This window comes from Sciurus carolinensis, chromosome 7 (genome assembly GCF_902686445.1).
Source record: "Sciurus carolinensis chromosome 7, mSciCar1.2, whole genome shotgun sequence".
Classification (NCBI taxonomy): domain Eukaryota; kingdom Metazoa; phylum Chordata; class Mammalia; order Rodentia; family Sciuridae; genus Sciurus; species Sciurus carolinensis.
The window spans coordinates 64046300-64118388 of NC_062219.1; positions in this window are offsets into that span (position 1 = coordinate 64046300).

The window sequence follows — 72089 nt, forward strand, 5'->3', positions numbered from 1 at the left end:
CAGTCAATAGCCAGCACTAATTGCCTGACATGAGATTGAGGCCGCTTTGTAATTTCCTGCCTTGTCTAGCTGCCATCTGGTTGTAACAGCACAAATGAACTCAGACAAGATTAGCAGAAGAGCCATCCTGTCAACCTTCAGAATGATGAAAATGGTGTTTTGGGGCAAAGATACTCAGGTATCTTTGGGGCAAAGATACCTGAAACACCAGTGAAATATTAGATCTTGTTACATCACAAACAGCCTACATGTGTAGTGTTTTCTCAAGAGTGCTCTGAACTTTTATTTTTTCAATCATTTTGGACTAATCTGAGCTAACTACATAATTGACTGGAGACCTTCAACATTTCATGAAGGTTCTTGCTATAGATAATCATCCCAGGACTCTAATTCTTTGTGGGGTCGTGGCTACACAGTGGAATGTGCTTTGATTGAGCTGCTTTTCATATCCAAGGTAACCCAAATTACTTCACAAAGGAATGTACCAGAGGGTAGTGTCTCTGCAGGCCATAAAAGAACAATTATGTAATAGCTCATACAGCACTTAGAATTTTAGAACTTGTCGTACTGAGAGGAAATGTGAAGAAAAGAGAAAGTAATGAATGAGTATCAGACCACAAATATAGAGAGGAAGCAATATATTAATTACGAGGGCACCCAAACTTTCCATGCAATCCTTATACTTTTGCAATTCATTTTAAAGTAGACATCAATGAAATGCTGGTTAAGTGAGTCATAATTCAGTTCTGGAAGTGTCCTGCACAATTACATACATTCCTTATTTCCAAGTAGCAGACAAATAAAATTATATGTAATTTATTTTGAATTAATTCATGCTACACATTCTTTAATTTATTTCATAGTGAAATTTATGTACATTTGAAGTACTTGCTGATATACTGTACTAGAAAATAGTCATCTTCAGTCATGCATATATGTAATTCATAAAGGAGTAAAATCACAAAAAACGTGAATTTTATTTTCTCCCTGTTACCACCTTTTAAAATAAATTCCATCAGAAATGTAGAAATAGCTTATGTAAAGTCTTATGGTAGGATTAAGTGGAGAGGGATCCTAGTAAAATGGGCTCTAGGTTCCTACTGCTGTCCCAGGAGAGAAGGTATTTGACCTAATCTAGTAAATTGTCATCTCTGGAACAGAGAGGAAGGCCCAGATGAGACTAATTAAGTGTCTTTGTTTCATTTTTTTAGGGTCAAGCTCATGTTTTCTCACTGTTGTACTTAAATAACCTTCTTCAAAACAGGCATGGATTGATTCCTTAATGTCACTTTCCAGTTTACTGTGCCTGCACATGTAAGATGTAGGTTGCTAGAGAGGATTGTAATTTGCAAACCCAGGGGTTCAGCTTTCTGCATTAGTCATATCTGAGAACCCTAATGTGCCAAATAGCCCAGCTTCTTATTATCCCTCAAAGAGTTATGTTTCATAGTTCTTACGTAATCTTTTCCTGCTAGGTTTCCTCTTCAAATATTTCCTCAAAATCTATCATAGCCTGGTACCCTTTAAAGTGTTCACAGTGAAGTGGGGGAAAGGGAATTAAATAGATGTTCCAGCAGATATTAGAGATATGAACAAAATACTAAGGGAATAGAAATAAACATCAATACAAGTTCACTAGGCAAAGAAGAGGGGCAGAATATTCCAAGTTGTAGGAACAACACATGCTAACCCACAGTTAGACACCAGCATGAATTGTCTAGAAAGTAAAAGAAACTTCTTGTGATTGGGCTTAAGAGTTTTGAGGGCATTGATGAGATATGGGACTTGGAAGTAGATTGGGGCCAGATTGTGAAGACACTTTATGCTATAATGAGAAAGAGAAAGAAAAAACTGTTTTGAATTTGACTTGATGGTTGTGCAACAATAACTTGACTCCTGAGTATTATGCTGGTTGCAGTTTTTTTTTTTTCTAGGAGATTCTGTTTCATTATGCATAAGACTCAGGTAATGCACATGTAATTCATTGATATAAAATTATTTATTGCTCAATTATGTTATATCTTGATGGTAAATACACAAGAATTCAACTTTTTAAAAATTGAAGCCTGAAGAGATAGAACAATATATAATATATGGAAGCAAATTAAAAAGTTGTAACTAGTTGATCTAGCACTACTATTAATTAATAATAATTAAAGAACAGGGCCTCACTATTGAAATGAAGAACTGAGATAACAGTATGAATAATTGACACTCAACATCCTCATTGACCTGAATACCTGAAGTTTTTAGCTTTAATGATGTAATTCATTGCCTCCAGGCCCCCATTTTGCTTTGCTGGTATACTTCTGTACAACATCATAACTATATTAGCTACCAGGAAGCAAATGACGTTTTCAGCAAAGATGTTCGGAAAAATATTTCAAAGGACATCTGAAAAACAGGAGAGTGGTAGTTAATGGGGTGAATTCCAACAAAAAACAGCACTTTATTTTTAATGCTGTCAGGTTATAAAATTACTTCGTATTTTAAGAAAAATTGTCCATTTTAATTATGCTTCAATTGCTGTAAATTTTTAAATGACCTCATAGCAAATAAGGACAGCTTTCTTTTCCCACAATTCTGTTTCCTAATATAATTTTATTCATGCATACATCTAACTATGAAAGTTTTCTTTACTTATATATTTGATTTTTGCTGTATCCTTTGGAGGGGCCTCATGTTTTTGTGAAGTTTCTGTTGAGGATACGGATTACATGAATCTTACTCGGATGCTTGTACACAAACAGAACCATTGAAAGCAACTATCAGAAGTTGACAATTTAGAGTAGAGATAGATTTTAAAAAACATGAATCGCTCTCTCTCTATATATATACACCCATATATATTTATAAAATTCTATATCTATCTATATCAATATATAGAAATATATACAGATATATGTAAACATATATATCTATATTTATCTATACATAGAGAGATATACATCTATGTATATATAGATATATCTTCATATTTTAAAAAGTTGAGTCTTAAGTTTAGAACAGATACAAAATGAAACAAAAAAGGAAGAAATAAAATAATAATAATAATAATAATAATAAATACTCTTCTTTTTTTCTCCTTGGTACATTAAAGTTAAAAATTGAATCAATGTCATTTCAGTATGAAATAGGGGTGATAGAAGTTGGGTATCAGCAGAGTAATTAAAAAATCAATGTGTTTTCTTGGTAAGATGGAATTTAGTCATAGTGGCCAGTTCCAAGAAATCTATTTATATCCAAGTTTCCTCAGACATGTATGGGAGTATGAAATGATTGAGTTTTAATTATCCTTGTAAGTAGCAAATTTCAAGTACAATTTCTACTGTGAATAGTTAAGAATATTATTACACTAATGTTCTCCAAGTGTGTAGGCACCAGAGATTTAAGAGAAAGAACATTTCTGTTTCACTGATTCTAAATACCTCACTTCATAGATTTTTCTCCCCCATTGGTTGGAAATTGCTTAATTCAACTTGTGTTCCTGCTGTTTCTGGAGCTCAGATGGAGTGCCTGCTTAAGAAACAATTTGTAGAAAACAACAATAAACTTTGCTTTCAAAGTTTTTGATAAGGTGTTCCCAGCTTCTCTAGGGAGCTTTTCACCCAAAATTTAATACCTAATGAGGCCTTGGTACCTACTCACCACTTTTATGACACACATCAGAAAGATCAAGGTATGCAGAGAAGCACAGGAGTTGGAAAATAGGTTTCAGCTCAACTGCCAGTCCCAATGGACTGTTAGTGAGGCCCTGGTTGAGATGATCAACAGGAAGAAGTGGCACAATTCATTAGCAATGTCTTCCATGCATGCAGGAGCTGAGGAGTCTGTAGCTATCCTTGTCTGGCTCATTAGAATAGGCTTTCAGGAAAGCATTCAGAGAAGGTAGATTCACATCATTTTGTCTTTCTTCCTATCTTTAAGGGCTAAGTTCTTCTACTTTACCTACAATGCCTAGAACAATTCTTTGAACATGAATATATATAGCAAACATTCCTTTGATTACTTCAGAGTCCCCAAGTAGGAAGTAATATCCTTTCTATTGATTTGCCATAAATGTCCCAGGCTCTAGGCATGTATTATCTGTAGTGTTATATTAAATCCTTTTATTTCCAAATGTCTATATTTTTATGACAGGAATATTCACTATAGTTAGGTCTTTGAAGAAAACATTTTCCCAAGAGTAAAATGGTTATAATCACATTTTACATTCTCATTTTCTTACTATATTTTATACATTAAGAATGGTTTTATATCATCTATCAAAACCTATAAAGCTATTAGTACCTTTTGGAAAAATTTTAATTAGCTTATTTGCTTTACTGTTTTCTACCTAAAAAGTGGAGAGTTGACACTTGACATTCTGCTTTAGAGAAATAGGAACGCTGATGAAGAAGATATTTGATGAGACAAGTTTGAGATGGTTCTCTAAGGAGAAATTCTAGAGCTATGTCCTTCTCACAGGCGGGAAAAAGGTGCTTCTGAATTAGCACTAGAGCAGCCATGCAAATTCTTGATCTATTGGTACTGAACACACCTGTGTGTTGCATTGTTCACCACAGTAGCCACCAGTCAAGAGTTAGGTTTAATTACGATTAAATTAAATTTAAAATCCAGTCTCTTTGTTATAATAGACACATTTCAAGTGTTCAATAGCTATAGCTCAGGAGTGGCAACCCTTGTGGGACAGTGCAGAGCAGATATACAACGTATCCATCATCATAGGACGTTCTGTTGGGAATCTCATTCTGAAGACTTCCCTATGGGTGAAAGATGGCCCACACTACTGCCATCACACGTGTGAACAACTGCTGAGCAGAGAAGTAGCCAGAAGGCAGTTATTTTTCTGATATATTTAGACCAGAGTTACCTTTCTCCATTTATTCTACAGATTAAAATATGTACTTGTAGATTGTCACAAAAGTCCTCCTATTTTAAGCCTGACTTATTATCCTTTGTTTCTCATAGTTACCTATGCTTTATCAATGAGGCTATGAGTTAATGAAGGTGGGAGATCTGACATAAACTTCTTTAATATTCCATATTCTTTTCCCTTCCCAGCTTTGGTGCCAAACAGACATTTGTTGAATTAAGCTATTTTTGGGCTAAACATTCTAAGTTATAGAGTAAAATGATCTGGCTATAATAAAGTTCAATTTTTAAAATTAGACACAGCATAAGATTAACAGCAACAACTAATAATAAAATAGAACAATTATAGCAAGTTATGTGAATGTGGCATCTCTATCTCAAAATATCTTACTGTACTGTACTCCCTTTGCTTGTGATGATGTGAGATGATCCCATATATGCCATGTACGATGAGATGAACCGTGGTGAATGACATAGGCATTGTGTTGTTGTGATAGGCCACTGCTTGAAAATTACTCAAACACAAGACCTTCAGTACAACAATAGTGTAAAATGTGGTACATAGTGCATAAAACATGGACATGGTGGACAAAGGGACAATTCACATCCTGGGCAAAACAGAGCGCAGAAATGTGAGATTTCATATATTGTTCAGAATGGTGTATAATTTAGGGAAACTATTGATAATTACGACGTGCTGTATATTTTTAGAAAGTTAGAAGGATTTTGAATGTTTTCATTACTAAGAAGTGATAAATGTTTGAGGCGATAGAGATGCTTATTTACCTTGATGTGAATTTTACATGTATAGAAATATCACAAGGTGCCTGACAATTTTAATATGTCAATCAAAAAAAAATAAGATTATTTATTTCTTGAACTTTTCTAGTTAATGTTTTTGGACTGAGGTTGACCCATGGTGTATTAGTCAGTTTTCCATCACTGTGAAAAATATACCTGAGATAATCAACAGATAAGTAGGAAAGTTTATTTTGGCTTGTGGTTGCTAAAGTTTCAGTTCAGGGTCACTTGGTCCTGTTGCTATTGGCCCATAGTGGCCCAGTACATTGTGGTGGGAGCACGTGGTAGTGGAGTTGTTTATGTTAAGGCAACTAGGAAGCAAAAAGAGAGAGAGGAGATAGAGCTGGGGTTCCAATATCCCATTCAAGGATATGCTACTAGTGATCTAACTTCCTTGTAGCTTCTACCACTTCAAAATAGTAGCACAGGCTTACAATCAAGCCTCCCACCCAAGGGACTTTGGGGGACTCCAAACTATAGCACCTGGGTAACAAACTACAGAAAGTGATATTCAGATAAGGGGAGACTACTGCATATAAAATAGAGTAAGTTAAATATATTTTTGAAGGGTAATAATGTTCTAGGACATATTGTTAAAAATCCTCATTAAGGACAGAGAATAAAGAGGGTCACAATTATTTTTGGAATTCTCTATATTTCTAAAGGATAATGAATGCATATGTATTTTTACATGCCTTTTGGACAATAAATAAATCTAGGGAAAATAGTTCAATAAGGTCATCCTGTACACTGTAATTGTAGCTTAAATTGAACAACTTAACACTCTGAAGCCAGTTTAAAAAAAAAAAAAGGAACAGACGCAATTCTTTGAAGTGGTTATATGTGCATAAAGCTTCTCATCTCCTTGAGCAAAAAGCAAGAAAAAAGGTTACATTTATTAGGGACTGGAAAATATTTGTACCGTGGGACAACTGCTTGTTTGCAACATTAGGGAAAAGTTATAGAAATGTTTTATTTGCAGTTTTTAATGGAATTGTGATTATTTCTGACTTTTATAGTCAGTTCTGCCTTTGGATTGTCTTCTACCCAAGAAACACACCCCGTGTAAGTGATAAGTCTGGTCCCTTGCCTCGCTGCATGCACAGCCAGCCTCTGCTGATGCTGGAGCACATGAAGTCCACAGATTAGCAGCAGCTAGGCAGTCAAAGGCTCAAAGGATGGTTGACTGACTCAGTGAATAAAGCTTTGGACATTACATTACCTCTGGCTTGGAGCATACGGAATCAGTCCTGCAGCTCTCAAAGGGGCGGGGAAAGAAACTTCCACAAGCTTGGCATGGCTAGTCTGTGTGTGCTGAACCAAAAAGCCAACCGAACAAAGACATCTAAATTTACAGCTCTAGTTAAAAAGCTGAGAGGTTAATACAGGATACAGAAAGCACCTTTCAAATTACATTTCTTTGCACATTTTAATGTGTGCTTATTCTGGTTTATAAAAACATTTTATAATCTCTATATTTCTTTTTTCTTTTTTTTTTTTTGCGGTGCTGGGGATCGAACCCAAGGCCTTGTGCTTGTAAGGCAAGCACTCTACCAACTGAGATATCGCCCCAGCCCTAATCTCTATATTTTTACATTCATATCTCTATGTCTATATCTCTCTACCTAAATCTATTTCTATACCTATATTTATTCATTTTTCAGGTCTAACTGTAAATTATTTCTGAATTTATTCAGAAATAAATTGATTTCTATAGAGAGAAATAAAATACATAAGTAATATAATACCACTCTTTAAAAAATAGACCTGTAATTTATACAATAAAATTTTACATTTATTTTATGATAGCTCTTTAGATTATGTAGAAGGAAATGAGACTGGGGTTATGTAAAATGGTGGAACGAGACAGACATCGTTACCCTATGTACATGTATGATTGCACGAATGGTATGAATCTACATCATGTACAACCAAAGAAACAAAATGATGTACCCCATTTGTGTACAATGAATCAAAATGCAGTCCATAAAAAAATAAAAAAATAATAATTAAAAAAAAAGATAGCCATTACTATTACAAGGGCATTGAATTTTTGGCATCTAATTTGACCCCTTTCATAATCAAGCACATCATATAAATTTCAGATTTCTTCCACAATTATATTTTCAGTCCTTTATTTTGAACAATGTTACTCAGAAACAAAATGACTCTTCAGAGGTTGCCTATGAACTTAGATAATTATGAAGAGCAGTCGTTTGAGTTTTGAAATTAAAATTCAACAAATTAAGATAATTTAATAAAAGAGGAAAAAATATAGTGATAAACAGGGATTCTGGATCCAACTGCCCAAGTTCAAAACCTTGACTTACCATTTACTAGTTTAGTAATGCTGACCAAATTACTTAACCTTTTTGCACCTCAGTTTCCTCATTTGTTAAATGAGGGTAATGATAGTACCCGATAGAGTTGTTGAGAGTGTTAAATGAATTTATACATGAAAGTTTTAGACTAGTGCTTGACACATAGTGAGCACTGTTTAAGTGATGGCTATTATGATTGGCATTGTAAGTTAAAAGTTTTAAATAGATATTTTGTTATGATAATATTGGTGTTATAGTTTGGATATGGAATGTAACTCAAAGGCTTATATGTTGAAGGTTTGGTTCCTAGCTTGGGCACTCTTAGGAAGTGGTAGAAACTTTATAAGTTGGGCCCTACTTGGTAAATCCCTGGAGGTGTGTCTCTGAAGGCTGTAGTTTGCCCCCCACCAATTCCTTCCCTCTCTCTTTTTCCCAGAAACCATGAGGAGAGCAGTTTGTTCCAGCACAACTTCCCACCAGCATGTACTGTCTCACCACAAGTCCACAGAAATGGGGTTAAGTGATTGTGCATTGAAATCTCTGAAACTTTGAGCCTTTCATCCTTTAAGTTGATTTTCTCAGGTATTTTCTCACAGCAACAGAAAGCTGACTAGAAGAATAGGAATATTCAGGTGATGAATATTATGCCTCAAAACTTGCCAAAATTAAATTTGCTTTCTTAGAAGTAAGTTTTTCCAAAGATTCTTCACCAAGATAAAACAAGCCTATAAGAGTTATGATTTAAAAATATGTATTTGGATTCAGTATATGGAAATTGATAATGTATTTTCCCATCTTTTCAATTTCTACATATGATATAATTATTCAAGTTTTTAAAAAAAATTTGAAAATTTTTATTTTAATTGAATTATATATTTTTATTAATATTTTAGAAGCCTATCATATTTACTGTCATAAAGTTTAACTTAATTTAAAATGCCTTCAGTTTAGCTTAAACCTTTCATTTAATACTTACATTTTTTCATGTAATCTTTAGTCTGACATTTGCTGCATAAAAGTTATGCTTGTTTATTGTAGAACATTTAGAAAATTATTTTTAAGAAACTCCAAGAATTAAATGAAAATCACTTGCAATATGGATACCCAGAGATAATCATTTTTCAAATTTCTGTGTATCACACTTATACATGTCAACTGGGGTCATACCACACCTCCCTTTAGAGCAATAGAATATAGTGGGAGACAGGGTGCCCAGAGATTGTAAGTGGGGAGTAAGGTCAAACTGTCAGAGTTCAAATCTTGGCTCTATCATTTACTGGTGCTTTGAGCTAAAGAAATTACTTATCCTCTGTCAATTTCATTGTCCTCACCTCTACATACAAAAGATTGTAAATGTTATAAAACATTCTTTGCTAAGAACTTTTTATTATCTTTAACAATATATCATAAAGTTCTGTTTTTGATATTAATCATGTTAATAGTAAAATCATAAAAGTTAATAATAATAAACATGATTACTAAATATTTTTTGAAATAGGGACTTTAAAGGGAGCATTATTTCTAAGCATTACACTATGAATACTGTAATAATTTGTGGTAGTTAGTTTTTTTTTTTTTTTTTTTTGTACTCTAGGTGACAGAAAACCAACTCAAAATGGCCTTAATAATAAGGATTCTTTTCACTCACATAGCAAGTAGTCTTGAGGTGGACAGTGGCACACTTCCAGGCATTGCATCAAGGAAACAGTAGGACCCTGACTAATGTCCTTTATGAGAGCAAGGGAAACTTTGCCAGAGTCTGACTGGCTTTCATATTTCATTGGCCACAATGATGTCACATGCTCATTTTAAATCACACAATGGAGATGGAAGAATTTTGACGGACTTAAATTTTTCTGACTTGAGAAGGCTCATCCTCATAGAAGCCCATACCTGCCTCATACATGAATTAAATTGAGATTCTATTGCACAAAGAAATGAGAGAAAGGCTTACAAGTGTCCAGTAGTGTCTGTCATTTTTGGTAATTTTGTTAGACTTTTGTTAATTAAAAATATTGTCATAATCTCTCATCCCATAGAAAACTCATTTGTGCACATCTTTACTTGTGTGCCTAATTCATCTTCCTAGGAATGGAATTCTTAGGTAAAATCTCTGGTTTAAGTCTCTTAATGTATTATTGTTAAGTTATCCACCAAAAATTATAGCAATAGTCTTTTCACTAATTATTCACAAGTTTACCATTTTCTTACATCCTAGCTGACAAATGGCTTGCCAATTTATGGGTCTTTACCAGATAGAAATTGGTATTATTTGTATTTATTGATATTTTTTCTGAAAACTAGCTCCTTGCTAGTTTTTAATATATGGATTATGGATTTTTTTTTCAAGTTTTCTGTGTGAATAACCACATAATGCAGGAATGTTAAAAATGACAGTTTTCCGTCCTTTGGGTATAGGCCAAGGAGTGGGATAGCTGGTTCAAATGGTGGTTCCATTCCAAGTTTTCTAAGGAATCTCCACACTGTGTTCCAGAGTGGCTGCACTAATTTGCAACCCCACCAGCAATGTGTGAGTGTACCTTTTCCCCCACATCCTTGCCAACACCTATTGTTGTTTGTATTCTTGATAACCACCATTCTAAATGGGGTGAGATGGAATCATAGGGTAGTTTTTATTTGCATTTCTCTTATTACTAGAGATGTTGAACATTTTTTCATATATCTGTTGATTGCTTGTAGATCTTCCGTGAAGTGTCTGTTAATTTCCTTAGCCCATTTGTTGATTGGGTTATTTGTATTCTTGGTGTAGAGTTTTTTGAGTTCTTTATATATTCTGGAAATTAGTGCTCTATCTGAAGTATGAGTGACAAAGATTTTCTCCCACTCTGTAGGCTCTCTCTTCACATTGCTGATAGTTTCCTTTGCTGAGAGAAAGCTATTTAGTTTGAATCTATCCCAGTTGTTGATTCTTGCTTTTATTTCTTGTGCTATGGGAGTCCTGTTAAGAAAGTTTGATCCTAAGCCAACATGTTGAAGATTTGGACCTACTTTTTCTTCTATAAGATGAAGGGTCTCTGGTCTGATTCCAAGGTCCTTGATTCATTTTGAGTTGAGTTTTGTGCAGGGTGAGAGATATGCAGCCACATCAATGTTCAAAACTGCTCAATTCACAATAGCCAGATTGTGGAACCAACCTAGATGCCCTTCAATTGATGAATGGATAAAGAAATTGTGGTGTATATATATACAATGGAATATTACTCAGCCATAAAGTATAATGAAATTATGGCATTTGAAGGCAAATGGATGAAATTGGAGAATATCATGCTAAGTGAGATAAGCCAATCTCAAAAAACCAAAGGACGAATGATCTCGCTGATAAGCGGATGATGACACATAGTCGGGGGTGGGAGGGGGGCAAGAATGGAGGAAGGAGGACTGTATAGAGGGAAAAGAGGGGTGGGAGGGGTGGGGGGAAGGAAAAATAACAGAATGAATCAAACACTATTACCCGATGTAAATGTATGTTTACACAAATGGTACACCTTTACTTCATGTACAAACAGAGAAACAATATATATCCCATTTGTTTACAACAAAAATAAATAAAAAAAAATAAGTCAGAGAATAAAAAAAAATGACAGTTTTCTTCTATTCTTCATACTGTCACCTGACTTTGTTGCCTGCACCATGGTGTCCAGGACAACAACCTCCAGGACAATGTTGATAAATGTGGAAATCCTGGCAAGTTTTGTCTGATTCTTACCTTTTAGGAGAATGCTTCCAATGTTCAGTGTTTGTGAATATTTTTTTCTTCTTTTTATAAATATTTATCATCAGATAATTTTTCTTATTATAGTAAAGATCTTTTAATGTTAAGAAGAAGTATTTAAATTTATCAAAAGACTTTTCTGCATTTCTTGAGATGATTTATAATGTTGTTCCCATAATTTATTACTTGGGTAAATAACATTTAGCATTTTCTAATGCTAAATCACCTTGAAATTCCTGGGACAACTCCATTTTAATTATGGTAAATGATAATTTTATCTATCCTGGATAAATATAAGACCCCTCTGTGGTTCTCTGAAGGTATTTAAAAGACCAAACTAAAGCAGCTGGAATTTTCACTGTAGAAGGTAAGACTCTGATTACAAGATTTGTTGCTGAAATTGTGACTGTATATTTATTCTCTTTGTGGTTTGAGGCATGGGCTGAGGAGCTAAGAAAAAATTAAGGCTGTGTTGATTGCTTTAGCAAAGTAGTCCAAAGATGTGCTACCTGCAGTAAATGTGGCAAAAAAACAGTTATTGTCTCAATATTGGAAAACATGTAAATCATCTGAGTTTGATGGGATCTCTAATTAAGGCACACTGATCACCTGTGTTTAGAGTTGAAGGGTCATTCCCTCTGTCGTGTGAGGGAATTAGGATCTTAAATCAATACCATAAAATAATGTAATATGAATAACATAAAGCTGACATAAAATGTCAATATAATGATCTCATAGAATAGCTAATTTGCTAATTATTTCCTCAATAGATGACAGGTAAATGCTTCTTTCTAATGAAAGATATGGAAAAGAGAAATTAGTTTTTAAAAAAGAGATATTGATAACAGTTTGAAAGAGAGATAAGTTATGATCAAGAAGGAAGAACTCAGGGGACACAATATTCACTGAACACCTATTAAGTTTTAGGAAATGTATTCATGCTATGTCTGTTCACTCAAAAATAATCGAGTAGCCCCTACTTCATAAATAAAAGAACTGAAACCTAGAAAATTTAAGCATCTTGCAGAAATTGTGTAGGCAATAAGGGACCGAGTTGAAATCAAATAAAGTCAAGTCACCTGTAAAGTCAGGGACACCTTTTCCTTTATCAAACTAGAGAATATGAAAGAGACTTAATGAGGACATATAATGGGGGGTGGGAGGAGTTAGCGTTAGGGTTAGGGTTAGGTTTAGGATTAGGCTTAAGGAGGGTGGTAAGAATGGAGGAAGGAAGGACTGTGTAGAGGGAAAAGAGGGGTGGGAAGGGTGGGGTGGAAGGGAAAAAAACCAGAATGAATCAAACAACATTACCCTATGTAAATTTATGATTACACAAATGATATGCCTTGACTCCATGTACAAATAGAGAAACAACATGTATCCCATTTGTTTACAATAAAAAAAAATGACCTCTGATAAGTGAGCATATGCTAAGGAAAAGGGTTTAAGGTAATTTACTTGTGATGGAATCTATCTTGAGTGGAATATGTGTATTCTTTAAGTTTGGCTTTCACATTTATGTACTTTCTCACAATATAGCCACTTGCTTCTTTACCATTTTGTTGTGCTGATGTTTAAAAATGAAAAAGTATCTTTCCAGTGTCATTCAGTTTTCCTTTCTGAAAAAAGGTGGGATAGGAATATAGGGCTAGATAACTACTTGGAGTAACTACTTGAGAATAATCCAGTTATTGCTCATGTTGTGTGTCAATATTTTTAATTTTTTAAAAAATCTACCTTTTTTCCCAGTAGAAAAAATGCAAAATAAGTTAAATAGAAAAAGAACTTTGCAAATACCTAAAGGAAATTCAATCTGACTGATGAACAAAAATTGAGAAAAATAAACATGTAATTTTCAAAATATGAATTCAAAAATTTTGTTTAAAAGTATAATGCAATTTAATTATAAAATTAAATAAGCTTGAGAAAGTGGAAATTCCCATATTCAGGTGGCTGGTGAAAAAGTTGATTTAACAGACTGCTTTCTGGAGGGCAATTTGGCAATACGTACCCAAAATATCTAAAATATGTGCACACTATGACCCTATGTACAGAGTGCAGAATAAAGAGCGGAGTGCAGAACATGTGCTACTTGTCTCTAGCAGAAACAGATTTACTACAAGTTAGTAAGAAACTTATGGAATCACTAAAACAGATGAAGATATCAAGGTTGAGCTTCCAAAAATGACTCCTGCTATGGTTTGGATATGATTTGAATATGTCCCCAAGGGTTCGTGTGTAAGAAAAACTTGATCCTCAGTATGGTGATGTTGGGAAGCAGTGGAACCTTTAAAAGGTGTTTAATGCAAGGTGATTAAATTATTGGGGACCTTGTACTTGGAAGTGATTACTATAGTTCCTGTGGCACCTCAGTTAGTTCCCACAAGAGTAAGATGTTATAAAAATAACAAGATTGGCCCCTCTGGTCTCTTGACTTTCTCTCTTTCATTCTGTCTTTCTTTTGTGTATGCTCCCTCTCACTATGAGATCCTCACCAAAGCCAAACTGATGCCAATATCATGTCCTTGGACTTTCAAAACTGTGAACTAAAATAAACAAATTTTCTTTATACATTACTCAGCCTCAGACATTTTTCTATAGCAATGAAAAGTGGACTAATATGACTCAAAGACCCTCGCAGAACAGCTCACCAAGGGCAAGTCACTGAAATGGCCTGTCAAGCTGGAAAGCTGATGCTTTTAGTGATGGTTCTGGAAACTTGCCACTTCTGCCACAACTGGTGTTAAATGGAAACCCTGAGTACATTTTCTTTCCCCAGTTCTGAATCTGAGATTCATGAAAGAACTTGTCATTGCAGAATGTATATGACCTCTGCGAATTCAGCTGATGCAAGTTACAGTCTTTTAACTTTAGCAAAATAAAAAGACATTGTAGGGTATTAGACTAGATATTGATGAGACAACCCTCAATTTCTGACACACCCAGCAATCCTACCTCTAGAAATTGATTCTAAAGAAATATGACTATTTCCAAATATATAACTGAAAGAATATTCATTATGCTGTTATTTGAAATAGTAAAAAATTGGGAAACAAATGACCCAAAATAGGTCATTGATATTACTTATGGAATAGGATAAAATCATCAAACATGAGACTATAGATGAAAATAAAGATGACTTTGGGTTTGGCAAAAAGTTTATAGATACAATACAAAAACAATTCATGAAGAAAAAAAATGATAAGCAGGATTTCATTAAAATGAAAAACTTCTGTGAAAGATGATGTCAAGAAAATGAAAAGATAAGCCACAGAGTGGAGGAAAATCTTTGCAGAAGACTTATCTGTTAAAATATACAAGGAACTATTAAAATGCAACAATAAGAAAACAAACAACTCGATTTAAAAAATGGGTCCAAGACATTAACAGACCCTTCACCAAAGAAAAAGCACAGATGGCAATTGTATGAAAAGACATTCAACATCATATCTTATTAGGAAATAGGAAATTGAAAGAATAATGAGATATAACTACATACCCATTACAATGACTAAATTCCAAACAGTGATAATAGAAGGAGCTGGTGAAGATGTGTAGCAATAGGAACTATAATTCATTGCTGATGGAAATACAAAATAATACAGATATTTTGCAAGACAGTTGGTTGGGCAGTTTCTTACAAAGTTGAGCTCTTCAACCATAGGATTCAGCAAGGTATTTACCTAAGTGAGATGCAATCTTATGTCCATATAAAAACCCGTATGCAAATGTTCATAGCAACTTTTTCATAATTTCCCCCAAACTGGAATTAACCAAGATATTCTTCAACAGATGAGTGGATTAACAAACAGAGAAACATCCAGACCATGGAATATTATTCAGTGATAAAAGTAAATGAGCTATCAAGCCGTGATGGAGCATGGGAGAAAATTAAATTCATATTGCTAATAAAGAAATCAGTCTGGAAAGAGTACATACTTTCAACTGCATGATACTCTGGAAAAGGCAAAATTACAGCATGGTAAAATGATAGGAATGGAGGAAAAAGAAATGAATAGAAGGGACTCAGGGAATTTTTGGGACAGTGTAACTATTCTGTAAAATACTTTAATGATAGATATATGATGTTATGCATTTGTCAAAATTTATAGAACTATACAAAAAAAGATCAAAAGTGAATCTTTTTTCTATTTATTTATTTATTATTTGTTTTTTCTAGACATATATGCAGTAGGGTGTATTTTGACATGTACATACATAGAATAAGTATAACTTGTTCCAGTTAGGATCCCATTAGTGTGGTTGTATTTAATGTGGTGTTACATTGATCATGTATTCATATGCAAGGATAGGAAAGTTATGTCCAATTCATTATACTGTCTTTTCTGTTCCCATTCCTCCTCCCTTCCCTTTGTCTAGTGCAATAAACTTCTATCTTCCCCTCCTTTGTTGTGAATTAGCATCCACATATCAGAGAGAACATTATGCCTTTGGTTTTTTGAGAATGGCTTATTTCACTTAGCATAATATTCTCCAGTTTCATCCATTTATCAGCAAATGCCATAATTTTGTTTTTCTTTATGTAGTATTTCACTGTGTATATATACCAAATTTTCTTTATCCATTCCTCTGTTGTAGGGCACCTAGTTTGGTTCCAATGCTTGGCTATTGTGAATTGAGTTGTTATAAACATTGATGTGGCTGCATCATTATAGTGTGCTGATTTTAAGTACTTTGGGTATAAACAGAGGAGTTGGATAACTGGATCACAAAGTGGTTCCATTCCATATTTTCTAAGGAATCTCCATACTGCTTTCCAGAGTGGTTGCACCAATTTGCAGTCCCATTAGCAATGTATAAGTAAACCTTTTTCCCCACATCCTAACCAATATTTATCGTTACTTGTATTCTTCATAATTGCCAACCTGACTAGGGTGAAATAGAATCTCAGTGTAGCTTTGATTTGCATTTCTGTAATTGCTAGAGATGTTGAAATATTTTCATTTTTTTTTGACTATTTGTCTTTCTTCTTCTGTGAAGTGCTTGTTCAGTACCTTAGTCCATTTGATTGGGTTATTTTGAGGGTTTTGGTGTTAAGTTTCCAAAAGCGAACCTTATTGTGCCTTAGTTAATATTGATGTATCAATAGTAGCTCATCAATTGTCATAAATGTACCACATTAATACAATATAATAATAGGGGAAACTATGTGTAGGAAGAAAGGGTGTAGGGGAACCCTTTGTACTTTCTGCTTTTCTGTAAGTCTCAAACTGCTCTAAAAAGTCTGTACATTTAAAAACTGAAGTCATAGAAGACTATTGTTGTGAAAACTGCTTAAAATAGGTCAGTTGAATAGAGCATACAAAGTTCTATTGCCCTATTTTATTGAAATATGTGTGCATGCTCTCATGCACACATACATTTGTGAACACACACATGTATTAACTCATGGCTAAAGACTAGAATATCTAAACTAAACTGTCAACATCACTGTCTCTGAACTATAGAATAAAATGAATTTTTCTCATTTTTTATGTCTGAATTTCCCAAAAATTTTACAGTGAACTCTGTGCAATGTTTTTTGAAAAGGAAATAAGCAGGTTTTTTTTTTTTTTGGTAAAGTTTCTATCAAAATATCCACTTGAAATAATAATTTTAATTGATAAATTCTGTTGATAGAATTGATAGTCAAATTTCTCCCACCCATGTTCCCTACTCAAGATGATTTTCATTTTCCTTACATTGTGTACATGTGTATGAACCCTCATTCCATATCTCACACTTGGAGTCTTTCTTGAAACTCATTCCCTTACCCTCAATGTATGTGGCCATTGATATCCTATTTTCCTTCAAGACCTTAATCAGTTTCTTGAAACATTTCCTGTTTTATTTTATTTCTGCAGGAATCCATCCATCTCTTCTGTGGTCCTCTAGAACTGTGCTAAGACTCCATTACAACACTTTTTATAATCTTCTTTGTGCTGTGTGAGTGATGCCCACATCTGTTTTCCTCCATAGACCAAAATATCCTTTGGAAAAGGGACTATGCTTTTGTATCACCTAAAACACACAAAGTGCAGATCTTTGCACAATGAATGGCTGTTAAATTGAATTGATTTAAATTACATTAGAAGTCATTTGAAAGTGCTAGCAAAATACCATTAATGGTGTCTGTGTAAGATGCTTTGAATTAAATGTGAGGACAAATACATTAATGCTAACATGCTCTCAAGCAAACACCACCAGCTCTGCGGTGAAGATTATCAAACATCAGCTTCCCTGCCCGAGACTTGTGATTAGAATGCCTGATTCTGCAAGTTCAGATCAAGTCCACTCTTCTCACTGGGCCCAGATCAGAAGACTAAATCATAAGATCAATGTGAGAAAAAGTGAAATGAACACATAGTTTGGGAAGAAGTGATCTGAATCATTTTATATGTAAGAACATGACTGTGTTACTGCAAAGACGACTGTGAGGGAAATGGAGGAAATGATGTGTGACCCCCTTCTCTTTTCCCCCTCCCCAAAGCCAAACTAACAAACGACGAGAAGCCAGAGTTTCCTTTTCTGAAAATCAAATAATCTTCCTCTAAAAGTGGTTATTTGATCATCATTATATAGGGGGACATGTAAAATGTGGTTTGACATCCCTTCAGGAAAGAAACTGATATGTTAGTACTCTAAGGTCCTCTGTGAATTGGTGAAGGCTCTTAATAATAACTTTTAATTTATTAGTAATGGAACAAACATCAAATGGTATTGCCTGTAATGCATTTTTAAGAATTCACTATTATTTCCTATTATAGAAACATGTATTCATATATAAACCCAAGATGCTGTCCATGGTCCTTAGGCTCACAGAATACCAAAGTAGCAAAAGCCTAGATATAAAAGAACCAGAAGAGAAATCTTCACTGAGCATAATCATTTAATTTTCCACTTGGTTCAAGAAGAAATATTTTACTTAATTTCTTATTTGTTCATTTTTATATAAAGTTGTGGCCTATATGGACTATAAATCACTGACCCCTTTTACACTAACTATTTAATGTCATATATATTTCAGTCTAGTTTAATACAGTTGAAAAATAGGCTTTGTGTAATAGTAAAACAATGAAACAAACCATTAACTCCTCAGAAGATCATGGTGGCCTGGCAAGACCTGATGTGTGTGTGTGTGTGTGTGTGTGTGTGTGTGTGTGTGAGAGAGAGAGAGAGAGAGAGGGAGAGAGGGAGAGAGAGAGAGAAAGTGCTCATTTTTTTTTTTTTTTGTCTAGCATATGCATTCTGATGGATTCTGTTACTTCATTGTATACAGGGAGACACTGAAAGAAATATAAAAAAAAAGCCTTTACACATGATATACGTACAAAATGTACTGACTTCTTTAGTTGAAAAACTTACTTCTTTTAAGATACTTAAAAATAGCAAAGTATTCCAGCCTATAATTATAAAAAAGTGTTGCATCTCTTGATAGCAGTTTTGCTTAGATCAATTGTTTTCACTGTCATTGTATCATGCATCTTGATGACATTTCTCAATACAATGAAAATAACATGCCAAGTAAACAAAATAATTTTAAATCTAGAAACAAAACTCAGGACTTAATTTTTTTCCTCTATGCTCAAATATTCAGGCTGAGATTGGACTGGACAGATGATACAGTGCAGTAAGCACTAAAATTTAGAAGTATGATAAGATCAGCTATAAGAGTGCTACTTTTAGTTTGAATTCTTTCCATTTATCATCTTGTGTCACACCTGAAATACTATCCAAATTCAGTGTATATTTGTAATGTGTGGTAATCTAACTTTATAGGGAATAGTCTAGTGATCCTCGTTTACTATCAAGATGTAATGCTGGTGATTAAATTACAGATGACACACCACATCAATTCTTATTAGAGATGTGCAGGCAGTGAAATGTTTACATTTCAGTGGATGATTTGAGGCACTCTCTCACCCATTTCTCATTATATTAAACTTGGTGATTATCAGTGAGTACTTCAGACTGCACTTGCCCAAGTTACACATTTGGTATCTTATTAAGGGAGGTTTTGATATATTTGCATCTAGTCCTTCTCTATCTGGTTGTAAATATTAAATGAGAAAATGCATATCAGAATAGTTTAAAGTCTTGTAAAATGGGGCATTATATTTGTGCAACAAATATTAGCATCCATTATGTATTGGGCATTTCTTTAGGTACTGGGGATAAATATTAGAAAAAAAGTCCCTGCCCTCACAAAGCTTATATTCTAGTGAGGGGGGGCAGATAATAAAGAAGTGAAATATGCAGTGATCCTTAGTGGTATTTTTATCTGTAGGACAAGGTGGGTAGAGAGTGACAGGGATAGATATGAAGAGCGGAAATTTAAAATGGGTTGGTAAGAAAAGTTCTAATGAGAAGGTGGCTTTTAAACAAAGACCTAAGTCAGGGAAAGACTTTCCAGGCACAGGATGTAGCTAGTTCTGTCGGCAGTTTGGGTGTTATGTTGGAGGAAGAAGTCAAAGAGACTAGTGTGAGTAAGGGGGCCAGTAAGGAGGTAAGACAGATAAGGTGATACAGAGAAGAGATGGTGTAGAAGCTTGGGAATGGATAAGCACATAGGATTGCCACATGACAACTGTAGGCCAGTGGAACATGAGCATATTACAGTTGGTAGCTCCCTTAATAACCTGTGTCACAGGGTGCTTAAGATGAAATGATATAAAATACAGAATGCTCTTTGGATCTATAATGTGCATGAAGCCTGGTGCAGAGCCTTGTAATCCCAGGTAGTAGGGAGACAGAGGTAGGAGGATCTCAAGTTTGAGGCCAGCGTGGGCAACTTGCCAAAACGCTTTCTCAAAAAAGAAAGATAAGAAATGTGCGTGAGGCTCCTATAAGTCTCTGTCAAGTCTCTACTAGTTTCCTAGAAATGGTCCCTTATCTCTACAAAGGCTGAATTCTAAGCCTTCTGCTTGCCCAGAATTGACAAATTGGCCAAAGTAAAATATCTAAAGAAGTCAGGTCTGTTTTAGAAATTCTTGTCTTTTCTAAGTTTTAGCACCACGGGATTCTTTTGCCTCACCGGCTCTCTGCTAACTTTGAAAAAATGATTTCATAGTAGTTCTTGGTGGGATTACTGATCTTCTGCTAATCACTCCATACCATCCAGAAGTGAGAATATTCAGATGACATTTAAAGTTACAAGATTTGTTGAGATATCAAAGGGAGTGAATAAAATACAGGATTGGGTACTGAAATCTGGAACATTTCAAAAGTGAGAGATATCCACCATACAAGGAAAAAATATCATATTCTCTGTAATATTGAATGTATTTAAAATAATCATATCTTTATTTATTACTACTTTCCATATTTTCAATATTTATACTTTCTCTTTCCAAAAAATTAGCTGATTTGTTATTTTGCTTGACTATGGAACTCAAGTTGGCCAGTTTCTCTGGTATTCTAATAATTTCCTTTTCTTTCACATATACAATTATTGGTAGTTTTATTCATGGATTAAAGGCAAAAATATTATCGATGTGAGTGAAATTTAAATATGAATAGACTAGTAGTAACTCTTGAAACCAGTGTGTTCAATCTGTTCTAACTATTGTATCAATTAGTATTCTAGTGAGAATGAGAGGATAGTCCAACTCAGAAAATTCAAGAAACACTTAAGGAGGAGACAGTTTTTAAGAAAAGAGCAGGGAAAACACACAGGATGACATCAAAGTAGAAACTTGAGACATCTTTGTCCTGAAGGAGCAAAAGAAGAGATCAGTTACTAGAACTGGGAGATACCACAACCAGGTGCCCTAGGAAGCTGGCAGTGGCCCACTAGCAAGATTATCTCAATCTTCCCTTCTGTCTTTGCTTCTTTTTCCCAGTGGGAAGTCAGAAAACAAGATAACCTATTGAATTTATTTTTATAAATAAAAAGCTGGAACAATACAGTTCTGGGTCTCTTTATTTTCCTCTATCTCCTTTCCCCACATTGAAAAATGGCTCCCAGGTGAACATAGCTGTCATACTTCCTGGACCAATAGAGTATGCCTTTAGAATTAGTTATACAACTCTGTAAGTTCATTTACTAGAACTCTTATATCAAAGTTGATAAAACTCTGAAGATACAAATTGGACTTAACAACATACTTTATATGAACATATCCTAAATATAAGTTTCAGGTATTTCCTCTTTTAAGCATTTTTCGTATCATAAAAATCTATCTTGACATGTAGCATACATATACAAAAAGAGTTTGGGCGTAGTTTACTTCAACAGAAATATCAGAAAGCTAGATGGCGTAGAAGGTGGGTAACTAACTTACATTAATCTTGTTGCTCCTCTTAAGAGTTCAGGCTAGAAACTTGGAGGCTGAATGTTTACTCTTTACTTTTGTTTTGAAAAGTAAATTTTTGGAAGCTTCGATACAAGTTTTAATCTCAACTCACCCTTCACATTTAATTGATATTGTAATGTAATTTCACTGTAAATATCAATAAAGAAGTTATAATGCCAATGGACATGGAGATTGAGCTAGACATCTCAGAGTAATGGGCTACTAAAATATCATGATTACATAATTGATTTTGTAAATAATCCAAAATCCTGACTCAGAAAGCTGCCTGGAAGGCTCGTAATGACTGTTTGTAGGGCTCTGACCTGAATGGAGTGGTCTATAACAGAACTCATTGCCCTTCAAAAATCTTCTCCTCTTCCTGTTTTTTTTTTTTTTTCTTATCAAAGATGTCATAATTCTCCAGTGACCCAGAGACAAAACATTGAAATGATGTATTCATTCATTCATTAAATCAATAACAATTTATCAAATGTACTGTCTAGGAGATAAAGACAAATGAGGTTGAGCAGGTCTCATGACGGAGCTCAATCTGCTTGGAATGTGGAAAAGTTATTGTTGTAAGTCTTGTAATAGATTTTTGTTCAGTGTTTGCTTTAAGTCTTGAAAGACACCAAAAGACCCTATGTGTATACATGTGTGTAAAAGAGGCTACTGCAGAGAAAGTTTATTCCCCTTTTTCAAACAAGGACCACATTCCCTTGATCTCTCAAACAGTTCTTGGAAATCATTCTTTCTTCTTTATTAGTGACTGCAATGACCATAGTTGAGCCCTTACTACCTTCTATTGGGCTTAGAGCGGCCGTGCCTCATCTCTCTTGACTTTCAAGTTCTCCTGCCAACAACCCCCACTACCAAGTATTGCCAAATTGTTTTTCTGGAACACAGAGTCTCTATCTAATACTTGATCTCACCTACTCCTCTGCTCTAAATTTATTAGTATTCTAGTATTTATCTTGTTCAGTCCTAGAGTGACCTTCCTTGCTCATTCGCCATTACCATCTTTGGAAAGTTTGCCAATTCTTCAAGGGCCAACTGGAAGTAAATACTCTCTCCTTTAAGCTCATGATTTTGGGTATTTTTTGTATTTTTTTCATAGTACCTAAGATATTCTGTTTTGTTTTTTATTTATGCTTTATCTCCCTTTCTGGATTGTGAGCTTTTTGAGGCCCCTGTTCACATTATTTATTTTTCTGTATCTATTACAGCAAATGGTGTGATGTCTTTACAGATGAGGGGAAGGGGAATTCAAATGTTTTTAAATTAAATCATGCAAGCATTCCAAAATATCAGAGCAGACTAGAGATAAGCTCTAATTTGATCTGGTATTAACAGATTTTGATGCTAGATGGAGTGACACTGCAAAGACAATACATTTGTCTTCTATTAGGTATGTTCAGTGATTAAAGGCATATTTCAGTGAAAGCAACAAAAGTTATAAATTTATACACATTAAATTCATATAGCAAAATATCATTGAAAACATTTAGCAAACTTGTATGTTTCCAGATGTCTAGTGAATTCGAAAGTAAATGTGATCTTTTGTAGCCTAGATGTTGCATGCTGAAACTAAAGTTTTAAAACCAAAGACTTCACTTTTTCAAAATAATTTGAATTTAGTCATTTTGTTTTCATGTAAAAAAATTTATGCAGATATATTTTGAAATACAAATTCTTTAACTTAAAAAGAACCCATTTCTTCCCCCATGTTAGAGCTGTCAAAAAGAAGGAGAGATTTGGTAAACTGCATGTCACTATCAGCCATTGATAGCCAGTGATTTGTTCCAAATCCAAAGGCTAAACCAAACCTCATGCTGCTGTATGTCAGATACAATTGGTCCACAGTCAAAGTTTTACAGCTCAGACAGGGCACACTTTATCCTTCAGGCTGCTACTTAAGATAGCCATGACCCTGAGGAGAACCAGTCAACAAAACAGACAGACAAGAGGATGTGATTTGTATGCATCCCTGAGCCAGCTCACATCACCCCTGACCTACAGGTCAGGCTGCAAATGACAGCAGGGTGCATGCACCTGATCAGACAGAATATTCTCATTATAAAGACTGGGAAGAAGAAGCAACTCCTCTGTGTTTACCCACAGACCAGATGCAATCTACCTAGGAAATGAGTTAAAAAAAATACTGATTTAGCTCAACAAGAAGATGTGACCGACATGTAAGTGCCTTATAAAAATTTTAAAGCAATGATTTATCCTGATAAAGTTGGATGAACACAGGATGCTTATACAAAGGAAGTTTATCAAAGGGAAGAAACAGTTTGTTTAATCACAAACAGACCATCCAAAGAAAACTAACCTGGAATGAGTAACCCTGACTGAACTACAATAGGGCAACCTTTTCAGACACATGGCCAGGTGTATTTGTTTTAGAATCGGTTTTGATTAAGCACGAGCCTGAAAATAGTGTTGAAAGCCTACAAATGTGTTATTTTGTAAATTTTTGGAGGTGGTAAAAACTTTCAGATTTTAAAAAGAAATTTGGGTTTCCAAAATGACCTGTATTGACAAGAGAGTTGCTGTAGAGGAAATACATCAATTCACTATGGGTGCTTGTTTTTAAGAGCAGGAGAGAGAACCTCTGACTTAAAATAGTAGAAGTAACTTTGCCTGAGGTCAGCAGAGTAGAATAGGTGATCTCTGGACATCCCCATGAGAGCTCTGATTCCTGAGGGCAGTATCTTAAAACAGTAGAAATTCATCATACAACTGCTCTAACATAAATAGGTAAAATGGTATTGTACAGATTTCAGTAATCATATACACAAAAAGCCCATCGTTACTCAGATAGTCTGAAAAGTGGGTTTTAATCCTATTTCTGAAATACCTGAGTAAAGAGATGTGTGTGTATAATGTATATATGCATACATACACACATGCTACATGTGTATATGTTTATTTATAAACAACATCTTTATACACACGAGTATTAAGATGATAGATGAAATCATGCAGATAGTGCTTCTTAGGGAGCTTAAATGCAAAACTAGTCAACAATGTCCAGTTTATGTCTTTTTAGCAATCTGGAATGGAAGGGTTGAGTAATTCAACTTTCTGTCTATAAGCATTATCTTCCCCATAGACTATACATTCACAATTTCACAGACTATGTCTTACTTATCTTTGGTTCCTCAACATGTATTGCAATGCCTGTTGACTCCAAAATGACTTAAGGCTTGAAGATAGGCAAGTGATCAACCAATTCACTAAGGCAAAACAAATGCAACTCTTTTTCTTCCATTAAACATTTACTTTGGCTTCTTAGATTTCTTTTTGGGGTAGACTTACCCTTCATGTTATAGTTATCATATTTTAACTTCGATGTTTAAGACTTTGGGCTGCAGAAAGTTCATGGAGATAAGGAAAAAGACAGCAAAGTCTTTTCCATAACAGTATATATATATATATATATATATATAGTTTTTATATGTATATATAAATACTAATCATATGACTTTAGATGGATTACTTAAATTCTATGAGTTTCATTTTTATAAAATGTGCATTGCATCCATAACAACTAGGCATATCTCATAAGATTGCAATGTTTTAAATTAGAATATGTGAGAAATTATTTGTAAATATAAAATGTTATTAAATGTGACACTATTTTTCTCCCTTTTTAGAGAGACCAAACTATCAAGTTCTTATTTACAAATAAGAAATTTAGTTATATAGAATGGTTTAGTAATAATAACTTCTGCTACATGTTTTGTATGCCATCCTGTGATGTTAAATAACAAAAAACAGAATAGGGAAAAGAAAATTGTGTCCTCTGACACTAGGTGACCAAATTTAGTGGGTAAAATTACAGGTGCATTGTTTAATTTTAATGTTAGATAAATAATAAATATTTTAAAATATAAGGATGCCTCATATAATATTAAAACTTACATGGGTGTGTCCTATATTTTATATGGCATTGATACTTTGGCATCAACCAAAAAAATTGCTTTGTTGTAAAATTGTCCTCCTAACTCCCTTCTTAACTGAGTCTTATTATTTTATCTTTATTTAAATTTTCTAATTTTACAAGTATCTTTTTATAAAAATATTTTTTTTCGTTGTAGATGGACACAATACCTTTATTTGTTTTTATGTGGTACCAAGGATTGAACCCAGTGACTCACACATGCCATGCAAGCACTCTACCACTGAGCCACAATCCAAGCTTGTGTACAAGTATCTTAATAAGTAACCCAAAACACTTTGGGGGAAATAGAATATAGAATGTTCTATTAATGTCTAATAATTCCTTTCTTGCATCAATCATTAATTTGATTAATACCCTTGAGGCACAAGCAAGGAGGAAGGCACTGTGTCAGGCATTATCACAGTTAAACCACATTCACCATTTTATATTGTCTTTTGTATTGTTGGAGTTAGAAGTCTGCAGTTAGCTATCAGTTTTTCTCATTACCTTGCTGTTAGATGTTTGCCAATGTGATGTGCTGCAGTAGATTGGAAGGTGAGGGGGAAAAAGCTATCTGGCTCTTCTATTAGTTCCTAGCAGTGACTGCTATGGTTGCTGTGACTAGGAGTGATTGCAGATGGCTGTGGGCTTCAATAGCAACAGTACTTATTTCAAGTTCTTGGTTACTTGCACTGTGGCCATAGTGTGAATTGAATGCAGCAGTGACTAAGGTCATGTCTCCAGGTAACTCAGCAGTGAGTATGGGCTTATGGACATCATACTTGAGATGGTAACAGCTTCCTAAACATTGGGAAAAAACAAACAAACAAACGAAAAACAAAAAACTATTTTATGCTTTCCGTGTCTCAAATTCCCTTTCCTATTCTTGATGTTCTGGTTCTTTCAATTAGTTTGTGATCCACTACTGTGTTAGAATGTTTACAACACCTGGAGTGGTTATTGTTTTCTTGACTGAACTGTTGGTGGAAAATTCTGACAACACCAGTGCCGGTTTAGGCCATCTTTGGAATCATGTGGTACAAAAATAATGAAGGAATCTAATAGGACACGACTCATTTGAACTCCAGAGACATTTTATCATGGGGATTTGGAGGAGGAATCTTCAACTATTTATAGGCTAAATTAGATCCACTGGAAAGAGGTCTTCACTTACTTGGCATGTAGGGTGTAAACATTTATGGTCAAATTGTATGTCTTTAGCCAACCATGAACAACAGCTTCACTAGACTTTCAGTAATATCAACACACATAATATGAGAGGAAAACAAGGCCAATAGATATTATTTATATGAAATAATTTTTTTCTCTGAGATCATATCAGAAAAAAACTTATTGGTAGGTAACTACATTTCACATAATTAATTTGCTGAATTGAGTTTGATTCTAAGTGTATCAAAGCTATAATTAATATAAGGTTTAAAAATACCTTTGTATTTAATCTGTTGCAGTATTTCATTATTCTATAGCCAAGACATTATATTTCATCTCTAAATTAAACTTTCTCTTCTTGAAATTCTAGCATATGTGCTTCTTATCTTTCCCTCACCTGAGAAGAATACATCTGTATTCTTCCTTAACACTCTGCATGTTCCTGAAGATAATAAATCAGTAGCCCCTTCCCCAGTGTTCTTCTTTTTTCAAGTGAAGAAATCTCAATTCTATTGACCTTTAAGCATGATGGTTGTTTCCATCACTGTTCATAGGTTCTCTGAACTGAGAATAACTGATGTAAACTTGTCCATCTTTTAACTGTCATAGTTGAGTTTCTGTAATTTTATTAAAGAACAACACCTAAGATATTACTTAAAGGAAAAAATATTTGTTTCGCTTTCGCAAAAATACAAAAGTTTGTATGGAGAGTATCTGACTAAGCACAATTGGAGTTAGATCAGACAGGGCTGTTGGTGTGACTTTGCAAAATTCAAACATTGTGGACCAAGTGTTTCAGAATTACCTTAGTTCAAAGTGGTATTTTTTTTTGTTTTTGAAGGAAGTCTGCTAAAGTCTGTAAACCCAACTAAGTCAAATGCATTCAGTAAGAAAATTTTGTAAGAAAAACTGTAAAGCCTGGACTGAAACAAATAATAAAGGATTGGTCACTATTTTTTTCCCACTGAATCCTTGAATCCCCATAAACTTAAAATATTTAAAAGTTAAAAAACCACAAAGTAACCCCTCCCCAAGGAAAACAGAAACCTAGCATTCATTCCTGTGGAAGCATTTGACTATCTAGTAATACCTGGCTCATGATCATTGTTATGGTTTAGATATGAGGTATCTCCCCAAGACTTCTTTATTAATGCAGGAAAGTTCCAGAGATGAAATGATTAGACTGTGGTATCTGTAACCTAATCAGTCCATCCAGTTTGAATAGACAGGCTGGTAACTGCAGGCAGGTGGGGTGTGGCTAGAGGAGGTAGGTCACTGGGACTGTGTGCCCCAAAGGGTTTATCTTCTTGGCAGTCTTTTCCCCTCTCTCTTTCTGCTCTCTGGATGCCATGAGTGGAGCAGTGTTCCTTTATCATTCCCTTCTACCATGATGTTCTGCCTTACTTTGGGCCCAGAGTAATGGAGTTGGCCCACCACGGACTAAACCTTTGAAACCCTGAGCCAAAATGAACTTTTCCTTCTGTAAGTGGTTCTTGTCAGGTATTTTGGTCACAGCAATGTAAAGCTGACTAAAACAGTCATTCATATAGTAGATACTTAATGCAAGGTGTAGAATTAAATATTAAATAGTAACATTAATAGTGCATTTTAAAGCATAATTTAAACATAATAGCAATGATAATGAATTTGAAATCAATTTGATGTCAAAATACATTATAAAGAATATCTGAGAGGAAGAAAATCCAATATTACTTATGATGAAGTGCTCATCTATATGTTACATTGCCATAACATTTTGTCTTTATAATTTGTTACAAAGCTCTGTGATGAAAAATTATAGATTAATTATTTTAGATTAATATTATACATATTTCATATATGTACAGTAGGTTAAACATAAAGAAACAAAATATTAACTTGAAAATATATTAAAAATGCAAAATACATTTATGCATACACAGAAGTAAGGCCTTAAATATCTAAGCCAATGAATTTTTCTTTAAATATCTTGAATTAATAAATTTATGTAAAATGAGTGTTTACCCACTGTGGAAAAGATAATGTGTTTGATTTCTAAACTATATTCAGGTTATTGAATTTTAAAGTTTGTAATGTTAATATAAATGCAGAGGTTTAATGTGATTTTTTCAGTGTTTAGTGAGGTAACAGTCAGCATTAATGCTTTTAGATTGATATTAAGAATCTTTTTATATTACAAAATAACTTTTATTCTATTGATGGGATTCTGTGTACTTAACCTTTGGAGCTTACTAATTAAAAGTAATTGAATAATAGTCCAGTAGATTTTAAGAAAATTGCAATATTGAACTGAGAGCAAAGTAGACAAATTAGAAATCAGGGAAGTTACAGTACTGAAGTTTCTTCCTTTTTTGTACCTTCATCTCATCCTTCGGCATCCCCTCCTTTCTCCTCTCTTCTCTCTCATTCATTGAGTCTCTATTGATCAGAAAATTTTACTAATTCAGCACCTCCTGTAAAAATAAAAATCACAGAATTAACACAATAATGGATGGGAAAGGGAATTTAGGCTTCAGAGTCAGATTTTCACTGTGGTTCTACTTTTTGTTAGCTAAAGAACCTAAGCATGTAACAACTTCTAAAAGTCTCATTTTTTTAAAACTGGAAAAATACAGAAATTAGATTACTCAGATTTTAGAGTAAGGATGAGACCATAGATGCAAAATATTTAGTAATATACCAGGCATAAAGTTTCCTCCATTAGTTTTATTTTGCTATGCTTCAGGTACTGAAGACAAAGTTCCTTCTCTCCTCTGACTTTTCTCTCGTGAAGAATGAGATTGTTGGATGACCTCCAAGTTCCTTCCAGCAGGAAAATCCATAGCTTTATAACCCCTTCTTTCTTAATTGATGCTTATGTCCTGCGGGTGCCTGCATGGTCAGCTGGTCTTTCCTAACTAGCTTGCTAGTGAATGTGTTAAATGATAGATGCAGGAGCCAAAGACTGAACAGGTGACCTAGGTTCCAGAACCCTCACAGCCCAGAGTGAAATAACAAATCTGAGGTTTAATTAACTGAAAGTAGTTTTATAATTTTAATTTATAGAGCAATTTTGGCATAATCCATATAACCCATGAAAACAGATTGAATAAGAAAAGTTGCAATGACAGCAACCTTGCCTTCCAGGAATATTGTTATGAATGAGTGAAATAAATTTTTTATAATGACAGGTTGAGTGATAATAACTAGAACTTAATAACAGTAACATTTGTAGAACCATTGCTGTGTTTAATGCAACCTTAAACTCTATCTTAAAGAAATTAAAGAGGAGGAGAAGAATGTGATGTGATTTGGATGTTACTGTCTAGAACGTCCTTCTCCATCCTCCAGTATACACACTGCCTGCCCCTAATGAGTGTATCATCAAAGAATACCACAAATATCTTCTGGAAGAAGGTCTATGTTGGCTTCTTTCTTTATATTGCTCATGCTCAGCCCAATTACCTGGTTGGAATAGACAGTCCAATGAATATTTATTTATTTATTTATATATTTATTTTTAATTTTTATATTTTTATTAATACAAATCCAAATTTAAAAATGTGAGTAAAATTTTTTCTAGAAAATTCAAATATTTTATAGATTAAATTCAATTTCAAACATGTGGGAAGTCCCAAGGCATAACAATTTTCTCTTTATTTAGTACAGTGTTTAAAAATGGAAAGAGCATATTTCACATATTATCAACAAAAGGACAAAACATTTTTTAGATTAAATATTTTGTTTGAGAAATGACTCTAAAACTTTTAATAAGAAGTTTCCTCCTCCCACCCCCAGAAATTATTACAATTAAAAAATATGGAGGTTCTAGTTTTTGCTATAAACTGGACAATTTGAATTTTTGTTCTCTGTAGATTGAATAAATATTCTTGAAGAAAGTTAGAATTTATTTAAATCATGAGTATGGTTGAAGATTAATTTTTAATGGTTTTCAAAGAATAGCCTTTGTTTTTTACCAGTTACATCTTAAAATTAACATAAAAATTTGTTATGGTCACTCATGTCATGGTTCAACATAGCTCTTTGCTTGATGGTGCACTGTGTTATCTGAAACAGTTTCTCCCTAATCAGAGAGCCTGTTTTCAAGTGACATCCTTCTCTTCCTCCTTGTCAACACCCAGCAAAGCTTCATAACATCACACTTGTCCTTGGAAAGACACTGCAAAGTCTCTGAATTTGTACCCAAGATATGAAGAGAAGACAATTAAGACTGTTGTCCACAATTAAAACAAATAAAAGCAAAATTAGAGTTACTTCTGGCACAGTGACAGCTTCAGAGATGGTTTGTACTTTGTAAAATTGTGCTTTTGGGTTTCAGTTTCCATCATTTCCTTTCATTCATCTGAAATGAGTGAATACATATGTAAATAAAACATCTACAAGAATTCTTATGTAAATAAAAAATATAGCCTTCAGAGAAAGAAAAGAGCAGTTGATAAAGAAGAGCCAGTGCTATGGGGCTTTGTGAACAAGGGAGGGAAGGATTTCTTTGTGCTACAACAAAACGTAACCCTGCTCATGAAAGAAAGGAGACAGAAGGCTAGCTTTTGCTGAAAGCTGGGCTGCATGTAACTGACCCAGTGGAGGAAATCCTGGTTCTATCTCCAGAGCTCGTTAGCTGTGCAACATGGATCCTATATGTGTGCAGGATACCTGCCGTCTGTTCTTCTGCTGACCTGGGGCTCCAGCGGTGGGGTAGGTGTTTTAAAACAAAAGGGAAATCAATACCAATCAGCAGAATTAATTTGAAGCTGTTTCTGCTGGTTTCTATTATTATTTAAAAAGAGACAATCAAATAAACAAATTTTACCCTTAATAATTTGTTGCATCTTTGTTCTAATCCTCCTGGTTACTAATCAGAGAAGAATGCACTTCCTTCTTTCCTATCTTCTCAAATTAGTGACCTAAGTGTACAGTTCTAAGTTCCCCATGGAGAGGGGCATTGTAAAGAGTGAACAAAACTGGTAATATTTTGAGCAATATATTAAGCACCCTTTGAAGTTGACAACCTCTCACCAAGATATTTCTGTGGAATATCACCTTTATGACAACAGACATCCTGGCATAAGCCACGATCATTTACACAGGCAAAATTCTGTGAAATAATCACAAAAAGTGAAGTTGATAATCCACAAATTATGAATATTGATATTTTTCAGGATCAGAGTACTAAAGGTAGATAATCACAGTCTTGTGTATTTTTATTAAAAAATCTCAGACAGAATGAAAATTGGGTAGATACTATGTCCTTCTCATGTCACTGACCTGTCACTTGCTGCACAGCAATTGTTAGGTTTAAAATACATGAGATAGACATTTATTTCAGAATTATTAGGTACTTGGTTGAAAACATAGGCCAAATGTTTTAGCCTAATTTCCCTTCCCTCTCCAGTAATATGTTAAAGATTTCCATGACCTTAAAAGTTAAGCAAATTTGCATAAATTTTACAGATTGAAAAAAATAATTTTATATAGAAGATCTTCATTGTAACTATTCTTATGCTTCACTTGTTTATAATTTTTGTGGGGGTGGCCATGGTTTGAAATAACAATAACAAAGATACAAATCACCTTTTGCATGGCTTTAGATTAAAAAAAAAAAACCAACATGCCATTCAAACATGACAGGCAAAATCTGTTGTTTGTCACAAATTAATTCAATAAAATGTTAATGAAAGCATTAATAGTTAGAAAGAGCTCCTTTAAACAAGGTGAAAACAATATTCAGGATAAAAATATTCCCACAAAGTGTAAAACACACCCACAAACAAGCAAGAACCAATTACTACTCAACTCAAAAGTGTGTAAGGATTGAAGATGCTATTGAAAGTTGCTTTATCTCCAATGGAATTATTGCTAATGCTTTTGGGGGTAGGAGAAAAATCCTGCAGTAACTTTCAGTGTGAATCTCACTGATCCCTGTAACAACTTTAATGTCTTCTCAGTGTAATTCTGTTAATAGAAAAGGCATCTTGCTTTCTAAATATCACACCTGCAATCATCCACCCTTGGGAATCGTTCGATTCACTGGTAAACACTGCCCACATACATCAAAAGTTTCCACTTCTTCCAGCTCTTTTTAACACCAGGTCCCTCCCCTCTCCCCAGGCTCCTTGCAGCTATCTAGGGAATCTTTCACTTTTTGTCCTTTCCCGACCCTTCTGGACCACATTTTCTCTTCTTATTCAGGCCATCTGCTCTCAAGGAAGGTAAAACTTCTGCTGGGAAAACAATCAGCATCGCTAGCAATTAGTCGCTTTTGTGAAATATCCTTTCAGTGGTTGCCTATGAAGATACACATTGTGCAAACCGTAACTCAAATGATGATAGTAGTTTAAGAATAGTTTGTAATTGATACATTTCTGGCTGCAGCCTCCCCCTTTACTCTGCTAGTGGTACAATCTTCTTGCTCTTGACAGAAGTCTTTCTAAAGACCTGCTCAAGCCTCACTAAGCAGCTGTGAGTTAGGTCATTTTCCCAGGAGTTTTACATGTGGAAAACTGGGCATTAGTAAGGCCTCAAAAAGGACACCATCTGGCCCTAGTGAAAAAAAGGATCATGACACTTCCTGTGGTACCAACAGACCCTGATGAACCAGAAAGGAATTCAGCCCTGGACTGTGATCCAATAGAGACCAGCCCCACAATCACCTCCGTGACAGCCAGCTCCATTCATCTTAGCAGTTATCTCATAGCACAATGGACTTTTGTGCCATGCTGTTTACTGAAGGCGGAGTAAAATCCATTTTGATTTTTGTGTTTAGTCTCAGTGCCTGTCCTCTTTCCTGGAACACATACCACATCAGGAGAGAGTGAGCCACACAAAGAATGTTTCTTTCAGTTCCCATTCAAACTTCTCAATTTCCCTCCCACTGTACACGGGCATAAGAATAAAATGTTAGACTCTTCAGAGGTATCAGAAAAGATTTTCCTGGCAAAAACTTGTCTCTCCCACTTTTAATATAAATTATTTTAAACTATTTAGATCAACGGTTTTTTTTTTTCTTTTTTTGAGAAAATTGAAATTTACAGATTAGGAAATCCTTCCTAGAAGTGTTCTGGATTCATTGACTCCATTAAGCACTAATGTATTGAAAGATCCTGTTTAAACCACAAGAACACTAATAGCAAACCAGATTTTCTTTTGTGAAAAGACAATTGCCTGGTCAAAGCAATAGTAAAGTTTGTAAATAGTAAAGTTTGCTGGTTACATCTTGTTTGATAGTTTTTTGCAGCGTACAAAATCTTTTCATACTTCCTATTTTAGAATCTTAAAACTAGGTAAGTCTGATTAACAAAACCAAAACCCTAATTTATGTTTTCAATTTTTCTGTTTGACCGAATATATTATAAAACAACAAAGAAATTTAACTCATTATCAGCAACTGTATGTATGTATTTTTAACTCACGAAATATTCTTTGTAGTGGATGATTGGAAACTCTGAAACTAGCTATCCCAGAAATTGTCATTCAGGGTAAACAGGGGCTTCTGTCTGAGGTCTTTTGTATGTCTCCTAGCACAGAAGGAGTTGGAAGGTGCTTTCTTGGATCTGAGAGTGCCCATCTCAATTCTAACCAGATTCGTCTTCATTATCCACCCTCCGTCCTTTTTTTTTTTTTTTTTTTTTTAATTCCTGCGGTCTTAAGATACTAAACCTCATTTTGTCTGCCACTGGGGACTTCATCTCTACACAGATTTGAGTCCTCCCCCACTGTTGGAACCTTCTATAGAAAGCCATGTTGCTGCACAAAGAGCTGTGGGGTTAAAGTACACGGTTAAGGCACATTACTTTTCCTATTCTCTCAAGTTAGTTTGGAGAGGAGTTTAGAGAGCCTACCCTTCTTCCAAAAAAGTCTCCTGCCTAGATTTTGAAGGATTTAAAACAGCAACACAGTTGTGAGTAGAATTTAGTGAAGGAAAACATTTCTATGACTCTGATTCCCTGATAGAAATGATTGGTTCTCTTGTGGAAAGATGTAAAACTATTCTTCATTTATTAACATGTGTCCAAGGTCTAATTATAAACATTCTTCTTTAATGTAGTATTGTCACCATTGATGACTATTTAGAGAAGTTCAAAACCAAAATCTTTATTTTTAGTCGTCAATGAAGTTTTTCAGGATTTTGTAATGACCAGTAGTGTATTATAACTATAAAGCCCAAGATTTTGAATATTAGGCATCCTTTGCAATAATCCCATGCAAATGTCTACAAGTAATAAGTAATAGCTTGATTAGGCATGAAGGAAATGGGGGGGGGGGAGAGAGAGAGAGAGATTTTGTTTTGAAAGGTCTAAAAACAGGATATAAAACAGGCAGCATCCCATTGCTGAAGTGATTGCACAAGTCTGCACACAATCTATCCTATTATGAGTTGGAGTCTTTCATAGACTGCTTCTAATGGCTTAAATAAGAAAACTATCAGGGACCCTTTGAGGCAAAGGCCAGCAGTCAGGGTTATAGACACCAGTGCCTGAGGCTGGCTGCAGAGAGTGAGGGTAACTGTGCCAAGAAGCTCAGGAAGGAATGGGGTACAGATACCTGGAAAACTGACTTCAAAGGCTCACAGGCCATTCCCTCAAAACAGAGGGCACAGGAGAAGAAAAAGGAGCAACCCCAGCAAGGGAAGAAGTCCAGGTTTCTTCAGTGATGCTGAACATGAAAGCCTCTTTGACACCAGAAATGGGATGAAAAATCCAGACTGTATCAGGCACATAAATGTTTAGTAATTTGGGACATAGTTTCATTCTTTCCTTCAAGATCACTAATACTCTGAGGATAATGGAAGATTTTCTCTTTTTAAACAAAAGAACAATTGAAAACCTGGTAGATCATAAAATAATTAATTTTACCTATTATCTCTTATGACACTTTTCTTAGCATTGATTTTGCAGCATTAACATATTTGCCTAGTATTAAATGATTTTAAAGGATTAAAATGTTAATTAAAAAATACAAGTGACGTCTCAGTTGTTGGGAAGACCCGAGAGAGCATTGTTTTAACTGAAGGCTTGTGCAACTCCTCGTCCTCCACCTGCCAAAGAAGCTCTGTTTTGAGGCAACAGTTCCCTAGGAAGAAAACGACAACCAGAAACAATTTGCTCCTTTAAGGATTTGAGAATGCTTATGTTGGAACCTAACAAAGGCAGCGTTATGTCCTTGGACATTCTAAAGATCATTGTTAATAGGATCAATTTTTGTGTGTTATTCAACTGGATCATTCCTAGACCCTAAGAACTGCATTTTAGTAGCAAGACTTGGTGGTGATGGGGGTGGGGTGGGGGGTAAAGGAAGGCCGGGCAAATTCCATGTGATCAGTTCAGCTGCAATAATCTCTTTTCTCCTTCTTGACGAAGCCACACATGAGAGCACTCTGGTGTCTTTCATCATTATTTGTCACCCTTTTGTGTGGAGCAACTTATATCCACAGCCATTCCAGCAATTAAAATGAAAAAGAACCAAACAGTATTCTCATTGAATACTCAGAGGCCAGTGCCACCAAGTGCCATCCAACCTATTGAATGTCGGGTACCTAATGCCATTAGAGCTCTGCAAGTATTCTGTGAAAAAAACAAATAAATTGTTACATGCAGAATGTAGAGAATGATTTAAAAAGATAAAATCTTTTAATGAATTGGCAGCAGCTAGATTGCCTGTAATAGGCTCTCTCCATGATAATGTGAAGGAGAAGTAAGCAACTGACAGAGATTCAGACTCACTTGAAAAGATTGAGAACATGGAATTTCAGTAGACAAGTAGTCATGGAGTAAAATCAGTCTGAAAGAATAAGTCAATCTTGTTTCCGCTGACATATCTTCTGAAAATAACAATGAGCATTTTATTAACCTGACTTTTATTACTTGAATATTTCTCCAAAACCTTAATGTGTCACCTCATTTCTAGGAAAGGTGCATTTTCATCCCCTTTCCCCAAAAAGGGCAAAATGAAAAAAAAAAAAAGTGACAAAAAGCTAACTTTCTTAAGACCGCAGAAAGAGGGGCTCAGGGTTGAAGAATGATGATCACCTGACATTGACAGTAACTTAAGATCACACACTTCAGAAGATGAGGACCCAGTAAGTTGCTTTCCTCATGCCAAATGTTTTTGTACAATCCAGATCTGATAATTTTAGGGTCATTATGAAACCATCAGTTTTGAATCCATGTATTTGTTCTTATATTTAGGGTATAGCTTTTAGAAAATACCATTAATAAAGTCCTCTGAAATCCCAAGAAAATGCACTTTGCCAAGAATAGTAATACAAAGTGCCCATAGATCTTTGTCCTGCCATATAATTTAGTGGGAAAAAAGATTTATGTTTAAAGGGTAGTTAGCATTTAAGGTAACATGCTGTTGAAATTCTGAGAAGATCCCAAGGACTTGGGTAGATAAGAACTTTCTGGATAATGTCCTCAGATCTGAAGGACAGGAAAGAGGGCCCCCAAGTGAGCAAAGGAGCAAAGGTATGTTTGACATGGCAAAAATGATGAAAACATTACAGTGATGAAACACATGTCCATAATGTTATCTAGAAAGCGCTTCATACCCCTATTACAATTTTGATACTGAGTAAATCCATTTGGCTTATGCCGGGAAACTGGAGGCAGAATTCCCAAATAGTGAGTTTTACTTTCATGCAAGGGGCAGAAGAGCTACTGAAGAATTGTCAGTGGTGGTGGATGGTCTGGTTGATTTTGACATAGTCATAGACAATGATAAGTGACCAAGGGCAGAGGTGGGGCATGTAATGCATTTCAGTGTTGCAGAGATGAGAATTGTCAGTTAACCTACCATGTGAGATAAATGTCAAGAAGAGCTGTACCCCACAGATCCTTATCAATGACCTTTAGGACCACTTAAGCCAATATATGGGTCTACAACCTGGGGAGCTGTGGGCTGCCAGGTTTTGGTCTAGAAAAGCACCTTTGTGTAATACTTTTAGGATGCATTATGACCATGAAGAAAACAGCAGAGAAATAATGTTTCTTCCCTTTTCCTAAGCTGGGATTTGATGACAATCTCTTTATACCCCCTTTAGGAATGGAAAATTCTAGAACTGGAAGAGCAACTTCTAATATATAACGTTCTTCCCTATAACCTCATAAAGAAGCTGTGTGGGGATTCACTGTGGCTTTTATAAATCTCTTTAAAATAAATATATAATGTTTTATAAATGACAAGGATTTCAGATGAAGCCCTATTAAGGCTCCCCAGAATGTCTTTGCTTCTAAGAATATTAATAGCAACAACAACAAAAATTTTGAATAAATTAAACAGTCAGGCGGGGTTGATCCAGGTGGTTCTGCTGCTGAATAATGATTGAGATTGCTCCTTTAAAGTGACCATATTTTGTCAGTGCAATTTTTGGCAAAATATGTGACTTTGAGGTTATCAGTTGGGAGTGGCTGGCAGTTTGGCTTTAAATTTTGCAAACTTACTTGAATGCTTAATTGTTTGCTAAGATGTCAGCTGCAAGATTAGTAGAGCTGAGGGAAAAAAAAATGCATTCACATTGGCCCTATGTCTATTTTTGGTGTGAAAGGGACTGGCTGGAGAATGTTGCAAACACTTGAAGCTATGCATTCTGCATTACAATGAAATGGTGCTGTATTACACAATACCCAAGGTTTTTTTTTTTTTTTTTAAGGGCATCATATCCAAACCCTTTGACTACAAAGCAAGAACACCAGATGACAAATATTAGGATGTGTTAAACACCAGAACAATTACTTTAAAATGGACTTCTTCCAGGCTGACTCCCCTCCAATTTTTACTAGGTAAGTAATTAGATTGAAAACTACACAAGAATTCTTTTAAAAAATATTGGAAGGAAGCTATGTAAGAATTACAACAAAATAAAACAAAACCCTTATTTTTACATCAAGAATGTAGTATCTGGTGATCTCCCCACAGATCTAGTGTATAAAGGTCTGGTGATATTCAAGAATGTGCCATTTAACTTAGTCTTCTATCTACAAAAAGAAAAATGTTATGAACTCTGTCCCAGTCTGAGTTCCTTTTCTGGATCTTCTACTTATTGTAAATACAAGGCCTTTAGTTTTGTTTTACTACAAAGACTTCTGAAAATATTGCTAGTACCTCCTCTCTCAATAATTCTAGTCTTCAAAAACCAATAAATATTATTTTTGAAGGACAAATAAGTAAAATCTAAAATCACAGCATTTTAGGACCAAATAATAAATCTGTGATGCTATTAAAATTTTTCTATCATATTTAATCCTTGTCAAATAAATAGAGTTCAAACTTAAACACAGGCCTTTGTTTCCAGTTCTTTATCTTCAACTCCAAACCAACCACAGAAGTATGTTTGCTGGTTGTCCCTCCCTCTAGAGAGAACCTGCTTTCTCCCATGAATATATATTCTTTGCTTTACCCCCAAAGGCATCTCTTTGAGATTGCCCTATTCTCCTTTGAATATGTATCTACTTTCATAAATAAACTTCTATGTAAAAAAAAATGTGTGTGTGCGTCTCTCTCTCTTTATATGTATATGTATGTATATGTGTATATTTGCTATCTGGCATATGACAAAGAAGGAACATCAGTTATTCAATGTTAGGTAGAGCAGATTTCAGTATTTGCGGAAATGAGACTCCGTTTTTCCATATGTATTTCTATTTAACTTCTGTGATCCCTTCAGTCTGCATCTTTTTTCATCTGAACTTTCACAGCATTCCTGATCTATGTGAACTTTGGTGATGATTATATTTTGCTGTGTTAGACGTGTTCCTTTACTGGGGCTGTTGTTAGAGGGAACTCTGTCTTCTTTATCACCTAGCACAGATCTGATGTATAGAAAGTGCTCAATAAATACCCATAGAGTGAAAAAATGAGAGTATGGAAGACATTGTATGTATTAATCTGACAGAGTCACTGATTCCTGCAGGGTGAGCAGGCATGCACTCCTCTTGCTGCCTTGTTCCTGGTTTTAGGAACCACCTTTGACAGGTTATAGAGCCAGCATACACTTGATAGCCAGGACAACTACTTGGAGAGAAGAGACAAAGAGGAGAGGAAGCCAGAGAGGAAGCAAGAGGACGAAGGAAAAAAAGAGAAAGAGAGAGAGAGAGAGAGAGAGAGAGAGAGAGAGAGGAAAAGTTGGAACAGAGACCCAAACTTAATTCCAGCTTCACCCTTGTATTAACTCAAACTTCCCCCTGTTTTTGTCAAAGGGAAGACAGAAGGCATGAAAGAAGGGGTATTCGTGAAGTAGAAGAGTATAAATTATGGCCAGAACTGTGACTAGCATTTCAAATTTATCAAATTGTTTGCTAACTGACGAATATTCAACTTTTCTAAAGACTCACCATTTGGTGAATTTTAACTATTATTTGACATTCTAAAATTTTGGGAGATTGGAGTTTATTGGAAATGCAGAGAATTTCAAAGAAGTAATCCCTAAAACTGGATAAATTATAATTATTTTTTTCCTAATGAATACAGTTAACAGACTACAAACTCAAATGTGATACATTGGCAAAGAATAGGCCCTGTCATGAAACCTGAAAGGGGTCTGTGCCATTATTAATCTGCTACCCAGGCAACACTTTTTGGGTCTTAATGAATAGTCTCTAATTGGCTGAGGCTGGCCCACATACCCAGGAGCCATTCACCAATGGAAAAAATACATTTTCCCCCAAGACTCCTCTCCTCTGCATCTGTATTATAGGAAGATTATCATGCCCACATGATAGCATGTTTTCATCATGACTTGGATGAATAATTAACCCATGAGGATTTTTAAGAATACATATTTCTGTCTTTATATATAAACTAAACATATGAATGAAAATAAAATAACTCTTGAATTAAAAATAGCTGATAATAAGAGTACCTCTATTCAAAATGTAGATTACTGATTCTTTGTGTCTCAATAACATAGTTGCTCAGAAAAAAAAAAAAAATTCTTTCTTGTTAAAAGAAACCAAGATGCCAGATTTTATTTTTTATGTGTTTAATAATTGAGTCAGAGGTCAAGGAGGGGACTCTTTGATCCATCTACCAGTGATATTAGAACACCCCAGGGGCAAGGACTGTGGCTTCCCCAGTTCTCTGTCTCAGGACCTTGGTCAGTGTTGCCCTCGGGTGAAGTGGGTGAGTGAACGGGGCACAGGAGAGGGGCAAAGGGCTGAAGAGAATGCTTACTGCATTCCACAGGCATCCACTGAGGTCTCCTCAGCTCAGCAGTTCCTTCTGTTTGCCTCTCCAACACTACTAAAGATCTCCTGAATAAATATGTTATAATTTGCTTATTGTTTTGGGGATGACTTTATATAAAATGTTTGAAGGTTTTTAGGAAAAGTAATCTATAGATTTACATAGATGTCTACAAATATTTTGGAAGGGACTTTTTATAAAGGTGACATGGCATCATGCTGCAACCTTCTCCTCACAGCCCTACCATGTAAATTAAATTAAAATTCACTGGTTTAGCCTTGGTGCCTTTCCCATGGACACAGCTCTCTCTGCATGGGAAAGCTTGCTCTTGCACAACTTCAGGGCTTTGTTTTCCACCAGAACTCCAAACCTGTTGAAGGAGCATTGATTTTGAGATGGCACTGTGCTGCCTTAGAAGGCATGGGGAGAAATGGAGACCTTCTCAAGAGATTGCATTATGCGGGATAAAGGAAAGGAGAGTAGTAGAAGAGAGGACCGGGTGAGTGATAGTAAGGCAGAGCATATCTGAATCAAGCCAGAGTCATGTGACAACAATGTTGTAATGATGTTGACAATGATGTTCAGGCATACTGGCCTGAGAAGACCAAAGGGGTTTTATGGACTCCAGTAAGGTGACATTAATATGCAAAAATAGTAGATATTGGATAAGGGAGAGTTTCACTCAAATTGATTACAAATAAATGTGCATACCTCTGATTCAGTGCCAGTCTGAAATTAGTTACAATCTTCCCAAAGAAACTGGTGACTGGATTTATAGTCTTGGAAGACCTCTGAATCTCAGCACTCTCTTCATTGCGGAAAAATCTAGAAGACAATTTTTGATCCTTGTAAATGTTTGTAATTCAGTGAGGGAGGAAGTGAAATCACTAGATACCTGTACCCATGTGAAAGAGGGAAGTATGGGGCATAGAAGGGGCTGTGGGGAATAGATTGTGGGATAGAAGAGGGAGAAGCTTCACAGAGTAATTTTTAGGAATCAGAAAGCAACAGAAAAAGCAGATTCGTAACTGCAGTGAAACCAGGTGTCATAGCTTGATGTCATGACAAGACGGTAAAAGTGTGAAATAGCAGTGCACCTGCCAGCCCACTACAGCCTTGTCTGTTATTTTTCTTGCTCCTAAAATGTCACATCATTTATACTATTTTTTTAACTCTTTGTCAATGGACAGATAATTGGCAGAGAAAACTAAGAACAGAAATTTTCTTTAAACATCCTGGTTATGATTTACAAGTTTCTGATTTTTCCTGTCGTGGAGAAAAGTTGCTGAGCTAGGAAATGCTTGGTGGTACCAAAATGCCTTCCTTTGTATTGAAAGCTGCAATATTCAGTATATCCAAGAATGTTCAAAATAAAAATTGACTTAGAATTTAAGGTTGCCTCCATAAATCAGATATTTGGCATGTTACCAATAGAGCAATGAAAATTCATATTTTTAAGTCAGTCAAACTCTCATGTTTTGGGATTTTATAATAGATTCAAAATATAATACAACTATTTTCCTTTAAATTGTATTTACTTTGTTATTTTATAATTGAAAGTAATACATATCAGTAGTAGCATGAGAAACAGTACTTGAGGCATGTAATGAGGCAGTTCAATGAGGTCAACTTCCCAGACTTTTCTACAGGTGTATACCAGCACGGGCAAATATATCTATGCATATGTATTTTTGCTTTCTCTAATACTAATACCATATTGCACAAATTTCTCTGAAACTTGCTTACATTTAACCTAAAAATGACATGTCATGAATAGCCCCTTGCTGGGTACAGACTTAACTCACACTTTTTGTGATAGCTACATATATAATATTTCACAGCATGGAGGTGCTATTTATTCAACCATCCCCCAAGGAACAGGCATTTAAACTTAATAGTTTTTTTCCTCAATGATTGTGGGAAGCCTTTTGAAATATTTTATACTATTTGTTACTGCTTCATATTGAAGATGGAAGTCAACCAGAACTAGCACAATTGTGAAACAAAACTGGAATCAGGACAGACTCAATAATAGTCGCTCCCTTAGGTGCCTATGAAACAAGAAGTTGGGTTTGAAGTTCCAACATAAAAAGACGTATAAATCTAAGATGTATTGGGTTGCATTATTGAACTAGTATTTTCAGAGACACAGAAAACTCGTGAACAAATCCAACAGGTAATCAAGACATCGCACTTTTATGGTGGCTTCTTCTAAGCAAGTGCTTTGCAGTCAGATTAATTTTCATGTGTTCATAATGAGGCTACTTTTATATTACAGAGAGTGATGAAGCAAAGAACAGGAAAACAAGTCTTCTGACAGTCAAAATACAAGAGGTTTACACTGAGTGAAGAACACTCAAAGTTCCAAATTATGAATGGAGGCAAAGAATGAATTGAGAGGTGACAATGCACGTTCATAAAGGACTCTGTCTTACAAAAAAAAACCCCTACCGAGTGCTGGAGTGACCTCTGCATAAAGAGTGATCCAGGGCAGGTGTTCCCAACACAGCATCATGACAGACTCCAGAATTACCTGCTCTACCTCTCAGCAGCCACCACCCACCACGTGCATTTAAAAAGAACAAAGAGCAACACAGTCTCCCATTTCCTTGGAGTATTCAAGAGTTCCTTTAAGTGGAAAGCTTAGGAAGTGCATTTGAAATCTAATTGATCTAGAGAAAAACAGGGTCAAGTGAGGTAAATCTTTATTCTGCATTATGGACCTGCTAGGACAAAAGATGATTTCCCTGGAAAAGGGAAGTTCCAGATGTGGTAAATCACTCAAGAGTAATAAAATTAATGATGAACAGTAATCAGTTGAATAGCAATAGGATGGTCAACTCAAATTTTAATCTCATCATAAGGTTTGATTGATGATTTTATTTCTAATACATTTTCCCCTTCTTTGTTTCAAACTCTTTTTTTGGTGGGGAAAAGGGGTGCTGAGGATTGAACGTAGGGGCACTGCTCTACCACTGAGTTACACCTCCACTCTGTTTATTTTTTATTTTTCAACAGGGTCTCCAACAGGGTCTCCCAAATTGCTGAACCTGGCCTTAACTTGACATTCTCCTGCCTCAGCCTCCAGAGCTGCTGGGATTACAGGCCTATACCTGGCTTGTTTTCAAATTCTTAATCAGTGGGAGAAGGTAGCATATAATATAATCCCTCTTTCTGTGTAATGATGAAGGGACGTGATAATCACTCCTGTATTTGGGAGTGACTCTGAGGCAGTTTGAAGGAGAGGAAGCTGCCTTGGATGATTCTAGATTCTGTAGTTGCAGGGCTTGGACTGGAGCAGGAACAAGAAAAAGAGTCAGTGAATATTCCAGGGCTCTGCCCACCTGGCTCTCCCTTTTTCTTGCTTCCTCTACAATTCCACTGGAGGCTGAGGGCTGGACAGGAGTAGCTACAAGTGTACAAAAGGATAAGAGAACTGGGGTCATTTCCACCTGCTGTTTTGTAGGTTTCATTTTCCTCTCCGAAATCACGAACTTGAAGATACCTTTTTTTAGTCTCAGCTTCTCTGACGATATTGCACCCAGTGCACTTCTATTTCAGGACATTTCACCCCTCCCCTACAGTGCTGTGGAGGAAATGCAGCAGGTGTTTTTTTCTACTATCTCCTTACTCCTATCCTGTATATGGCACAACACAGGCACATAGGAGTTGCTGCACACATTCTTGATGAACAGCTGAATGCTAATTATGCTTGGTTTTCTTCCTGTGAGAAACACTGGTGTTTCTACCTACAAACTGAGCAAAATGAGAGGAAGCATTTTTGTTAAACTGTCCAGGTATTTTGCTTCTAAAGTCTATTAGCATTTCCTCTCCTCCATGAAAGCTGCACTCTGGCTATCTATTTATTGTGTCCTCAGTGTGCCCAGAGCATTCCAGAGGCCTTGGATCTACCTCTCTCTGGGATTCCTTCTGAATCTCTACCTCCTATCCAGGTCAGTGGTTACTAAGGGTCAATCCTTGGTGAAAATTTCTGAAGAAAATTGAGGAAACATACACACACACATACACACACACACATATACACACACAGAATAATTTATTTCCCATAAGAGTAAATTCATCCAGTATAAATAATTATTCTTTATTTTAGGATTTGTTTTATTGTTTTTAGTGTTAAAATGTATCTTTCTAAATATAAAATGATGGCCATTCTGGGTGGAATTATTTTTGGTTTGAATAACATTACTTAGAAATATTAGAATTGGCAATATTCCATAAGTCTCAGTGAAAACAAAAATACCATTTCATAAAATCTTTATGTTGGGAAATTCCTCTTCTAAAATCTTACCACATCTTTTGCAGTGCTGCTCAAAATAGTGTGACTCTTCTGGTAGGAGAGGGCTGACTTTCAAGGACCACCATCCCTCCTGAGCTCCTCCTGCATTGGCCACCTTTGTTACTCATTCATTCCAAGTCTACATCAAAAACTTACTGAAAGATAGGTACCAAACTGAGTCCCATGCCTAGAGCAGTAAGGAGAGTGAGTGTGCTTCCTTCTCTCATGGAGCTTGCAGTTTGCTAGGAAAATATAATTACAAAATTGTAATTGGGTGAGTTATAATTGGGAAATTGTTTTGGGAACTTCCAAACTTGGAAAAAATGGTTTAAAAGAAAAAAAATGTGTTGTTCCATGAAAAAAAAAAAAAAAAAAGACCGGTGAGGATGTTTTCATGTTGGACAACAGGGTGGTTTCTGAGACCTGTTGGTGTGTTGTCTGAGTGAAGCAGGGTTGTGTTAGTGGTGGTGAGGGGTCAGAATTCCCAGGGAGAGAAGGAACAACCTTTGAACTTGGAATACACAGGGTGAACATGAAGTATAGTAGAGAGTGATAGAGGTCTAGATGTGGTAGGGGGCCAGATATGGCCAACTTGGTAAGTCATGTTTGGGACTTGATATTTTGTCCTAAGTTCTGTGAACAGCTAATGAAGGGTTTAAGCAGGAGAATGATAGAATGACACAATGTGCCTTTTAAAATGTAAAGGTGGGGAGGATGATGGAAAGGAGGGATGTTAGTGAGCAGGTTCCTTAGAGTCCACGTGTGAGGTGATGGGAACCAGTTATGATTTTGGAAACAGAAAAAAGGGGATGGATTTGAGGACAGGTTCTTGGCATATCCTGTTTATGTTGTAAGGATATTTAGTATCAAGCAGAGTTTTTAATGACTTTATATTAAAATTCGGTGATTTTGGTGGACAAGGTTCTAAGGTGCTGAGAATGTATCCTTAGCTAAGACATTCTCAGTGTTTTTCTTATCAACTTATAGTCTTATGAGGGATATAGGGAAACAAAGGTGCTGTTAAATTATCTAGCAATAAGGGCTATGACTAACACAACTAATTAATATAATGTTTAAGAAACTGAAAATCCTTTGAAGAAAGTCATGTTTGCATTGAAACTGAAGAATATAAAATTAAGTTAATGCACATGATTGAATAAATATTGTATTATTTTAAAGTAATTCAAGCAATGAGCAGACAAGAATAAGCACAGGGTGGGAGGGAGTTTTTTTTTTTTTTTTTTTTTTGGTGCTGGGGATTAAACCCAGGGCCTTGTGCTTGTGAGGCAAGCACTCTAACAACTGAGCTATATCCCCAGCCCAAGGATGGGGGTTTTGTGAGCATGTTCTAGACGGAAGGAACAGAATGTGCAAATGATACAGATGAAAGAGCTTGGTGTGGAATAAATGTTTTTGATTATGACAGTCTGATGCTTGTTGGTAGCTCCCAAATCAACCCATTGCATTACCTAACAGAAAGATTTAGGGGAAATTGAGATGGATGCAATTGATTTAAGAAGAGAGGGAGAGCTAACTAGCTGTCACGAAGAGTACATTCTGACCATCCTACCCTGGCAGATGATGTCGAATTGTCTTGCTGCTGATCCTTGTGGGAATTATTTCTGGTTGGCACTCAAGGAACTGATGAATTGCAACTTTTGATATTTACACTGATTTGCATCAGGTGCTTTGTTTGAGCCCTATGAAGAGTAAGGTGTTAGTTCTATGGTGTTGGCAGAAAAAGGTAGTAGCTGGGGCTAGATGACATCAAAGTAGAAAAGTAGACTTTATTATTTTTAATGAATTCCCAAAGGGTTTTCTTTTAAAAAGGGAAAACTGCAGGAAAAACAAAAAACAAAACAAAAAAAAAAATAGGAGAGAGAGGTAATAGACTTGGAGAAGAGAGAACAGAGATTCCCAACTACAAAATAAAGGTATTACACAGGAGTAATCAGAATATCAAGCTGTTTTCTTTACGGTAGATTTATAATATGTTTTAATAGTTGGTAAATAGATTAGATTGTTTTTCAAATATTTCCTATCTATTCTTTCATGAAACTATGACAATTTGTAAAATTAGGTGCTTTAATTTCTTGGGAGCAAGTCTTTAAATATTTCTATAGTTCCTTTTTTTTTTTAATTTCCAAAGCTGTTTTTCATAAAGATCTCTTCTTTGTGTGTATATGCTTACTTACTACATAAAGACTATGTATTTGAACTCATAAGATGAATGGATTTAATATTCATTAAGTATGAATTATACAAATAGGTTAGTGTATTTGGTGACAGCTTATACTGAAAAAGTAAAAGGAGAATTTTAAAAATCAATTAAATGTGCTGACCTGAAAACATTTGTTCCATTTTTAATTTTCTTGCTTTTAAAACACAGGAAAAACAGTTCTTGCATAGAAAGGAACACGGGGCAGACCAAAAATCCCTATTTAGCAGTAAGAATCTGAGAAGCATTTTGACAGAAAGTGCACATGACCTGCAATTGTCACACTTCACACTATCTTTTTGTGGTAGGTAACTTCTATTAGATAGAATAATTCAAGTTTTGAACTAGTTTCTTTGAAATTGAGCTCATTTTTGGTGAGAATCAATGCTCCTTTCTGCACTTCTATGCAATTTACACACTCCAATCTTAGGGAAGAAGTCAATTTAAGCTGGCAACTTTGGAGTTATAATAAACTTTACAGATATGTTCCGTGACTGGGAAGCTCAAATTTATCCCTAAATGTTCTGAGTGAATCACAGATTTTCATCTCCATTTTTTTCAGATAATGCAACAACATGATTCATAAAATTATAATAAAATTCATAAAATTATAAAACAATTTTAACCTTATTTTATCTGTGTACAAGGATACATTTTTCAACATTTATTATCACTAAGATTAAAAACAGATTATGTTTTTCTTAAAAAAATACAGCATAAACAGAGTTCTTTTCTGATCCACCCTCTTCCCAATATCTTTTTATGAAGCAAAGATACTTTCTTGAGACTCTTAAGTCCTAGAGCAGAGTTTTGGCGGTAGCGTTATCTCTGAATAGTCCCGTCTCCTTTAGTCATTGAAAAATAGCAGCTGCATCAGGAGATGAGAGGAGGGTGTTTTCACCAGGACAGGACACTTGGCCTCTTGGTGACCCTTTCAAGTGACATCTGTGCACACCAGAAGCAGTTGGAGTGGGCACCCTCATCTTCACAAGTGAAGGGCATGCTTATATGTCAGTATATTTGTGTGTGTTCATATGTCCATACTTGCACAGAACTTGTCAAATATAATGTTGAATTATTTCAAGGTTGGGGTATTGATTGAAACTGCATATGCATTCAGAAAAGAATATTTCCAGTAGGGCCAGATCATGAGAGCTAAAGAAACATTTTTTTTTTTTAACTTTCCTTTTCCTTTTTAGTTTGGTTGTTGCATAGTGCATTCATTCACTTTTTAATTGGCTCACTAGGGGGTTATTAACATTGCTTTACTTGAGGATATGGAAACTCAGTAGCCTAAAAAAGTCAAGACTTTTGCTAAATTACCTAATTCATGGTAACATTTCTCTCTCTTCCTATTGGGCATGTGTGAATACATGTTCACATGTGTATGTATGTGTATGTGTGATTCTGCACTGGGAAAGTTTTCAAAAATTGCTAACTAGGATACTTGGACAGATATTTTACTTTCTCTATACCTCAAATTTTTCTAGAGGACCTGAACCTCCGTATTCTTCAGAATCACTCTGTTGTTCTACTGAATCAGACTTTACACAAAAGATTGCCTTGGTACAAAGTCTATGAAGAATTAGGGTAAGAATTCTGGTTTTTCTTTAGGCAGAACCACAGATTCTTAACTAATCCATTTAACCAATACCTTTTCTTTCATTGACAAAAGCAAACAAATTATTATTTAAATCAATAATAAAAGAAGATAAGGCCCCTGTGTTTGCCTCTTCTTGAATACCTTATAATTTATCAGAAAAAAAGGAGTAGACCCAGCCTGGCTGCTCCTCTGCTTTTGCTTTCTTTATCCCTTTATTTCTTTGCCTACCTTAGGCTTCTGCTATCAGTGTAGCTGTTCACTTTTGGAATTTTAGGTCTGTATCCTTATGATACTCCAGTTTCGACAGATCGATGAGATGGGGGAAGACCATAATTTATTTCCCTTCCTTTAGATTTCTTCATCTACCACCAGAACAAGTCTAGTATTAGAAGAGAAAAAAGGAGAAGAGAAAAAAGGAGAGGGTGGGAGTAGGAAAGGGAGAGAGAGAGAGAGGAGTAGAAAGAGAAGAGTAGAAAGTAGAAGGCAGAGAAGGAGGAAGAGGAGAGAGTTAAGGAATATGAAAAATATATAAAGCACTCCAGTTCAGCAGAATTGGTTCAAGGTGAATTTTGGGAGCCAAGTCAGAGCCCCTTTTAATCTTATGAAAGGAAAATATGTGCATTATTTTTCCTGTGGTTTAAAGTCCTTTTAGGTTCAAGTTTATGTGCAGATACACACTGATATAAATGTATACACACAAACACACACGTGTTGTGTATGAGTTCAAAAATTAAGGCTAGTTCAAATTGAGATATGCCCTAAGTACAAAGCACAGGTAAGATTTTGAATGCTTAGCATAGAAATGTAAAATACCACATTAAAACTTTTTTAAAATTACTTGTTGAAATAATATTTTGAATTCATTGAATTAAATAAAACATACTATGAAATTAATTTCACCCATTTCTTTATACCTTTTTAATATGGTTTCTAGAAAACTTAAGGTTACATGCCTGGCTGGCATCATAGTCCTATTGGACAATGTTGATCTACAACTGTATTATAAAAGAGGAAAGTTTTCCTAGTAGTGTGGGGAATAATTTCTTCTGTTTAACTTTATATAAGGTAATTTTAGTAACCTTTTTCTCTTTCTACTACTTTTCAGACGTCAACAATGTATCTCAGAATTAACTTTGAATTTTCAGTTTTATCTTTACTTTAGAGCAGATTAAGTTTTTAGGTATATAGATCATCTCTCAACTAGGGATGAATATAGTTTATTTTAATCGGAGGGATAAACATAGTTTATTTTCCCTTTTATCCCACCAGATTTTTCAATGTTGGGAATAGAGCGAATTGTTGGAATTCTATCAAATGATCGAAATTTACTATATGCCAGCTCCTCCTTGCCACATATTTCAACTCATTCCATTCACAACCCAAAAGGTATTGCCATCTCCATTTCAGAGATGAAAAAACTGAGAATGTTTAAAGGTTAAGGAACTGGTTCAAAGCCAGGGGTGAGGAAGTGCTGGGATTGCAGCCTAAGTGCCAGGTTCCCCCCTGCACTTTGATAAGCACCTCTGAGACAGAAGAGATGCATTACACAGTTAACCTTATGATCATAATATAAAGATCAACTAATTACTGTAATTTGCATATATATTATGTATCATATGAATGATGCATTTGGCATGTTGACTGATAGAGGGAAAACTGATTTCTCAAACTGTCAAAATAAAGATACAAAATGGAAAAAGACTTTTTGGGTTCAAAAACAATGAAGTATGAAAAAAATCATACATAATTTGGATCAAGAATGATTTTTATAAACAATGAAATTAATTAAAAATCTTCAAAGTAAAAAATACTGTTATGTTTATTAGCCTGCTTTTGAAGTCACCCTTTCTAATTTTTTGAAATTATGAACTTAGTTGTATCTTTCCTAAGACCCTAGATCAGGCTTTTATCCAAATTTGTGCTTGTTCTATTTTCTAATATGCAAAGAATCTAATTTATGCATATGCATGGCACGAATACATGGTAAACCCTTGGTGAAGCCCTGGAACCTTATTCCATGCTTTGAGTTATGGACTGAGAAAACAAATGTGAATATGGCATTGTCCCTGCCCTCCCAGATTCAGTGTGTTGTAAAAATCAGAAAGAGAGATAGGAACAACGTATTGTGGTAGCTGCTGTGTGACACAGAGGTGCTTTGAGAATTATTGAAGGAGTGCTTGGTGGGTAGAATTCTAAGATGCCTATAAGATTCCCACCCTCTGACAAACCCCCTTGGATAAGCCCTTTTTTTGAGTATGCACAGAATTAGTGAATATGACAAGATAGCACTTAAGAATAAGTTACTAATTGGTTGAATTACAAATTTATGAAAGGGAAAATTATTTGGGTAGGTCAGATCAAGTCAGAAGAACCCTTAGGACCTTGGCTCTTCCTGAAGTCAGAGCTATTGGAAGTATAAGAGGCCCTAGGCAGGTGTCCATCCAGCAAGTACCTGAAAGCAGCCCCTGGACACGGATGGCAGTCCCTGTCATAAGCTAGCAAGACAATAGGAACCACAGTGCTACCTGCAAGGAAATGAAGTCTGCCAACGAGTGAGGGAGCTTAGAAAAGGATCTCCCTGTAATTGAGAGTCCAGATGAAGACATACCCAGTTGACATCGTGATAGTCTTGTGAAACCCTGTGCACAAGATGCAACAAGACCATGATTGGATTTCTGACCGGCAGAATGATGAGTTTTAAGCTTTTAGTTTAAGCTTTTAGTGGGGTTTTAAGCTTTTAAGTTTGTGGTAATCTTTTATGCAGCAGTAGAAAATCAATGCATGATCCTAAGCCATTGTGGAAGTTTGGAGAGACTTCACAGGAAGAAAGCTGACTGGTATCTTACTGGATAAGCAATAGTGAGGCAACTAAAAAGGGAGTAGCAAAGTGAGACTTAGGGGTGGAGTGAACCACCTTGATTACTTTGGGATTACCTGAGTGTTACATGTAACTGATGCTTTGATCCTTCTCTTGAGTTTCTGAAATTATTTATCTGGGTTACAACTTGGACCTTGGGAATTTAAAATCTATCCAGGTGATTCTAAAGGGCAACAAAAATAGAGAACCATGTTTTAGATTGAGTGAGAAAGAATGGAACTTCAAGTAGCTTAGGGTGGTTGGGTCAAAGGCTAGGGCAGAATGGGAAGAAGTAAAAGAAAAATAGAGGCCAGATAGTGAATTTTTATTGCTTTCTAAAATCAAATTCCAACTTAAGTATTGATGAAGTCTCTGAATACAAACTTACTTGATAAGAAAATATGAATGTGTAGTGTGCTAGAAAATGAAAGGGCAAGACCTCTTGGGGGTAAGGAGTGTTTGCATTTGTTACAAATTTCCAGTCTATTTCACAGTACTAAATACTCTAGGTGTTCAATAAATGTTTGTTGAATGAATGAAAATTATAGAGGATATTCAAGAAAGAAGCTGTGCAAATATCTTACATAGACTGAAAAATAACTACCTCCCTGTCTTGCAATCTGGGTGAATGTATCCATCATGTTATTTTTTCAAGTTTTGATAGTTTCCCACAGATGAATTATACTTCCATTGCTTGCACTGTTGCTATTCATCTAGCATGGGAAGCGATCCTTCATTTGCATTAGTATAAGCTTCATATGGTTAATGGTGCCAACACAAAAGAAAAGCAGATCTTGGGTTGCTTTAATGACCAGCTCAAAAGACAGGCCTATAGTAAGATGGGTGGATGAGCTCAGGATACATAAGGAATATTTGGAAGATACGAATATTTGGGTGGGTGATACCCAAAGTCTTTGCATGGCCTCTGAGTTGAAGAATTGTATTCTCTTCCAATTATTAAGTGCTTATTCTGTGCCCAGTCCTGTGTAATGAATTTTACATAAATTGTGATATGGTCCTCACCAAACCCACTGAGGTAGAGGTTAGTATCTCCATTTTACATATGGAGACTTAAAAAACCCCAAATGAACCCAAGTCACATCAATTCTAAGTAATAGAGCCACCATTTGAATGAAGTCTTAAACTGGACCTTTGACCACAAGATTAGGAGTAGTTCTATTTGGGAAGGGTGATACCACAGCCTAAGAAATCCTTCCAGTGTTGCAGAAAATGTTCAATCTTTAGATTTACTACAATGAAAAATTTTGCTTCTAGGAACTGAACTAAAACCTACTGGATTACATTTTATGTAAAGTAATGATGTAAAATCAGTTTTGGAATTACTGAGTTAATATTTGGAGATGTTTTTGAGCATTAAAATAATTTAATAGTATTTTTTCTTCTGAAGTCAGAACAAACATATAAGAGAGATTCAAGATGTGAATCATGTGAAAGTAAGCTGTTAATTTTGTAACTCAGCTGCTGCTATACCAAACATACTATATAAATGTATATACATAAATGATTTTAGGAATAGAGGATTATCAGATACTCAGAGTAAACAGCTTTGCTTTATACATAAAAATCAATGCTTTCTAGACATTATTTATTTTTAGACTATTAACTTTTGATCTTTAATTAAATAAATAGGAAAATATCTAAAATGCTTTTGTATATCTGATCACCTCTTCTCAATGTAAACTCTCCAAAGTACAAGAATTCTACCTTTTTTTTGTGGTATTTAACTCCTTGGGCATTTCATGTATTTATATGCTGAAAAAAAGTGAAATGACTGGGTTCATTTATTAAAAATTACCAAACTTTTTATGTGTTTAAATATTCTTGGCATAGCTGTAATGACTGTGGTGTTTCTTATAGTTGTAATGATGTAATTATTATGATTATTATCATTTCATGTTTTCAGTTTATTTACTGTCTAATTTTTAGTTTGGATTTTTGTCACAAACATTCTTCATTTAATTCACCACAAGCTGTAAAGTTTTGTCCTAAAAAGTCACATGTGAATTGTATAGAGATGACTGGCAGAATATGATATTAATAGGTTATTGACTTGTTAGGTCTTAAAGAGCCAAAGGGAGCATCCCTTGCAGCCCCTGCAATGCACTGGAGGTTTGTTTCATTGATTGGTCTGTTTAACCCATCATCTCCAGGCATTTAAACAATGATATACGCTTGACAAACCTAATATTTCATTTTCTATCTGGGGACCATGGAGCAGAAATTAAAGGAAAGAAAGACAAATGGACAGATATACAAGCAGAAAATGATGATAAATGTGAGAGGGAAGGAAGAGACAAATATAACACAGACCAAAATTTGGATCGGTAAATTCTAGAATCAGTAAATGTACAACCTAACGGCAAGTGAAATTCCCACGAGGTGGGGAGGGAAAAGGAGTTAGTATTTCCATTGCTAGCAAAACTGAAGATTTAGATACAGAATAGCCAGCAATCCAAATAAGATATGGTTACTTTATATGGTTTATATGGTTACTTTTATAAATATGATGTGGTTACTTTTACTTTTGAAGAGAGGGTGGGGAGAGAGAGAAAAAGAGAGATGAAGTGGGAGAAAGAGAGAGAGAGCGAAGTCTTTCTTTTAAGGGTTTTGAATACTTTCGAAAAGAACAAATTTAGGCTCTTTATTTTATCTAGTCTTTGCTGGTTTTGACCTTGAAGCAAGAATGGTGACATAAGAAATACTTCTTCCTCTTCTTTTCTTTTTTTAAATTTAGGTTTTTCTTTTGTTACCAACCAGAAAATGGGATGCTTTATAGCAACCTGCCTCAGTTTTCTTAAATATTTTTCTTCGGTATGATAGAAGACAGACCAAATAAAAGTAAATACATAGAACAAAATATTTCCTTATGATGCGTTATTTTGTGGGGTTTGTTCTGATTAATATTCTATTCTTAATGTGTTGTGTCCCTGCAAGTAGAGCAGTCACCCTGTGCCTTGTCTGGGAATCATAGATGAGGATGCTCTATCAGGATTCCTAACCATATATTCAAATCAGCCTATCTTCTGGGAAAGAAAAATGGGTGAGGATCAAGTGAGTCACATCTCCATACTCTTTGGTATATGGAGGTTTCTATTATAAGTGGACTTTTTAGCTTTTAAGGTGTATGTCCTATAAAAATATTTAGATTTAATCTGCTCTCTTCACTATGACAGCTACAAAGTAACTATATTTAAATGCTGAAAGTATACCAGTTCTTTCTAAAGAATTTTAAGAACTCCATTTTAAGAACACTAAGCAATTTTAAGAACATCATTCTATCAAGAAATAGTTATTCCCTACTTCTGTGTTTTAGGTGTGGGATAGAAGGTGGAGTGCACACGAAAGGGTAGTAAAAGAATTATCAGAAAAATGTCCTTAAATAGAGAACTGAACTGAACAGGGGTGGAATTACATTGTGTGTGCAATTTTTCAAACTACGAGATAGAAGGCAGAAAGATCAGATTCTTATAGGAATGGGAGAATCTGAGAATGGTCTTAAAGGTCATTGGGGAGTAAGAGAAAGCAGTCCTAGCTGGAGAGATGCCTGAAAAGGAAAAGAGTTTGGAACTAGCACGGTCTAGCAGCACTATCACCTGATAGCCAACGAAGTTCTGCATGTATAACACTCAGCTCTGGATTTGAGTTTCTGCTCCACCAGCTGTCCAACCCTGGGAAAGACCCTTCCCACTCCCCTCACCTTTTCATCTGCAGATGTCAACTCCAAAGGGTGTCTTTACTCAATAGCTATTAGCAACTATTGTTGTTTTTAAGTCAATCATTTTTAAGTTAGAGAAGTAAAATATGATGCAGATTGATTATAACTGACCTCAGAATTGTTGATCTCTAAAGCACAGAGGAAGCACACAGAAAACATAACTTTCTAAGGCCATAAACTTGTCAACTAGCAAACTTGAAACTTCTCTGCATTCTACTGCACCTGTTGCCTTAATTCTTAGTTTTTCTTGTGTAGTTTCTATTTCACTTGATAGATATTATACAAATATGTACAACCTTCAAGTAATAAGAATAGGGATTCTCTCTTCAGATAAATAAAATTATGATATATTATCTGTTTCAATGTGCTGGGATTTCACAATATAACACATCTAATATATGTAGAAAAGTCACCAAAATCTTTAATAACTCAATGAAAGAAACATGCAAACACATTTGACTTCATTTGCTCACAGGAAATAAATTGGGGTTTATAAACAATTTAATTGTTCATTCATTCAAAATATTTACTAAGTTATCATATCTACATCAGATATAATATGTTCATTTTAAAGTCACTGTATCAAGTGTCCATGCAAAACAAGAAATTTAATTAAAAGATGTGCTTTTATGTTAAGGCCAAAATAGCAACAACAAAAATTATGACTTTAGTTGAAGGCCTAGCAGAAAGCTGAGATGGTATGGTTCTCTCCCAATGATGTCAGATAGAGAAATTAGTCACTTCTCTTTATTCAAACCCTATCAGGCAAATATATTATATATTTTGCTTCAATTTCCAAATAAGATTTGTTCAGGCTTTGGTAGAATATCAGGTCAGTTCTCATTATGTAACCACGGTGTCAAATAATGATAATAATATTGGAATACAAACTTTGACATCTGGAACTAAGTAGTGAAATCATTGGTACTGAAGATAGAAATAAGGAGAGTATTAAGCCATAAGTTTCACCTGGCATCTTTCATTAGAGCCTGAATAAAATTGTTCATTGGAATTTGCAACACTACTTGTAGTTCATCTTATTACTTTTACGGGGGACAAACAGCCATGTAATTAGAGTGTATTTGCAGTATTACATGCTTATTTGTAATCTGAAGATTAGATACCAATTGGCTGATACCATTTAACGGCCAATATAATTACGACAAAGCTTTTTCTCTGCATCTAACAGTGCACATTTCAGTGCTGCTACAACTGTATAATTATTTTTCAGTTAGCTTATATCCATATTCTTATTAAATAATTATATGTATGCAAGATGAAATAAGATCATTTTGAAGTTACTGTTAAAAATAAATCAGCCATACATAAGAAGTATATATTCCATTATGGCACTTCCTGTTTTTATACTGATTCTCAGTGAAAGTTGTCACTTCTATATATCTGGTTTCTTGAGAACACACATGGACTTGTCTTCAAGAATTTGAAACTTACTATAATAATAATAATCTGCTATATGGATAACAACACTTATTTTTAAAGAGCATTCACAAAAATTAGATTCCACAGTATCCTAAGAGGTTAGCAAAAAGGAGGGACAGACTTTCTTCTAACTAGAAGGGAATTTGGGACAGAGAAGAGCTGTGCTCAGAACTCCTGGAGCAATGCTGCTACCCTATGAGTCATAAATAGTATCTTTTGCACCATCTGTATGTTGTGGAAGTTAAGCAGTGGCATGATCATAACTGGAAAATAATTAATTTATTTATTCATTTATTCATTCATTCACTTACACCGAATTGCTAAGGGGCATGCAATGGAGCTCACTCATGACAAAATTGGCCTTACTGGGAAAGGTGAAAACAGGCCAAAGTCATCCAATGGTTCCTCTGCCAGAGAGAGAAGACAGAGGATCCAGAAGAGGAGGGATTGGGAGGTACTAGGAAGACTTTTTTGGAGTCACTGAAAGGAAGCACATGTTGTATTAGATGAGTTGTCAATCTCTCCATACCAGTGGTGGTTTGGTAGATATTTAACAAACAGTTCTCAAGAGGCATCAAAGTCAAAATCTGTAGCATTTGCTGATTTTCATGGTGTAAATTATTTCACCAGGGTTTATTACAAGCTACCAATGTGATGTCTCTGGAATAGATAGGCAATAGCCTGTCATTATGTAATATTTCCATCATATACATGCATTAGGTATAAATGGCTTCAAAAGCAACATCATAGTAAAATTTAAAATTATTAGGTACTGACGAGTTTTGAGTATTGATTTTATTTGTTTATGTAACTTAATTATAAGTAATATAATTTAATTTTTAGTAATGACTTTATCAACTGTCTTACAAAATAATTGAAAAATTTAAAATTGGTTTTCTCCATTTGGTATTAATTAGTCTAGCACATCATTGCTCTGGACCCTCCCCCCACATTTTATTTATTTATTTATTTATTTTTATTGTAAACAAATGGGATACATGTTGTTTCTCTGTACATGGAGTCAAGGCGTACCATTTGTGTAATCATAAATTTACATAGGGTAATGTTGTTTGATTCATTCTGTTATTTTTTTCCTTCCCCCACACCCCTCCCACACCTCTTTTCCCTCTATACAATCCTTCCTTCCTCCATTCTTACCACCCTCCTTAACCCTAACCCTAAACCTAACCCTAACTCTAATGCTAACCCCTCCCACCCCCCATTATTTGTCCTCATCTGCTTATCAGCGAGATCATTCGTCCTTTAGTTTTTTGAGATTGGCTTATATCACTTAGCATGATATTCTCCAATTTCATCCATTTGCCTGCAAATGCCATAATTTTATCATTCTTTATGGCGGAGTAACATTCCATTGTATATATATGCCACAGTTTCTTTATCCATTCATCAATTGAAGGGCATCTAGGTTGGTTCCACAATCTGGCTATGGTGAATTGAGCAGCAATGAACATTGATGTGGCTGCATCTCTGTAGTATGCTGATTTTAAGTCCTTTGGGTATAGGCCAAGGAGTGGGATAGCTGGGTCAAATGGTGGTTCCATTCCAAGATTTCTGAGGAATCTCCATACTGCTTTCCAGAGTGGCTGCACTAATTTGCATCCCCACCAGCAATGTATGTGTGTACCTTTCTCCCCACATCCTCGCCAACACCTATTGTTGCTTGTGTTCTTGATAATTGCCATTCTAATTGGGGTGAGATGGAATCTTAGGGTAGTTTTGATTTGCATTTCTCTTATTACTAGAGATGTTGAGCATTTTTTCATATATCTGTTGATTGCTTGTATATCTTCTTCTGTGAAGTGTCTGTTCATTTCCTTAGCCCATTTGTTGATTGGATTATTTGTATTCTTGGTGTAGAGTTTTTTGAGTTCTTTATATATTCTGGAAATTAGTGATCTATCTGAAGTATGAGTGGCAAAGATATTCTCCCACTCTATAGGTTCTCTCTTCACATTACTGAGAGTTTCCTTTGCTGGGAGAAAGCTTTTTAGTTTGAATCTATCCCAGTTGTTGATTCTTGCTTTTATTTCCTGTGCTATGGGAGTCCTGTTAAGGAAGTCTGATCCTAAGCCAACAAGTTGAAGATTTGGACCTACTTTTTCTTCTATAAGATGCAGGGTCTCTGGTCTGATTCCGAGGTCCTTGATCCATTTTGAGTTGAGTTTTGTGCAGGGTAAGAGATAGGGGTTTAATTTCATTCTGTTGCATATGGTTTTCCAGTTTTCCCAGCACCATTTGTTGAAGAGGCAATCTTTTCTCCATTGCATATTTTTGGCCCCTTTGTCTAGTATGAGAAAATTGTATTTATTTGGGTTTGTGTCCATGTCCTCTATTCTGTACCATTGATCTACCTGTCTATTTTGGTACCAATACCATGCTGTTTTTGTTACTATTGCTTTGTAGTAGAGTTGAAGATCTGGTATTGTGTTACCTCCTGCTTTGCTCTTTCTACTGAGGATTGCTTTAGCTATTCTGGGTTTTTTATTCTTCCAGATGAATTTCATAATTGCTTGCTCTATTTCTGTAAGGTACATCATTGGGATTTTAATTGGAATTGCATTGAATCTGTATAGCACTTTAGGTAGTATGGCCATTTTGACAATATTAATTCTGCCTATCCAAGCACATGGGAGATCTTTCCGTCTTCTAAGGTTTTCTTTAATTTCTTTCTTTAGTGTTCTGTAGTTCTCATTGTAGAGGCCTTTCATCTCTTTTGTGAGATTGATTCCCAAGTATTTTATTTGTTTCGAGGCTATTGTGAATGGGGTAGTTTTCCTAACTTCTCTTTCTGAAGATTCATCACTTATGTATAAAAATGCATTGGATTTATGAGCATTGATCTTGTAACCTGCTACTTTACTGAATTCACTTATGAGTTCTAAAAGTTTTCTGGTGTAATTTCTGGGTTCCTCTAAATATATAATCATGTCATCAGCGAACAGGGATAGTTTGAGTTCTTCTTTTCCAATTCGTATCCCTTTAATTTCTTTGGTTTGTCTGATTGCTCTGGCTAGAGTTTCAAGAACAATGTTGAATAGAAGTGGTGAAAGAGGGCACCCCTGCCTTGTTCCAGTTTTTAGGCTCCCCCCACATTTTAGAAATCCAAATGCTTGTGCCCCAAGTTAGTTTGCTGGGGCTGCCATAACAAAATACCACAGACTAGGTGGTTTAAATAACTGAAATTTATTGTCTCACAATTCTAGAAGTTAGAAGTCCAGGATGAAGGTGTCAGCTGGGTTTGCTTTTTTAAGGGCTATCAGGAAGAATCTTCCATACTTCTCTCCTAGCTTCTGGTGGTTTTCTGGTGATCTTCAGGTTTGTACATTCACCACCTTAATCTCTGCCTTCACATTTACTTGGTATTCTCCCTGTGCAAATGTCTACCTCTCTGTTTAAACTTCCCATTTATAAGAACACATTTATATTGTATCAGATCACATCCTAATGACCTGAACAGTACTGATTGGATCTGTAATGACCAATTTTCAAATAAAGTTACATTCCAAGGTACTGGGGATTAGGGCTTCAGTAAATGAATTTTGATGGGAACATAATTTGACTCACAAAAGCCCTGACTTTGAGAGCTTTCCTTTTCTTCTTGGGAGATTACCAGTTCTCTCATGAAAGAGATTGAGTGAGTTCCAGATTACTGACTTCTTTCTCACTCTTCTCAGACATGTGAGGCAAAATGAGTAAGTGGTGAAATACTGCCCTGTTGTTCCTCAGTCTTAAATCTACTCAGGTCTGTTTTATCCTCTCTCCCCTTTAGAGTTTTAAGTGCTTATTTTATATATAATTTCCAGAAATTTAAAAAATTATGTTTAACAGAAAGAATATGAAAATGTATGTCAACTCCCTTTACCTAGCAGGAGTAGACAATCTCATAGTTTTAAAGGTATTGTACATTTTCAAAGGTTTAAAACATTTGCTCAGTTTTTATAAGCAGAGAATATTTAATTCTTTTGATGTGTGATTTTCACCCAAGTTTCAGATTTTAAAATTTTAATTAAAAGGGAAAGATACACCTACTAAGATTACTAATGACAAAATAGTTAAGAAATACTTCTAAGGTTCTTTTTTCCATTTTCCATAGTAATAATGTGATGTGTTTAAATAGGTAAAGGCTTAGATGACAGCATATGTCATATCAACTAAATAAAGTTGAAATTAAAATCCATTTTTTGTGGGAGTACTGTATATGAAAATCATTGTCAGAGTGAGTCTGACCTTCATTCATACATTTCAAATATGACCTCTTTAGAGATATAAAAGACATTTGGATGAGACCACAGGGTTTGCATCCTGAGATCTGCCAGTTATTACCTTTGCAACCTCAAGGTAGTTTTTTGATGTTTCCTCATCTGTAAATTGGGACGGAGTTTGGTTGTGAGGATTAACTGAGATAATATAATCCAGTTCCTAACAATTTCCATCACATACTAGCTACCTTCAAATTGTAGATCTTTGATGTTTATAGGGTTAGGCATTCATGTTAATTCAGAATGAATTACATCTTGAAAGCTACATATCATGCTATCATCATCATTTTAAAATAAGCTGGGTATTGAGAAAATACCAAAGAGAATTGATTTTAAAAACTTGGAAGCAAAAGTTTAGCCTACATAGAAAATAACAAGGCCCACCATTCAAACATAATTTTGTCAAATATCTATTCCAAAAAATGGAAAGGAAAGCAAAATTCTCTTGTTAGGTAGATACTGAGTGGGCCCGCATAGCAAACTTTGAAACAAACCACAGTGATTTTATTCTAGTTCCCTTTTAAAAACAATAGTAAAAATTCTTTACATTTGTATACTACTTTACATTTGACAAAGAGCTTTCACATACATTATCTCCTTTAAAAGAGACTGGTAGGCGCCTTTCCTGCCCTGATTGATGTTTATGAATGTACTACTTTCCCCTAGGCTGTAGTCATCAATAGTCAATGAGAAGAAAGGCTGGCCTTTTTGGAAATGCTTTGCTGCCAGGTAACTGCATTAACTCTGCTATTGTTGAATAGAGCGATGTATTAACTGTGCCACAGGACATCAGCCATATCAACTAATGAATATTTGAATTCTTGTTCCTTGTGGAGCAGTGTATGAGATTGTTCCTCTCTGCTTATCCAGTGCCCTCCCTCAGGATTTATATCTTCAATGAGGTTCTGTTACACTGAGCAAACTTAAGTTTTAAAGAAAAAAAATGTGGAAGTTACATAAACAGATAAACTGCTACATAGAGCAAGAGTTATACTGTTCTGAGGATGGAAATTGATCCTATTTGTTGATGACATGGAGGCACATTTTGTCTTTGTATAAAGACTTTTCTATAATTGGAGAGATGATGTACTAATAAAGTCTCTGTCTGTGGAATATTTAACACTATTCTAGAATGGGCAGAAATTTCTTCAGTGGGCTTCTTGTGCTGTTTGGGAATGTGGGACAGAGGAATACTAAGGTTTATTCCTGATTCTAGATTCTCTGCCTCTGAGATCCTATTTGTTGTTAAATTCTCTATGTGTCTCATGATGCTAACTAGTATTCATCATCCATTGACTGAACATGAAGGCAAAACCAAACAATACAAATACCACATTATGTTCCCTGGAAAATTTATAGGAGCAGTGGTAGAATTAAATTTTGGGACTCAGCATCTCTGAACCAGCACATTTCAGTTATGCTTTGCTTTGTTTATATGGAATTTCTTCAATCTTACCCCTCATTTCTCATTTCTACAAATAATGATGTTCTTGATGTCTTTCCACCATAACTCCTCAGGCTTCAGGCTGAGTTCCCAGATTCAGCAGACCAGATTCAGCTGCTGCTTTAACACTGCATATAGAGTTGAGTCGACTCCCCATCTGAACACCAGGGATTCTCTTAGCAAATGAACTGAGTCCACACTTTAGGATCTATCACTTCTGATGACCCACTTCTAGGTATCAGTTTCAGAATTAGTCATATCTATTTGGTTGCAATTGGCAGCAACTCAACACAAATAGCTAATGGCTAAAATGGAATGGATTAATTTGCTACTGGAAAGTGCTGTGGTGGAGTTGACCTCAGTCACAACTAGTTACTTGACATATCTTGATTATAATCTAATTATCCTAAAACAAAGTAGGTACAGGTTTTACAGATAAATTATCTTTAATATCTGTAAGGTAAATCATGTAAAACATTTTCCTTTCCAGGACAGTTACCATAATACTTCCGAAAGTTTAAATACGATAACATTCAACTAGGTTTAATAAACATATGTTCTAGTTTATCTCACTTATACATGGTTTTTAATGCTTGCTTTTTCTACTAGACTGGAAGTTCCTTGAAGTCTTTACTATTAATTATAATAACACAAAACCTAGTGCTGTACATACTTGTTGAATAAATAAATGAATCAATGAATGATCAGAGTAAAACCTAGCATGGCATGGTTGAAAGAATGTGGATTTTAGAATCAGAGCCTGATTTATTTAAATCTGAACCCTGCCATCTTTCAACATGGTGTGGGTTCACAAATATTAGTTAAATTTTAATGTTCAGTTTTTCAGTTATAAAAATCAGATAGATGATTCATCTGTGAGAATTGTTGTAAAAATAAAGATGATGTATTGAAATTATCTGGTACTAGTGAAACTCAATAAATGATAGTTACCCTTAGTGTTATAATAAAAGACTCTTTGCTAATTGCTAAGGATACCAAAGGAAACTATTGAGAAGGAAAGAAAGAAGTGTGAGCAGATCACTTCATACCAAATGATAAGATGAATTTTAGAGAAGGTTATGGGGTGTGCTACAGAGAACACAGGAACACCATGCCAAAAATAGAGTCATGTGTTGTACAACTTAAAAGTCATATGCACATTACAGTCTGTATTAATGGAGGGCTCAATTCATCTAGCTTATTGGTTGAACTATACGAAATTACTGATATTTAACTATTTTTGATGTACAAAAATAAAATATGAGAGTGCCCTTGGAACTGAGTCATGTGGAATTATTGCACAGGGAAGAGGGAAGAATCAGATTTGTCCTAGGAGCAATTATGTATGAGGTGAGTCCTGGAAGATGAGGAGGCATTACCGTAGTGAAGAAGCAGAAGCTGGCACATGCTAAGGAATAGAGGCTTGATACAGCATTTGAGGGATAACTGCGAGAAATTCACTGTTTCTAAGAACAGAGAGGGAAGTAAGATGAGACAGGATGTAAATCCAGGCAAGGGTGGATTTTTAAAAACTACAGAGACTACAAACTTGAAGTATCATTACAGAGTGGATGTTGGGGAAGACATTGATTCTAGAATTCCAAATGGAATTGTTGGTAACTAAATTAAATATTCCCTCCATCAGGGTCTTCTTTAACTTTTCAGTCAAATCAAGTCTGCCCCCTCAATCTCTTTTATGGAAGACTATTCTCTTTTAAAATTTCTTTATTCATTTTCCCCCTCACGTATTGAGATCAGTGCTTATTTATTTATTTATGTGTTTATTTATTTATTTAATACCTGTCTCCTCTAAATTGTGATTATAGAAGGGCAAGGCCTCTGTCCAATTTGTTTAAAATTGCCTACTTGGTGCTTAAGAATATGCCTGAAACTAAAGAGGGGTTCAATAAATATTGTGTGAAGCAATATTTATTGAGTGGGTAGCAAATGTGAATTTTTCAAAATCTGCCCTTCCTATACCAGTTTCTCCCAGTTAGAAATACTTGAAGGAGGTCCATTGCAGGAGTCTATAAGAGAATTACCTCTAGCACTTGTCCCAATTACTTAATTCACATGAAATGGGCCCATTTAGCACAAGAACCAGATGCATGAGGAAGATGGTATCCTTTCCTCCTGGGTGCTCGAGACTCAACCCTGAGTAATGCCAGGTGACAAGTAGAGTTGGTTGCATGCCAAAACAGAGAGATATAGAGAAATGTTGCTTATTTTTCTTAACTTGCAAACTCAAAGCCTCTTAGCTGGAGATGAAGAGGGTGGAGTGTTGGGGGTAATAGATAAAGACAGTATCTTCTTAAATTTTTACTAAACTCAAGGCCATTTGTCATGGAATGTCATCTGAGAACTGTTTCAGTTACAAGAATGCATCATGCAATTCAATTTGGCAGGCATTTGGATATTGTAAGAATGTGAATTAGATCTTGTACTACATCATTAGTCACCAAAGGGAGTGGGGATATCCTTGTTGTTGGGCTGTGGCCTATCAGTGTTAAGTATCTCCTTGCTCTACCATAGTGACTAGTTTTTCACTTTAAAACTGTAAGGCAAATCCTGAATATTTCCTTCTTGTATCCAGTGTTGTAAATTATGGTTCAATTGACTTCGGTAGAAGGAGAAAAGATTAGATAGAAATACAATACATGACTACTTCTGCTCCTCTTATATGCCCAACCCTCTGTGAACAGAACCTGATTTCCTGAGTTATTTTTCTACTTACATGAACTATCAACTTATACAACATATCAAGTGCATTTCCCTTTCCCTAAATGCAGGAATTCACCTTGAATGAAAACATTTAATATCTGAAATATTAAATATGAGATGGAGGAAAGATATACTTAATAGTGGAGAGATCATCTTCACTCAAGGGAAGAGAATTCCGTAAGCACGATGTTAATGCACAGAGTATTTTAAGAATAATCCTTGAACATTAGCAATGTCTTATTTTTTCCCCAAAAGTCAGATCATTGTTGTCTTAGGTATTTGAAATAAAATGTTTATTACTAATCTTAAAATGTATCAATTTTCATATTGAGCAAAGAATTTAGAGAAGAATGCCATACTTGAAACATTTGATAGTCCTTAAATATTGCTGCTTTTAAGAGACATCACATCCATGCACCATTAAGGAGAACTTCTTTAGAGTTTCATAAAATTTACTTTGACTTTTGTAGAGTTGGGTTAGGCTTGATGCTATGTGGAGCTGTAGCAGTGGAAAAATCAATTGGATTTGGGAATGCAAATTTCTGAAGTTATAAAAACAATGCTAATATGTGCCTGCAGAGGTCAGTGGGGAGAGCATCCTTGTCAATGCTCAGCCAAGCCAGAAATCCAGGTGGAAGATTCCACCTATGTAAAAGCTATCCAGGATCAGTGCCGATTGGAGATTTAAGTATTGGGGAAAAATAATTGCTTTGTCAAGAAGCCATGTGTATTAGATATTACTGTAGTCAAGAATTAATGTGACACTTTCAGGTAGTAAGATGAACAACTGATAGTGATTTGGTTACACAAAGAAGAAAGTCCACTAAGCAAACCTTTAAAGAACTTGGGCTTGGTGTGTAACTTGGAGAAAGGTTGCTTGCCTAATATGCTTGAGGCCCTGGGTTCAATCCCCATCACTGCCAGAAACAAATCAAAACAAAAAACAGACTCTTACTAGAAATTCTCAGGTCACATCCTCATCGGCAGAGCTGGAATGATCTATCACTGCCATGGAGACTGAATGAGAAAAGAGTAAAATAATGTGTACCAGGGTTTATTTGCAGAAGAATTAGAAATTCTGAGACATCAGATGACTCTTGTAGGAAATTAACCCTAGTCCACACTTGACTTGCATGGCAATTAATTGCAAAGGGCTTTTCAATACAATAAGTGGAAAATTTTACTTTACTTTTCTGAAGAGTTGCTGGTTTAAGAATCTAACTCCAAGTGTTGAGAGGGAAAGAAGGTAAAACTAAAGACTTAGGCTTCCTGCAGAAAGATATTAGGAAATCAGCTTTATCGGAGTTTAAAAATGTGGCTGGGAGGTTTTTCCTCTCACATTCTCTGAACTCAGCTGAAGGGTTGTACCCAGGTAGGCCCCTTCCTCCCTCTGCAAGTGATAACCCTTGGAGAGAAGTGGAAGAAGCCAGTGCTCACATGAAGGCAGGCGGGATTGTGAGGGGCACTTGGGGAGGGGAGAGCAATTAACTCTCTCCCTCAACTGCAGAGAACTAGGCTTCTCTTGATCTCACAGGAGACTTCAGCCAGTGGCCAGGATTCTTTTCAGTGAGTGAAATGGAGAGCGATGCTGCAATACCAAAGAGGAGACCCGCCCTGGTCTGGCGTTCATAGAGAGAGAACTTTCATAATGAGGCCAGTGGATAAAGGACTGAGATCCTTTACAGCAGAGGGAAGTGCAAATAGGGTGCGTCTGAGCTGATCTCTTGGAGCCACTTCACCTCTGAGCAGGTTCGGAGCTTTCAAGCCCCTTGAAGTTTTAAAAAGGCACTGATTTCAGCATGAGATGTTTGCTGCACTGTGCTCAGCTGGATTGAAACGAAGGGGAGGAAAAGTAGCTTCTTTCTTGCATTCAGAAAGCAGAGGCCAATTGAATGGATTCTACTCAAACTGATTGCGTTTGTAGTTTTTGAAAAGGAAAAAAAAAAAAAGCTAAGAAGTTTAAATCCTATTCACTAAGTTCACAAAAACAAAACCCGGTCACAGAAGGACTCTGAGAAGTGCACACATCCTTACAAGAGATGGACAATTTAAAACAAGCTTCATTAAATAAGTCCCTTTCAAACTGGATGCTTAGTATAATTCAGAAGCTCATACTTCTTTGCCTTATTTTAAGGGCTTTCTTTATGGTGGGCTAGTTTAAATCAACTGTTCGACATGATTCTGTAAGTTTACAAGGGTTTATTCATTCATTGAGTTAAAAATGAAAATCTTTTTCCATTTCCTCTTTAAAGAATAGAATATATTTCTGCACCTCCCCTCCACTTGCTGATTACTATTGTGCTAGGTAACATGAAACCCAATCCAAGTGTGGAAAGTGAAATCTGGTGATTTTTGATGTGTTAGCTCATTCTGCTCATCTCTACTGGGTCAAAATGCACAGAACACTGAGGCGAGCTCGTACTCACCTCTTTTCTGTTTATTCTCTGCTCATGTAAAATATTTTACTTGTATCTATCCACTTAATTCATGCAATGCTTTAAAGCTTGTTCAGCTACCTGATTCCCCTTTATATCTGCCTGCTCTAGCATTATTGGTCTTGGTTTGAAGGCCTGTAGAGGTCAGGAAATTGGATATTACCTCATTTTGTAGAGGACCTGAGAAAGCACCTTATAAAGCCCTATGTTCATCAAAAGTTTTTAAATAATGATGACAATGATGAGAGGTGCCATCCCACTATGTATTAGGAAACTTATAAAGAGAGGGTCAAATGTGTGAGACGTTGTCTGTTGGAATTTGCATTCAAGGTGATGGATTGGCTTGTTCAAAATACCAAATTACCTGTTTGATGTTTAGGAAGAGTAGTACTACATTTAATTAAGTAGTCTGAACCTGGCAATAGGCTACATGATTAACACGTAGAGAAGAATTTCTAATTTTATGTTTTTAATGCATATGAAATAAACTGGATACTGAATGGCATTTGTATTTGTCAATTAATTAGGAGTTTACATTTTAAAATTATATTTCAATACATTTTTGTAATCAATAGTTTATGATGTATAAATATGCAGGAGCGGTGGCTCCCAATTCCATTTTATGGATCAGGATCATTGATTATAAGAAGTTGAGTGAAATTGGAAACATCTCAGGCCAGAATCAACTAGTTAGCTAAATTTGAGGTGAAATTAGAGGTCACATTTCAGAAACCCTACACTACTAGTTAAACTATTAAATACCAACCACAATACGTGGGTGCTCCTATTTTCTATCCCAATCATTCTTAACATTCCATTTACATAATGCTAATATGCAAGGGTTTTATTAGGTACAAGCAGCAAGCCAGTTTGAAGAAAATAGCATGGCTCTCTATAAAAGTGGTATATGTGCTGTCCCTTATACAATGCTTCAGGAAATGACATTACAGTGAGTGACAAATTGTTGCCACACTTATGGGAAATGTAGGGTTATAGTATGCATACACCAGGTCTGTTCATCAAGATGTCCTACACATAGAGCTGGTTGCCTCCCTAACTTCCTAGGCTAGTCAAGAGAAATCCATGGTTCATAGGAAGACACAGAGAAACCTGCTAAACTCACCCTCCAGCATGAACTGGAGTCAAATTGACTTTCTTCTACAAAACTTGTAGAAGCTGATTCTCATTATAAGCTCTGCTGCTTCATCCCTCTTTCTTCTACTCCTTTCCCCTTTCTCCTCCTCCACATTAATATTATTAAAGTCACTGACATACCAAACCCAGGTTTGGAAGAAACCTTAGACATTACCATTTCTAGGACTACCTTACCAAAATACTTACCCTATAACTTTTATTTGCTTCAAGCAAGTGCAGGTTAATTGTGTTCCCCTCAAGGAAAATGGTCAAGTTTGTCTTATGGACTTTTGATTTTTAAGTCCTTCTTCTTTTCTAGTGATTATTCCAACCCTAACACTTTAATTACCCCAGTTAGTTTGTACTTTGTGATTGAAGCTATATAATAAGAATAAAATCCGGTGCAAAACATTTTATCCCAATAGGTGCTTAATTTGTCATTTTTTTCTCTAGTGGCAGAATGATTATTTTTCCCATTCCTGTTCCATTTAAGGAGAGTTTAAGCATCAATAAGAAGCACTGAATTGAGTTTGTAAGGTGGAGATGGAAGAAGACAGTGAGAATGAAACTTCATGTTTGGTCTTGAAATTACATTAAATAACTCTTTTAGGCAAAACAGATGTGCATTGGTTGAGGCGGGAACTATTGCCTCGGACACTTTGAGATTTCTGTGCTTTGGGGTCTCCCTCCTCCAGGAGGATGAATCCTCAGTGTTCCATGCATGAGCAACTGGAGGGTAAGAGTTTGGCAGGTTCCTCCTTGTCTTCCTATGAACCATGGGTTTCATTTGGCTGAACTAAGAAGTTAGGGAGAGAGCCAGCTGTATGTGTAGGATATCTTGATGAACAGCAGACAAAAGAGGGTGGCTGTGGTCTAGGCAAGAAAGACTGTATGTAAATTCCTATGCCCAACTGTCAACTCAACCAGGTTAGAAATATCTCATCAAATATTGAAAAATATACAGGAAGTTTTGTGCATAATGGTAAACTGGATGTGAGAAAATTCCTTATTAGTGCCCAAGATATCTGAACAAATTGAGAAGGATTTGAGTCTGGAGAAATGATAGCTGACACTTGCTTGGAGGTGATAAAATCACATAGGAAGAGTCCCATCATAATAAAACAAAATAAAAAGAAAAATTCTTTTTTAGTGATTATTTTCTTTGTACTTTGAAGCATTAAATGTACTTTTATGTTCTCTTTCAGAATTTCATGTAGGATCTATTTATTTCACTGGATGGTTTCCAACATTAAAACATCTTCATATCAAGTTTCTTTTTCAACTATTTCATTAAAAATATTATTATAGTTAGTTTTTATAAACCAAAATTTTAGAGTAGATTTAGGGACATAGTAACATAGGAAGGTATAGAGAGTCCCCATATACCTCCTTTTTCCACAGATTAATACCCTTCCACATTGTCAATATTGCCTACTAGAATTTGTTATGGTTGATGAATCTGCATTGATATAGTATCACCTGAAGTCCATTAGATGATGCATATGGTTCACTCCTTGTGTTGTATGTTCTTTGGGTTTGGAAAAATATTGAATGATATGTTTCTACCAAAAGAGTATATAACACCATGAGTTTTGGTTCTTTTTAGAATGCTGTGAAGCTGGGATTATATAACATGTGGCATTTGAAGCCTGACTTCTTTCATTTAGTAAGATGCATTTAAATTTGCTCCATGTCTGTCTGTAGTTTAATAGCTTACATTTTTAGTGATGAATAATATTCCATTATCTGAATATAATTGAGTTTATGCATTCACTTACTGAAGGACATCTTGGTTTCTTCCAAGTTTAGGCATTAATGAATAAAGTTGTTATAAACATCTGTATATAAGTTTTTAGATGGAGATAAGTTTTCAACTCCTTTGGGTAAACCAAAACTAAGGGATGTGATTGCTGGATCATAAGGTAAGACTGTTTAAAAAGAAACTGTCAATCTGTCTTCCAAAATAACACTATCATTTTACACTTAGACCAGCAATGAGTAAGACTTCTTGTTGCTCCACATCTTTGTCAGCATTTGGTATTGTCAGTGTTCTGAACTTAGGCTACGGTAATATGTATGTAGTTGCATCTCACTATTATTTTCATTTGCATTTCCCTGATGACTGATAATGTGAAGCATCTTTCATACTTATTTGCTGTATGTATATATTCTTTGGTGAAGTATCTGTTAGGGTTTTCAGCCCATTATTAAATTGGATACTTTGTTTTCTTATTGTTGAGCTTTAAAAAGTCTTTGTTTTGGATAGCAGCCCTTTCCAGATGTGTCTTTTGCAAATATTTTCTCCCTTTCCATTTATATTTATATTTACATTCTCATGACAGTGTTTTTGCAGAGCAGAAATTTATAAGTTTCATGAAGTCTAGTTCATTGGTTTTTATCCTTCATAGATCATGCCTTTGGTGTATATCTAAAAAGTCATTGTCAAACCCAGCTTCATCTAGATTTTCTTCTGTTTTCTTTTTATAGTCTGTTTGTTTGACATTTAGGTCTGTGTGTGGTCCATTTTGAGTTAATTTTTGTGAAAAAAAATTTTCACAAAATTTTAGGTGTTAGGTCTTTTTTCATGTGAATGTCCAATTGC